The sequence below is a fragment of the Battus philenor genome, unplaced genomic scaffold (genome assembly GCF_028537555.1).
Source record: "Battus philenor isolate CCGP_79_NKW_IND1 unplaced genomic scaffold, ilBatPhil1.0.hap1 SCAF_21, whole genome shotgun sequence".
NCBI classification, from domain to species: domain Eukaryota; kingdom Metazoa; phylum Arthropoda; class Insecta; order Lepidoptera; family Papilionidae; genus Battus; species Battus philenor.
In genome coordinates this window covers 11,262,225-11,329,336 of record NW_027181684.1, presented here as the reverse complement: position 1 = coordinate 11,329,336, position 67,112 = coordinate 11,262,225, and the positions used below count along the sequence as shown (strand labels likewise).

At 32.6% G+C, this 67,112-nt stretch overlaps 3 protein-coding genes and 1 non-coding gene across 4 annotated transcripts; 3 read left to right on the top strand and 1 right to left on the bottom strand.

Annotated features, from left to right (window-relative positions):
* The first annotated feature begins 7,622 nt into the window (after window positions 1-7,622).
* Window positions 7,623-27,253, top strand: LOC137923510 (neuroendocrine convertase 1-like). The gene is made up of 15 exons (XM_068766770.1): window positions 7,623-7,838; window positions 21,519-21,620; window positions 21,912-22,106; window positions 22,242-22,388; window positions 23,244-23,345; window positions 23,423-23,540; window positions 24,411-24,529; window positions 24,623-24,702; window positions 24,772-24,904; window positions 25,063-25,163; window positions 25,371-25,463; window positions 25,592-25,714; window positions 26,029-26,186; window positions 26,399-26,532; window positions 26,850-27,253. The coding sequence occupies exons 1-15, from the start codon at window positions 7,623-7,625 to the stop codon at window positions 27,141-27,143; spliced, it is 2,115 nt and encodes a 704-aa protein (XP_068622871.1). The 3' UTR covers window positions 27,144-27,253.
* A 2,825-nt stretch (window positions 27,254-30,078) lies between these two features.
* LOC137923249 (clavesin-1-like) lies at window positions 30,079-45,551 on the bottom strand. The gene is made up of 6 exons (XM_068766443.1): window positions 45,304-45,551; window positions 35,445-35,592; window positions 34,541-34,635; window positions 31,764-31,905; window positions 31,385-31,578; window positions 30,079-30,753 (listed from the first exon to the last, which is right to left on the bottom strand). The coding sequence occupies exons 2-6, from the start codon at window positions 35,584-35,586 to the stop codon at window positions 30,454-30,456; spliced, it is 873 nt and encodes a 290-aa protein (XP_068622544.1). The 5' UTR covers window positions 35,587-35,592; window positions 45,304-45,551; the 3' UTR covers window positions 30,079-30,453.
* A 6,849-nt stretch (window positions 45,552-52,400) lies between these two features.
* LOC137923343 (clavesin-1-like) lies at window positions 52,401-65,859 on the top strand. Its single transcript, XM_068766569.1, has 6 exons — window positions 52,401-52,480; window positions 60,341-60,512; window positions 61,501-61,595; window positions 62,542-62,686; window positions 63,478-63,671; window positions 65,424-65,859. The coding sequence occupies exons 2-6, from the start codon at window positions 60,365-60,367 to the stop codon at window positions 65,721-65,723; spliced, it is 882 nt and encodes a 293-aa protein (XP_068622670.1). The 5' UTR covers window positions 52,401-52,480; window positions 60,341-60,364; the 3' UTR covers window positions 65,724-65,859.
* LOC137923527 (U5 spliceosomal RNA) lies at window positions 64,491-64,606 on the top strand. Its single transcript, XR_011107560.1, has one exon. It is a non-coding gene; the product is annotated as a U5 spliceosomal RNA (small nuclear RNA).
* Window positions 65,860-67,112: the final 1,253 nt, after the last annotated feature.

Genomic DNA, 67,112 nt, shown 5'->3' with positions numbered 1-67,112 from the left:
ATCTGAAAATAATGATACGCAAAGGGAACTCCATGTCCTAGCTAAGAAGCAGGAATGAGAGGAATGGAATAAAAAAAAAACATTGTCCTCAATAAAAGAAGTCCTGCGTAATTTTCGATTTAAGTTTTAGAGCCGTTGGCACTGCGATAGTGTTATCATCTGACCGAAATTATGCACACAGCTGTGACAATGTAACGCAGTGCACTGATACGTAACAGATTCACTGTTAATTATTTAGAGTCATTTCACACTTTAAAACATTCAATTTACTGAACATTACCATTGGACCCTACCACTTATTTAATGTGAAAAAACAAACAAGACACCACCAAGGAATTAAAAAAAGTAAAATAATATTTATAATTTTAAAATAAGTTTAAGTTTTAAGTCAGGAAACAGTTTAAAAAGAGGCTATAATAACTTAGTAAACATTGTGACATGCAGCGTGCTTTTTATAAGAATGACATCCGCAAAATTAAGTAATGACATTTTGTATATATTTGAGTGAGGCTTATGTTCAGCAATAAACGTCCTATGTCTGAAATTATCATAACGATGTTTAGTTAATGTATGTGTAGGTGTGCCCGTATGGAGTTGCCAGACCTTCCATCGGGCGCGTCCCCCGGGTGGCGGATAGGGGAACGCCACCCAGATATGGGTGGTATCGGACATGTTTCGGCATGGACCAAAACTGGTAGGGTTGGGAGCGTACCATCGGTTCTTTCCAGAACTGAGAAACGGCCAAGGACTACACTGTCCCAGATCGCGGACTTCCCGGCGTGGCAGTCGGAACGGCGGATCCTGGCGGACGAGATCGGACATAACCTTTTCTTGCCAGCAGTCGTGTTGACCTGTTGCTGTGAGACCGTTATGGTCTAGAAGGAAGCGGCTGAACAGGATTGGCAGAGAACAGACTCCGCTCGGAGACGACGTCGTCAACGCAGAGACGCCCTCGCGACGGCCCTCCGGTGATTGGTGTTCCCCTGCCATAAACGAGGCCTTCGGAGTCGCGGGAGTTTAGGGTGGGGGCCCTAAACTCTCACTAGCTTCGGCGACTCTGAGGCGGACTATGATTCGACGTGGTCTTGAACCATCGTAATAGCACCACGAGGGTTTTGGGAGTAGCATCCACATGCAAATCCCGGGACGGGCTATCGAAAATAGCGCGGCGCGGGGGAAGACCGCGTGGCGATCCCTGACTGGGAGATACCGCGGTCCCCCGTATAGCGCGGGGCGAAACCTGGGGGAGTTTTAGTGGATAGGAATCCCACATACCCCTGTCCCCCCCCTCCCCCGAGACGGAGCATCTTGAACGTCCGGAAGATCCCCCCCTCAAACCAAAAAAATGTGTAGGTGTGTATGTGTGGGTAACAGTTAACAGTGCAGAGTTTAGATATGAAGAGCCTTTCGAAATATTCTTAAAATTATTTATGTTTTATTTAAAATATGTGTTTATATAATTTTTTGCAGTTTTTTTTCTTTTAAACATCACTTTTATAATAATCTTTTCTACAAATTCTAGTATAAAGCTAAATTTAAAAATATCTTTGTTTTTCATGGCTGTGCGAGCATCGGAATAAATCATATCTTCACGTGTATATACACAAGTTGTCTCCGGGACGCGTGAAGCGCAGTCACTGTAGGCGTTGCGCGGAGATATATTCTTTGTTTACGCTGTCGGCTGGGCGCGAGGCGCTCACGGCCGCCCATCGCCCCACTAACACACAGTTGATTGTGCAATGCTTACATTACTCTTTTATTTTCGATCTGTATATCCGCGCTAATGTATCTGCTATGCGTCAATGATTCCGGCATTTGGAAATAATATAGATCATGAAATAATAAGTATGATCTATTTATCTAAACATAATAAATTCCATCTATGTATATACCCATCACGATATCTCCAGAACCACAAGATTCAAACACATTGAGTAAGAATACTCCATTCGTCGAGTTAAAACCAGCTGAGGAGGAATTTTACGAAATTTCGCCCGCAAAGAATTTGTGGAGGCGTCTTGTGAGCTAAAACTGAAACCTGTTTATTTAGCTTATACTGAAAAGAAAAATCATCATCATTCCAGCTTCAGGTCCACTGCTGTTCGTTGATATCTTCCATAAATTTCCAATAGGAACAGAACCTTTTCTTTGTCTATTCCCAAATTTATTGATCGTACTGTACCCAAAGATGCCCCCTCATAGATCGCCAAGATGACCGATCGTGAACTGCCGGCATCCTGCGACTTTTCGCGGTCTTATTAACTACATTGTCGATTCACTTAATAGGGAGTCTATCCATTACTATAAACACTACATAAAAAAATTGCGCGTAAGCATTTGAAAAATAAGCATCATGTACTAAGAATAAAACATTCCACCAATTCGCCATAAGTTTCTATGTTTTCATCATTATCATTTCTGAAGTTATCAATAGTAAGATCTTAACAAGGCTGTTACAAAATTTATATCATATCTGTAAATAACTTTTAAGTCGCATATGATATTTAAACCTATATTTTGTTTGACGTCTATGCCGGAGCTGAATATATACATGTATATTGTGTCTTTAGCGAGACTTCTTTGTTAATGTGGATTCTAGGGTATATTCGATTGGTGCTGGACGCTGTTAGCCTTTCTGATTTTTACAGCTTAATGTAATGTAATAAAATATAACACAATACGACACAACATGATATAATATGACATAACATAACATAATATATTATAAAGAGCTACTTAGAAAGGAAAGGCCTGGCGAGTTACTAAATTTAAATTTATTTTAACGCCATCTATTGTGGAATAAAGACAATATTTAAAGTCACGTTCATAAACGTTTTACTAATTAAATAACAGATGTCTGTAATACTACATAATTTAAAAATCTCGCGTGTATTTTTTTTTTGAATTATAATTTTATATACATAACATGCAAAACAATATGTTAATATATAAATCTATATTCTTTCCAGCAGACCTAGTCCCCTGCAACTTTTCTTGTTCCCGAATCCGAAGACGCCTGTAAAAGAAAAAAAAAGAAAATGTTAAAAATTCTGAATACGTGAACGCTACATCAATACCCTACGGACAGAAGAAAAATTATATCGTTCGTCAAAAAAAATTATCAGGCAGACGTTGCATTTAGGCAACAGAAACAGAAAAAAATAAAAACATTAAACATGTTAACATAAATAGTAAACAAAGGTCGGTTTACAATAATGATACAATAATTACAAATAAAATTGTCGATTTTCAATTGTTATACATTAATAGTCCCTCGTCACGTACGCCGATCGCGTTCTTTCTAGTGTAAGATAAGAGATGGCGACACACGGGAGACGCCGTAAATATTTTGACAGATGGATAAATGACGCCGCTAATATGATTCCTAAAATAACATTAATTAGATTACACAAAATTTTATATGATATAATTCCATCGTAGTTCAGCGAAGTAAAATGTGCAAGCGGCAGAATACAGTCATGCCAGGACTGCTGGATGCACAAAGACGAAGTCGACGAAACCTACGTAGGGAATTGTCACAACCTGTTCAGTCGTGGGATAATTCTTCACACCTATGATGTATGCGTCTACGCTTGTACTATACGGCTGCGTGTAGTTCGAAGTGAGTCAATGGTTTCAGATGACGTTTTGGTGACCAATATACGCATTTAGCAGGTGATTGTAAACCACCACCCGTTTTGCTCATTTGCATCACATCACATTTGCTCATCAAAGCTTCAATTAGCCAAAATGCAAAGACGGCAGTAAATTACTGGCGGCGTCCAAATTCAAATCCTTGATCGAATTTGAATTCGAACGTGCAAGAAGTATTATCAAAAAAGTATTGCGGCCGTAGTGGCAAACAGAATAAATGATCATGAATTAATTTAAATTAAAAAATAAAATCGCAGTATTATTTGAACAGATCTCCTACGGCCAATGTTTTTCTTGTATTAATTATATTAGAGATTTCCATTTACGTGTACAGACTCATCTCGATATCTCCGGAACCATAAGGCTTCGAAACTTGAAATTTGGTAGAAATTTTACCTTTTATGAGTAGAAGTTAGTTAAGAATTCATTTTACGAAATTCCACTCGCAAAAAAATTTAAAAATGACCAAGAATGGATTTTATGACAAACATACAAAGAGCATAGCGGGCCACGAAGCGGGCGGGGGACAGATACTTTATATATAATATTACCGAAACTCCAACTTTAGAAATCTTCAAAAGTACTTAACTTTCTGATCGAGAACTTAAAAAATATATACGACAAAGTTAATGTCAGTCCTATTGACAGAGTTAAAAATTCATTTCAATTCCAAGTATTCTATAATTCAGTTACAAAAATTTCTATTAAATCATTTATCAATGTATAAAGTATACTTTGAAAGTAAATAATATTTCGAAGTAATCTTAATATATTCAAGTTTTATACTTTATTTTTGATTTTACTTATGACTTTGAATACCATTGACATACAGAGCGATTGCTTATAGGTTTATAAACTTTACGGATGTTAATGTACAAGCGTTTTGATACTCCTTTTATGGTGCGAACAGCCAAGTAATGGAACAACATACCGGCGCTGTTCCCAGCTAGCTATAACTTCGGAGTCTTCAAGTCAAGAGTAATTAGGTTTCTTGAAGCAATCACGTACCATCGTAAACCGCGTCATCGCTTCACGTCAGAAGAGATAGAGGTATTTGGCCTTTGTCTAGCTTTCCTTATAACTAATAAAAAACAATGTATTGCTCATTTGAATATTTTAATAAGTAGAGGGTACACCCTTTCAAAATCAATGGTTTCAGAAATAATAAGTAGCGAAATATATATCTGTCCTCGCAGAATTTGTACTGCCAGAAGTTACTAGCCTTTTGAGTAAAAAATAATCAAAGTAACATATTTCAGAGTGATCAATTTATAAAGTGTGATTGGACATAGGTTATCCTAAACAGCAGAACTTCACTTTGACGTCTCTAAAGCTTTTACATCTGTATTCAATCACCCTGTATACACACCCTAGCTGCATTGGCTTGCTCGCAAACCATACGAAATCAATACAAAAACGCAAATACCGTCTTTATGTTCTAATTATTTAGTTGATTTCCTTCGTAACTTAAATAGTTCTTATTATATATCTAAGATTATGCTTCTATGTACTATTTGTAATTGGAAACATTACTTCGTTATGCATCTTTATATCTGTTCATTATACTTTACTAATATAGATTTAAAAGTGATGTTCGTTCGAACCAAAGTGAGAAGCGACTAGACGGTTTTGCAGACGTCTTGCCTCCGCCATTATACATTCAAAGTTTTAATGGTGATTGTCGTTCTACGCAAAATTTACTAACTTACAATGTATTATTAGATTCCTAAATTCACCTATATGAGTAAGAATAAGTAAGTTTGAGGAGTTAAAATCGACCCCTATTAATTAACACAAGTTCTAAGAGACTTTCAAGATTCTGATAAGTAGTGATAGGTATTTGCTATAAGAATAATATTTTAGTAAGAAATATCATTGTTGTTCTGTTAATAAAAAACTAAATATCAACCAATACGGATATTTAAGACTGCAGCTCATCAAACGTCAACATCATCATTTCAGCCGTAGATGTCCACAGCTGGACATGAGCTTCCTCGAGATATATCCGATAGGATCGGTCGATAGACCAATACAGACCATTGGCCTCCTTCTGCAAGACCGTCATGGAGTAGGAGGCCGCCGAACCGAGAATCGGCAGAGGACAGATCCAGCTTGAAGACGATGCTGACAGCACAGAGATGCGCCTCGTGACGGTTCTCCGGAAAGTGGTGTTTCCCTATCAGAAACGAGGCATTCGGAGTCGCGAGTGTTCAGGGTTGACCTAAACGCCCTCTAGTTTCAGCGACTCTGAGGCGGACGATGAATTGATGTGGTCTCACCATCTGATAGCACTACGAGTGTTTCGGAAGTAGCGTGGACTACGCATACCTCGAGAAGGACTATCTTAAAACAGCAAAGCGTGAGGAAAGATCACGTGATGATTCCTAACCGGGAGGTACCGTGTTCCCCACGCGCAGAGGGCGATCACCGGGGTGGTTTTAGGCGATAACCTTCCCAGATAACATACCTCCCCCCCGAGGCAGGGTGTCCTGAACAACCGGAAGATTTTCCCCCTACAACCAAAAGAAGAGTAAAGTCCCGCATCTCGCATCTTAACCCACCAATATCGAAAAGAATCTAGATAGACTGGTAAAAAGTCACCATATTCATCCACTACACTAGATTTTTTTATCTGTACTTTCCAATGTCAATGATTTTTTTTTTCAATAAACAATTACCTACTTGAGTATTTTTACTGTTTACTATTTTTTACGTGTGTTCATTATTTACCACCAAATTTTTTTAAAATTGATTATACAGGCTGATTTGTTATAGATGTAAGAGGTTTAAATTGATAGCTCGTTTGTCAGCAAAATATTGAAACTTTAATATCTGTTTCCAATCAACCTGTATAAAGAGATCACTCTGAAATATGTATTTTTATTTTGGAATGCAAAAAGCCAGTAACTCCGACAGTACAAAGTCTGCAAGGACAGATAGCAAATAATAATTTTAATATGACGTAATCCAAATTTAATAAAAAAAATAGTGAGGGCGTTAAATGTAAAGAACCCGACACTTGTAATGACGTCACAACGTAATATATTCACAGCGGTGTAGGCGAAATGATGTCTCTTAAGTATGACACCCCACGAGAAAAATACTGATTTTAATAACAAATAATTTCTCCTAATATCTGGTGACAGGCAATGTGCTACAATACCATCGATTTCACTCCTACAGCGTTTCTGAAACTATTTTTTGGACCACATTGAAACTTAAAGATAAATTAGTTGTAAGTTTAATTTTTTGACAATTATATTTTGATAACAAACGCATTACGTCATGTTGTCCTGGTCATTTTAACCCTTAACGTCGTCTTTGATAATTAGTAATAACTAATATATTATAATAATTATATTGTTATATATATCTATTATTCATTCATTTTGTATTATTTTAACATAGTATCGTAATAGTTACGTATCAAATTACGAGCATAGGTCGCGGGTTTGAGTCCGAGCGAAACTAATTTTGCATAAATTAGAGAAATAAAGTGAAAATCTTATTTAAGAAGTATCAGTGACGTCTTTGGTTGATTGGACAGACAGATCCGTTCTTTATCTATAATAGTAAACTGTTTAGGGAATAATATTAAAAGGCTTTCATAGCATTATCAAAATCACAGTATATACACGAGAAAATATCGACATAAAAACTAATTGTGGACATACGAGTATATATTTCGACGAAAAAGAAGTAATAATAAAATTTGTTTTCATCAACGTTTAACACAAACAATTACTATAATTATTATTATTGTATATGATGCACTCGTAATTATTTGATTTTTAATAAATAGCTCTATATTTGAATCAATCGATAAATTAACTTTATGGAGAAACTTAACATTTGCGTTCATTTAAGCTCGTGGCTCGTGCGGGATCAAACGCGTCCACTGCTTTACAAATTTCTCAAAAAAGAAAACTTTATTTTTTTTTTGTTTTTTTATTTATTCTTAACGAATAATGTCTTTTGTACAATTGAATATCGTCTGCATTATCATATCAACTGTGAGCCCGATTTCGAGTTATGAAGTACCAGGGGAACATGGGTATCATGAGGTACACAACGGCTTGGAGAACTCAAAGGGTATGGTCAATGAGTGGACGGTGGAAGTGGATGGCGGAGACCAAGTGGCGCAACTGGTAGCCTTGCAATTAGGCTATGAGTTTGGAGGAGTGGTAAGCTATGCTTTTTCTTCTCTATTTTATAATTAAGTGTTTATTATTAATTTTCTAACGTCGAATTTCAATGTCATAAGCAAAATTATTTTTTTTTCACATATTCTATTAAACTTCTAATAATAGTATGTGGTGTGAAGGAAAAACGCATCGTGGGTAAACTGCTTTTTTAACAGACTTCTTTATAATGTATTAACATTAATATATAATAAATTTATAAAGTTCAACATATCGTCAAAAAAATTATTGAAAAATCCTAGTGCACTACATAATTTTCAGTAATAATATAGCTTTTGAACAAATTGCTTTTACTAAAAAAAACCGGTAAAATTTGTTATAAGCTTTTCATATAGAACGAGTTTGGATCCGCTGCAAATTTATTTTAAATTGAAGGATATCATTACGGAGAAGCTAGATTCGATACTGGTATAGATTTATTAAAATTTAAACTATTTTCGTATTTTTCTCGTAACGCCGTATAACATGAATGAATAAAATATAAATGTGTTCGTACGCACAGACTAACTGACATTCGTGTGGTAATTTAATATCGAACTTAAGGTTACTTCAGCGACTTATCAATAACTTAAATAAATAAAAAAGTTCGTATTTACATCTCGCTTTGTTCAGATTCGTCTCCTTAGCATAAAATAATAGACCAACTACTTTTTTTTTAAGTTTTTTTAAGATGGACACCTGTTTCATTTTGTTTTTTTTTTACTAACAGTTACAGAGTTAAAACATAAATGCAGAGTAAATTTACCTATCAGACGAATGTCTGAATTCTAATCCTTATAAAAAAGTATAGTATTGTTGGCACATTTAATCTCTTCTGTTGATCTAAAGTTACATCTGTACATTTTATAAAAGTTACACTCAGGCATTCCCTATCTAAATTACCTAACTTAACTATTTAAGTAATAAAAGGAAACTAGAGGGAATTAAAGTCGTATAACCTGACTCTAGATTACTATGGTACCCCAAGAAGTTTTTAAATATTATTTATACATTAAAATATAGTCCCACCGAAGAAAAGAAATCATAGGGGTAGAAAAAAACAGCTAATTTATAGGTTTAAAGATGGTTTAAAACACATGAATGTCTTTTTGAGAGTTGCGATCATGTTTTTTATTTCAATATATTAATTTATACATATAACATGAGAAGAATGCCAGAAGGGTCCAATTTGATAGAAACTAGACAGATTGAGCTCCTCTAGAATATTGTTAACTTAAAATTACGTGGCTTCCAAACGGGCTATGATTTAAAAAGAGCCCACAACAAACTCAGACGGGCTTTATGGTCCTTTTTACAATATCCTTAATACAGTAGTTGGAGAAATTTATTCCCGAGCTTTATGTGTACGTATGTATTATTTGAAAATCCTTCACGCCGTAAAACAATTATGTGAAAGTTTATTTTTAAACGAATTTATTAAATCGTTGCGTCTACCCCTCTCTTGTCTTGTCTCTGTGCGGGCGAGTTTCCGCAACTAAGCGGCCCTGCGCTCACTTTGCATCAGAGCCGTAGGTTTACGTAGTCAGTACCTCAAGCTAACCCAACTCCTCGAGAAATTCCAACAGACACTTAATGTCGCCGGCGATCTCGTAGAGACACCTCGGTGGTCCGAGATGGGTAGCCCAATAGGGTCAGTCGCAACCTCTTCAAGGCACGTCCTGCACAGAGGACTGTCTGTATGCCATACCCACAAAAAAGTTACAAACTTTAAGAAGACTGAAGAATGGTGTAACAGTTTAGAATAAAAGTACAGTCACTGTAACAAGCAAATTAGTAACTGAAGTTGCGAATCCTATAATAATTAGAAATATGATCTATCTCGCGCGACTGTATTGACGAACTAATTCATTAACCCGCATTTTTGCGGGTAAAAGTGGCCTTAATTAAAAAGTAATAAAAAGTCACTATTTTTACAGTATCAAAGAATGTACACCCTCAACTTGGACAGATGATCTTAGTAAGATTTTCGGAAAACTCGTGAAAATCTTTAGGGAAGGCAGTGGATGTACTTCGGCTGAAATAATGATAGCAGATTGTATTTACGTTTCATTTTGAAAAAAATCGTGTATCCAACATTGTAATGTATAATCCAATGTATATAGACTGCGAATTAATATATTAAGATCTTTTTTATAAACTTTATTAACAGAAAATAACTTATAAAAGCCTTGATATTGATTTACTTAAATCGACATTTTTTTACCCTGAATATATTTTCAGTCTATGTACATACTAATGATTAAAATACACATACATAGTTTCACATACTACACTTCTGTTATAAAGAACAAAATGCACCTAATTAAGGTTTTAATATCTCTACATAAAAAGTCGAAATTTAATCATATCTTGCTATGCCATCATTGAAAGGGCTATATTCTTATAAATGATCAATTCTTTAACTGTAAAGAATAAGCCATTGTCACGTAACAAGCGAAATATTAAAAGAAATTCAATTAAAATTCGTTACCAATATAAAAACATCCGAGTGGAATAATTACCAATTCTTGAATTTCCAAATTAAAGCCTCCTTTATAATACCATTTTAATTAAGTTATTAACTTGTAACAAACCTATCTTTCAATTATAAGAAAACGAAATGAATTTTCTTAATTTCCCAAAATAATAACCTACCGATAATACTGATGAAAAATAAACATAGAAATTTTTCTTTTTTTAATTCATGTTTGTCTGTATTAAAGAGCATCGTTGTATCTATTTCAGCAGTACTAAAATGTATTAAAAATTGTGTTAAAATCTAACGCCCATAGCATGTATCGGTCTGTTATAAATGTAAAGGGATGAGTGTATAGCTTTTTGTCAAAAAAAGCTTTTAAAGCCTTTTTCCAGTCATCCTGTATATATATGATTATTATCTCGATCGTGATTTTTGTATAGGGTATATTATACAGTAACACATTTATTACCTTAAAACTTTCACTCCTATAACCATTCTGTATAAACAAATTCGCTTTGAGCTTAATTGGTAGGCTTACATTCGAGAAGTAATGCTATAGCCAATCATCCTGTATATAACTGAAAACATCAAGAATGAAGTCTGTAAATACGTTTTTCATCCCAGGGATTAAAAAATATAAAGAAATATTTATATCCGATGTAACCTGTGAAAAAAATAAAGTGTGTCCGTGGCAGATTTCTACTTTTAAAAACGATTATTTCTTAAAGTTATAATTGAAACGTAGAAAAAATTATGGCGTTAGAATTATTGATCTTGCGATTTTTTAAGCATGCTGTTACACTCAGTGTAGCTCAGGCTAGTGAGCATCACATATTGTTGTCATTTTTTAAAAATAACGATTTTTACATAGTTGTCCGTTGTTTAATTCGTTCCTGAGCCCCCACCAAGGCCAGAGCCTAGCCGATCTTCAAGGGCGGTTTACGTGAAAATCGATGACTTTCTGGTTACTAGTCTACCTTTGACCACCAACTCGCCTGTTGGAAAGCGACGATCTCCATCCCAAATGTGGTTGCAGTATTCTACATATGACCGAATCTGTGCTACATACAGGGTTAGTAAAAGAAACAACTGTCCCTGTGTAAAATATACACAGCTTTTTACCTGCTAATTTGGGCATAGAATCAAGGTATTTTCTGTAAATGAGCGTCGGAGTGATAGTCAACCTAAGAAACTTAAAGTGGTTTACTAAAGGTACACGAACAATTCGGAAGAGAGGAGATAACGCGATCGACCACTTTTTCACAGCGAAGAGATAAAGTTGCATTTTCCAAGAATTTTACGAGGTCCTCGTCCGTCCAGCGAGACACAGACTCAAGTACTCATACATCCGCTGCATGGTGCAGTGCAGCCTTCTCTCAATACCTGTAATTCCGCCTTTGCCGCCCAAAGGCTAAATATGTACCTTACCACAATTATGCTATCGTCCGCGTATCCAAAAATACCGGGTTTTAACAGATCGTTAGTATGCAGCAAATATACAGTTGCGTAGTGAACTGAACCCTGAAGTACTTCGGCATTAATAACCATTCGAGCTTATTCTGTGAGCTTATCCTTCATTATCATCACATGCGTGGTTCCACCAAGGAGGTGCACCAGCAAACACACCCAAAGCTTCGATGAATTTGCTTCGGAAAGCTTTACTCAAAAATAATAGTTGCTTTAGGTATAACCCGTGGCCACTGAGGTCACTCGACTTAACTCCAATGATCTTTGAGACGAGTTAGAGTTTACAATCACAATGCCTTGTGAATATAAAAGAAAATATTCGATGAGAAATCACTTCAATTTAAGTTTACTACAGTGTGAGGCGCAGAAAATCAAGGTTCATTTTTGAACAAGGTAAACAATTCGACGGAGGACATTTGGATGACATATTCTTTAAAAGGATTAAATCCGAATTTCTATTCTATCGTTTAATGCTTTTGTTAAAATAAAATATCAAATTTTAAACACTTCATTTAAGTTTGAAAACATTAATCTGCCACGAGACATCCTTTATAAGGGAACTATTTTCGTGCCACCAAATGATAAACGTCATTTCCGAAACCCCTCAAAAGCACTTGAATGTCAATACGCAGCGGCCGCGTAGAGTGGCCATACGAGATATCTTCAAATCAAAGCTCTGACGCCGTCCTGTTTCGAGTGTCCATCTATTGATAAGTGTTGCCAGTATATTGGCCGCCTTATCACCTCCTATCTCTATCTACAAACGTCAACTTTCGTCACTATACAGATAATTAAATTTCAGCTGTCATTCTGGACAAAAATAATCTTGTGAAAAATAACATTCGTTACCTACGTTGGTTCAGTTTAATAATTATTTGTGTACTGTAGATGTAAAATTAAAATTAAAAATTCGGCCTCTCGACTGTAGTACCATTGATCCAAACACAAGAGTACTACAACATGACCGTAACCGCTGTACCGAATAGTATCTGCCGCTCCGTTCCGTAAGTTCGCCAGCCGCTATTGCTCTTTGTTTCCGACCCCCTCGCCGCGTTTTCCTAAGGCATGGCACGGCGGTTCCGGTAGCACTACTACATGTTCACTACATGTTGGTTACAGTTATAATTAGTTTAATATGACACAGCCTGATCACTCTCCTACCGAATGCACCAACATTATTATTTTATGTAAACAATGTGACTCATAATGTGAGGATAGTCCAGTCCAAAGGGATGGACATCCTCTGTGCATCTCTTTGTCTATGTGTAACGAAATAGTTTGTAACTGTTTATGGGGATATTGGATTGTTTATTATCTAAGTTTATAGAAATAACTATGTTGCAGTTAAAGAAAGAAAGGAGAGATCGTCGATTGTATTGATATTAATTAAAAAGACTTCAGGTAGAGGTGGAAACCGGCCGATTTTGATTTTCTCACATATATGATTGAATATCGATGAAAAATTTTCCTGACAACCTTTCAAGTCATTTAAATTAGTCGACATCAGGTCAAATTTAGTCACATTTTTGTTGACAAAAAAAATTCGATTCGAACATTTTCTATTTTTTTGTCGGTAATATATAATAAATATGATAATACTAAAGTTAACGCCTAGCCAATGTTAATTAAGAGAACTGATAAAACCATTTTATTAAGGATTTATTACAAGTAAAAACATATTATGTCGTATTTAAATTTTCACTTCAGCGAGAATTGTCCGTAGAGGTTTATCTTGATAATAGATGGCGCTGTTTACAATTAATTAACTAAACATTTATGAGTTTTAATATTAAGCCTAAATTAATAATTACCAAGCCGATAAAACACCGGTGTTGCTGGAAACAAAACTTATAAAACAAAAGTAAAAATAAATCTAAACAGAATAATTTAGGTTTTCCCTTATCATTACAGATGACATGTTAAATTCGTTTTTTATTAAGGTCGTCGGAAAACGTTGAAACGAAGAAGCAACCGGTCTTTTTGCAAATCTAAGAAAAAGGCCTAGCTAGTCTAGCAGTGGACATCTTACGGCCGAAATGATGATAAAACAGATTCGGCTTTACATAAATCGGCGATTTTCCTATCTCGTTTTATTACTTGGAATTGTATTTAAATGCCAGTAACGTTAAGTCAAAGGACGAAATAATTATCGAAGGAAAAAAGAATTAATCTCCTTCAATAAACTTGTACATACAACGCGAGTGACGTCACTGCGAAAGGCTAGTACTGCGTAACAAATAATGGAGACAGATGTCGAATTAGACAGGTTATTCGTTTCAATTTGTCGAAACGGTTTGTCGCTCCGTCACGTTCGCGCTCGGTTCAGTTAGGCGTGATTGATTATGTATGTTATTTCTTTTCCAAAGAAACTTGTATCCGTGGTCTGAGATTGAAGCAATTCCTAGGTTCGAATTCCAGCAACACCAACGAGCTTATTAATGAAATTTTAAATGATTTCATTTGCATGTCGTTGATAAAGTAACGGGACGTCGGTGAAGGCGGGCAGCGCTAGGCCAGTCATGGTTGCAATCTCTGATGAAATGGACATCGAAGTGGGAGAAAGGATTGATGTAGGAAACATCGCCTCTTTCCTTTCTATAATTCAGCAAAGAGGTACAGGTTATAATATAGAACAATAATAAGTAGTAGAGTCGGGTATATATTATAACTAACAAATTGTGTAAGAATGTAATTATTTAGATAAATAGAATGTATATAACCAATGACAAGAATTAAATTATTCTGTGATATAAAAGGAAACCTACTGTGATATTTTGGGAGCGATGGACAATAAAGAAAGGTGATGTGTAGAAGAAGAGTAGTAAGCCAGAGGAATGTAAGTAATTGTAAAGAAAAATAGAGAAATGCATGACTGAGATTATAACGGAGAAAAACAGAGTAAAAATATATAAATAGTGGTAAGAAAAATATATTGAATTGTGAAAAAACCCTGTCCCCACAAAATTGCGGGTTAATGAAAAACATCCCTGATGAAGATCTATGCCTTGCATTGGTTATAAACCTGGTTTTAAAATATTTTTATAGGTTTATGGGATACCAAAGAAAGTTGAGAAACATTGAAAAGAGCACTATTTATACACTTCTATCAAATATTAATAAACTGCACTAACGAAGCTATACCGTTCGCCTGCAGCATAACCACTTCACATAGGAATCACGTATAGATTCCTACTAGGAGATGTTAATGCTGTTAGTCCTAAAGCTTTTACAGCTTCATCGATACAGAGTTCACGGAGCGGAAGGGTCCGTGAACTAAATAGAAGCCTCCTGCATGAGTCCAATGACGTCCTTACTACGATCGTCCATCCACCATATGGATGTATGTACTACGCTGCGATTGCCAGTTCGTTGTCTGAATTCTAACTCTAAAGCCTCAGAACAGTAGAATATATGATGAATGAAAGAAGATATAGTAACAGAAATTGTGACGGACGAGATAGGAAGAACGCGAATAAAAACTCATAATGAAAAAATCATTGTAAAATAAAATCCCTATCCTAAAAGATGACAGGGGGAAAGAGATAACCTTAAAAGGGGGCAGTTAAAAAACCTTAAAGTCCCAGGACATCTGTGCAGCGCGCTATAGTGCGCCTACTGCCACTTTAACTTACTAATTAGTTGTGTTACGTTTGCTATATATCTTAGTCTAACTATAATAAGGGTTGGAGAGAGCTATGCCATTTTCTTGTTTAATGGTTGCCGAAATACGCGGTAACTTATACTGCATCCCGCGACATTAATATACAGTTATGACACAAATCTTATCGTAAATACATTTAAAAGTTAGTGGCTTGTTAGTGGTCAACAGAATAAACATAGATTACTAAGAGTTGTCGAAGAAGTTTACTGAGTACGTTTTATGAAAATATAGCCCAGATAATTTTTGATCCTGATAATAAACCAGAACGATTAGCCGTTGGAGCCTATGATCGGATATCCACCCACAAGATGCACATATGCCATGTTAACGTTGTAAGAAAACACTGCATAAAGAACGCTTCCAACCGGTTCTATTGGAAATGTCAAGTCCTGTAGTGAACATGCTACAACTGAAATAATGATAATGAATCCTATGCGCAAAAAGAATAGAAAGAAAGGCCGCGAGGACATTGAACCAAACAGGGAAATAACCAAATGTTTGTGTAGACTCTGGGAAATCACCTAAAGCGACCTTGACATAGAGACTACTCATATTATAGACGCAGCCATTAGGACAGTAGTAGTCACGAATCTCAAAAGCAAGACTATATTTCCCTGAACTTCCTACACTAAAATTCGTATTACATATATAGTTTTTAATATTGTTTTAATATGGTTCAGCCATTAAAGTAGATAAAAATAAATTGTTTTTCTTCTAACAAGACAAGTAAGTGACTTAGCAACTCCTACGCTTTGCTTTCAAAACTAAATTTACTTCACGCCTAACTTGATTTACGTCACTCTAGTTAGCTCAGAGATACTAACTATCTCTGATCCCAGACTAGTGTAATGGAAATCAAGATTTAAGAAAGATTTTTATCAAGGAAGTAACTTAAATTTGTTTTAACGGTATTCCGTTATAATAAAATCCTCTCAAATTTATAATCACGATCAATACAATAATGATCAATTCAAGTGAATTGAATTTTTATAAAAAAAAATGTGCTTTCCGCACACGCTCGATAAAAAAAATTATGCCAAAATTTCAGGCGGCGCTAACGGTAGTTTCAGCGTCGCTTATACCAGGCAGACAGAACTCTGAAAGAGTTTATTTTCAGCGTGTTACGTTACAGCTTACGGCGTCCTCTGTGAACGGCGTCCACTTGTACGTTGGGCGGGGCCGTATCTACGAGGAATTGTAATTGTAAGGCCAAATGTGTCGTAAAACTGCTCTGTACATTAAGAATATATTGAAAGAGTATTTGAAATGTTTACATTTTTATTATAATAAACATAAGTATTTACTTATTCATATATAATGTGTATAATAAATTACATGTACTTTACGAATTTGAATTCTTTTCTTTATATGGTTTGATATATATCGGTTTGCAGTCTCCAATAATTGCGGAACATGCAGTGTGAATTGTAAAAATGTTCTTATTGTATTTGTTTATGTATGTCGTGTCATCCTAGAGTAAATAAATAATTAACTAACTAATACACGCTTCTTAATAAAAAAAGTTATTAATAATTATCACATTTAAGATGACATTTAAATAATAAATAAGTGTGTTAGAAATTTTACTCTGTTTGTAACTTGACCACCACAAAGTAAAGATGACGGACGATGTAAATAAAATACCAGGATAACAGAGAACAGGAGAAGTCATTTGACGTAAATTCGTGAAAACTTTTGAGTCGTAATAGGCTCGCATAAACCTCAGAGAGAAAAGCACTTATTCACACTAGCAACATTTGGTAGTGTTTCAAAAGAAAGTTTGTTTGGTATATTGATTTTAGAATAATTAAGTCTTTACAAAAATATTTATTAATTATTAATATTCTAAATTTGGAAATGTATTTCTCGAAGATAATGTCACCAAAATATATGTAAACTTTCGTATTCATGAACAGTAAAATGTAAATATCACTACTGCTCCTTCATAACAAAGATTCTATATGACATAAATTTAATTTAGAACAATACATATGAGGTTTGAATTCAGACCGCGTTTAGGTCAATTCATATCTTTGGTAATCAGTTTGTGCATAAGTAAGTCGGGCTGTTACTAGATTGACAGTAAAAATACCAAGTAAAAAAGTAACTGTCTTTAAAAAAATCATTCATAATAAAAATGACATCAATAAAGTTTACAATATAAATTAAGTGTATTTACACAGTTTTATACTTTTCATATATGTGTGAGATAACAACGCCAGAAGCTAGAAAGAAAATTACTTTAGTCTCATTGACTAATAGAAAAAGTTAATTTCATATTTTAAAAAGTGACAACGAAAAGTTATAAAATGGTCTCGTAGTAGCTGGTTAGCTCTTATCAAGTCGTAAGGTAAGCTCTTACGACTTCATGTTAATAAATAATAAAGTAATTCATATAATACTCATTAAAATGTGAAATATTATCATTATTAAATGTTCCTTTAAGTTTTGATACTGTATGAAAAAATTACAACTGTCACTTCGTTTGGAAAAACATCCACAAAAACCCCAATTCTTATATAATTGACGTGGTGAATTTCTTTATTAGTTTCTTAAAAATATTTAAAATATACGTTGTTTATCTAAATGCTCTGATTACCGTTAAATCAACTGATCTCTGTTTCTACATTACTATATAAAGTTATTTACTACAAGTACTGTATTTATAAATATATAAAAAAACATTCATGTTGGCTAGACGCCAATGAGGCTTCAGAGACATCTAGGCAATAACTATAGAAATCAACCTAGATTGTTGTTACTTTATTTCGTTAGATGGCAGGGTAACGAAAAAGTTATTGGTAGCTAAATTACTTAATACTGAACAAAACTGTTATAATTACGTATAATGAGGCGAACGTCGCTTTTTGCCTTTAAGTTGCTTTCTTTAAAATTTTAAACCAAAAAAATTACGATAATATTTTTTAATATTGAACAAATTTCTTATTAGAAATTAATGTCAAATTATGAATGACAGCGCCATCTACAATTTGCGATAATTCTTGATTTTAGGTGTTTTCAATGTTTCATGATAGAAGCAAGTTCATTTGACTCGTTTTGATATAATTCAACTTATTCTTCGTAAAACAAACTACTTATTTTAAATTAATATATCTAAATAGGATGGCGCAGGATAATTGATTATACGTGTCAAAGATTAGCTAGTAATTCAGTTTTTTAAAAACGCTTTTTGTTATGTTTTTATTTATCTCTAAAACCATTGACTTATAAGGTTTACCTTATATTATATGACAGGAAATAAACTAAATATTCACCCCATTAGAGCCTTACTATATTCACACCTATCGCCAATCACCCTGAATAATATTGTGATTATTTTCATACAAGTGAAATATTATTATGTGAAGTAAACCGCATGGCTGCTCGATACGAAATGTCTGTATTGATTGAAAAAAAAAAATAATGACGTTATGCTGGTAGCCGGCTTCGGCTTTGTGCAGCTTCATCGAAATAGAGCTCGCGTAAACAGGTGGTCTGCGAGCCACAAGATATTACATGGCTATTTATATACCTTTAAAATAATGACATTAACAGACAGACGATGGATTTCGCTGCAACGACTAAAGTGCAACACGCCTATAACTCGCATCTGTTGGAAACCTTCATGATATTATTCCAGCAGGTGTATAAACAGAAATGTAACTTTATTAATACAAGCATTTAGTCTAGAACAATCATTCTTTTTACTTTGCACAACAATTTTTTTTATTTCGGTTAAGATAGAGAACCTCTCTACATTCGTAGCAACGAAGGTAGTTCATAACATGTCGTTTAAGCATCTCTGCAATTAGAGTGAGTAAATTTTTGGACAGACCGTCATTTAAACGGATAGTATGGGAGCGATTTTTTATTGGTTACCTATAAATTAATGTTGTTAGAAAGTAATCTACAATTAAAGCTAATTAGCTATACAGGACAAAGAATGAAGAATTAATAGTTACAAAAATAATAAACAAACTAAAAAATAATAAAAATAACGTAATAATAATATAATAAGAAAAAGCGTTTCCAAAATTTGAGTTACTACATATTAAAAATAACTATTGTCTATTATCTATCCTTGGAGTTTCTTTTTTTTTTCACAAATAATAATTACTTAAAACTTAGTGTCCGTGTTAACGGCGAATTCATTCTAAAATGATCCCTATTCGCACGCGTCAGTGACCGCCGCTCAATGCACCCTTTTCTACAAACTTACCCCAGTATATATATAACATACGATGCGTGTGAATATACCGACTTCCTCTAGATTCCTGTTCTCCCAGTACATACGTGTCTGTGAAAACTCACATGGGCTCAACAAATGTTTGACACACGTGTCGCGTCTCCTCTACATGTGTTGTTGTTGTTTATATTCCACACCTACCATAGTAGGTTTTCAAAATTGTCTAAGATAATTCTTTTGTCAACCATACTTTATAATAAAACTAGATCAATGAAACTAGTCAATATTAATAAAATAAATCAATTTAATATTTATTATATCATATTATTAAACCGATTTGCAAAAACTAACACTTAAAATAATAAATAATATAAATATTCTTTGCGTGTATGATGGCGTTATTGTACGTGACACATATGTCAGGCATACCAATCCGTTGCGTCATGTGTGCGTCATGTGTGTACATGTCTTACAACTTACGTCCCTCTACCTATGATGCCCTAGTACAAACGTATCTTCCAGAGTATCTTGTGTTTTGCAGACCAGCGTGCGCCATTTTGTGCACCACATCTTTGTGATTGGTTGGTTTTTTCTAGCAATGCTGCCACCAAAAACTTTAACGCTTAAGTTTATACATAGCTCTTTTAAGTTCTATACCTAAGTTAAACTCGCTTAGATGTAATTAAATTTAATTGCAAATGATAAGTAAACAGTTATCGATTGACATTTTGCTAAACGATTATTTATTTATATTTGTTCTTATAATCAAGAATTATGGCTAGTGGAAGGTTCGCCAAACCCATCGAACACTGAGATACACGTGTTTCGCGTGATAAACCTAAGCGGAGCTCGCCATAATCAACCTAAGTACATGACGGACTCCCAAATAACCAACTAAACGAACTCCGTGGGTGCCTATAACTCTAATAACTCCACGAAGCGTTTTAAAAGTTTGGCGGTTTTTCATTCCGGTGAAATTGTAGTATATAAAAGTAGTATAAGTATGAAAGAGGACAGGTTAGGCGCCCTCTACGCCCTGCCGGCTCGAACCCGCGGAATCCGCAAATGCCACATCTGTGAAAATCCACAAAATGATGTCTTAACGTTTCAATAAACTTTTGCTTATTCTCGTTTACTTTTTTGTACTATAATCACTTTATCTTGCTTTACCGGTATGATATAAATTAAAGTCAAAATGAGCAATGACTTCGCTCTCGTTAGACAATATTTTTGAAACATAATGTTTAATAAAAAACGAGTAAAATAAAACTTAAATATCGTAATTTAAATAAAAGATTCCGTTTAATGTCCAATATTTGTTTTAAGTTCTGGTTCAAATGAAAATTTTATATGATAAACGCAAGCTTCGTATTGCGTTTTGGATTCCTTATCAAAAGTCAGATATTAGGAATCTACTTTATTTTTAGCAAACACAAATTATCATAAAACATAAATTATCATAAGTAAAAACGAACTGACTTAACAAAAGTCATGTCAAAAACCAAAGAGGCCAGGCGCCCACAGCGTGTTTTAAATGCCCATTTTTTTACGTAAGTGGTCATAAAATGTACCGCAAATTATGCCTGTTACATCACCAGTGTTAATATAAATAATAATTAAAGATAATTAACATATTACAAATAAATTGTTTTATTATTTATTGACAATGACACAATCGATGAAAATTTGTTTTAAGCCAATAACAAGCCGATTAAACCAATGTTTTAACTTATTTAATGCTCAATTCCTTGACGAGTGTTGTTCATAAAATACAATTTAGATATATAATAGTATTTTTTCATTTTCCCCATTTCACTGCATTAGAACTAAGTCAGTAGCCGCCATACATCAATCATCACTTCAACTAGGCGCAAAATATTTCTTCCGCAGGTACTAGGATTCCCGAATACATACACGTTTCGCGCGTACGAACACAACAAACAGCGCCGTACACCCACAGAGCACACAACGATGCTGAACAATGACAGTAGGGTGAGTACTGTAGCTCTCTGTTGCTATGCGTCCCTAGTTCGCGCTGGCCGCGCTACACGTGGTGTTCATGCTCCAAGTGTCAATGTACTTTTTTACGCTCGCTTTATTTAAAAGGTTGCTTGCGTGTTTAAGTTGACCTACTTTTAAAATTGATATATATATATATTACACAGACAAAAAATGATAGGTCGATAAAAATTATAATATAAAATAAAATTTAATATAATTAAATTATTTGTATACTTTAAAATTAATATTTAATTTTTTTTATTCCGTTATTTATTATTTTAGGTACGGTGGGCAGAGCAATTATTTATCAAGAGTCGAGTAAAACGCTATCCTTTTATAGATTCGGACAAAGAGTTACAAAGAATCAAACGAGTAGAAAATGACGTGCCATCACTATTTGATAAGAAAGAAAAAAAAGAATTTATTACCAACGAAAATTTATTTAATGATGAGCTTTGGGGCTATCAGTGGTACCTGGTATGCTTGTACAAAATTTTTGATTCAATTACATTTTACTACTCCATTAAATTACACGCTAGTTTTGCACGGATAAAAATTCCATATCTTTCAAGTGTTGTAGAAAATAATTTGAGATAATTATCTTTTATTTAGCAAGACACCAGAACAGACCAAGAACTGCCTCGATTGGATCTTAATGTACTGCCCGTATACGAGATGGGAGTGAACGGACACGGCGTGCGAGTGTCCGTTTTAGACGATGGCGTCGAATACAATCACACCGACCTGCGCGAGAACTACGTAAATTTCATATTTCCCTAGTACAATCGTCGTTCTCTTTGGAAGTTTTAGTAAAAACCGTGTCCTCCCTCCTTCCTCTCTTCCTCTTCAAACAAACAAACAAAAATAAATTTTCTTTCTTTCATTTTCGCTGTTTACTCTGTGGCACTAAAAATTAATGAATATGATGTACTGATGGATTTAGATACCAAAAATTCTCAGAATAACTGTCAGAAAATTATTAAAATTGTCCATTTTTTCGTTTGTGCCATTTAATGTTATTTACAATAAATAATAACTAACTTATGAGCTACAAAGCGCCGAAGGCAACCTTTTTACAGTAACTAAGCACGAATGGTCTCATAGGCGCCTCGGCGCAGTCGTTGGAATAAATAAATACCTATTTGATTTTGAGTAAAATATTTTCAATTTATTTTAAATGTAATGCAATATTGGTTAGTTTTTAGTAAATCTATTAAACAAATGAATCTCAAGTGTTAATTATTATAATAAATGAGTTTTACACTCATCATTTATTCTTAAACCCTTGACTGACATAATTATAAAATATTTTTTTTTGTATATACAACATTATATTATTTATATTTGTTGTTATTATGTATAAATTATCTAAAACATCAGTGAGTCACGCGATGCCAGCGGTCGCACCACAAAATAAGCATGTTTGTCATTTCTGCACTCCTGGTTACTTGGCGGCCGAAACGTCGCACCGGTACCGTCGGCCACGCGAAGTTCACGAAATGGCCCCTCCCCCTTTTGATTAGTTGAATGAATAAACGTAAATCCCGTTAGTCATATTCTTCACATACATAGCTTTTTATATTTATCTGCACAGAGAATTATATTTTTATTAAGGATCCAGAAATTAGTTGGGACTGTAATGACCACGATGCTGACCCTTATCCCAGAAACGTGGAAAATAATCGCAACTCCCATGGAACTCGATGTGCAGGGGAAGTATGTTAATTTTACATAATAAGTGACTTATAAAATAATAGCGGAAAAAAAAAGAAATTTAATAACTAACTTTTTAGATAGCAATGACCGCTAATAATGGCAAATGCGGAGTGGGTGTGGCATTTGGTGCGAGAGTGGGCGGAGTTAGAATGCTCGACGGACGAATAACCGATCGCATAGAAGGCGAGGCGATAGGTAACAAAAGTTAATATTTCTCATTTTTATGTTACCCTAGTACATTTGATCGCCATGTTGAGCACGAAATGGCATGCGCGGACCGGCTCGGTCAGTCAGTCAAGTCAGTTAGTGTCGTTATTCTTCTTTCTCCCCTCCTCAAAAAACAAATTGGTTGGTGGTGACGTTTTACCAGTTCAAGATCACGTATTACCATTTATAGATGCCTGGTACATTTGATCGCCCGGTTGTGCAATCGCTATTTTTAAGTGCTTGCTTGCTCTGCTCAATTTTTCAATTATGGTTTGGCGTCGAATGAAAATTGGATTATTTTTTATAAAGCGATAGAATCACTAAGCATAACTGACTGATGTCTGAAGTCTGAGTTTTTCGGTGCACACTTTAAACTCTGTAATTTAAATAGATTTGTATAAAATTGACAAGACGCGCGTGAATTCATAACGGCCATAAGTGTTCTAGAGGTAGTCATGCCCTCTACAACCTTAGAAATATTTGATTGAGAAAAGGATTACAATTAAATATTAAAAAGTGTACTGACATTTTTGAATCACCGTGTCGAATTTAAACGATTACCGATTTTTTCTAGATTTGTAATTTGGTTTACCTATTTAACTTGTCGATTCATATTTTACTTAAAAGCGACATCTACCGAAGGTATAGGTGTTTTTATTCCATTCACTTTAACAACTTTTCCAAATTCAGGAGTAAGGACTAGTGGAATCTATATGATTCTATAATCGATCTAATACTATGAAAAATATTATAAGCCTTTGAGCAGGGGATTATGTTTATAGCTTATAAATTACGCCGAAAGTGTTGAACTCACTAGATGGCGTTATGGCAACATATTGTTTTGCTTAACACTTTCAGGATATGCGTGGGATAAAGTGGATATTTACAGCGCTTCATGGGGTCCCAATGACGACGGCCGCACTGTAGAAGGTCCAGGAAGACTCGCAACTGAGGCTCTAAAACGTGGAGTAACAAAGGTTCTAAAATACAATCGATTATTTTCAATATTTTTTTTAGATCAACCTCTTGATGAAAATAAAAAAAGAAAACATTACTTGATGTACTTACAGGGCCGTGATGGAAAAGGATCTATTTACGTTTGGGCCAACGGTAACGGCGGCGGACACAATGACAACTGCAACTGTGATGGGTAACCGGAATTAATGATCTGCTTTAAAGACGATACTAACAACATCATCACTCTCTCATGTTATTTCAGATATTCATCGAGTATTTATACTATTTCGATCGGCAGCGCCTCCCAACACGGTATGTTCCCTTGGTACGGGGAAATCTGTTCGTCTACTTTAGCGACTGCATACTCTTCGGGCGCTTACAAGGACCAGAAAATTGTAGGTATTTTTTAAATATTAATTAACCTCGTAAAAAATACATAAAAAATTCTGATAGCCAAAAAATGTATGCAAAGACTATCTTTCTTTATCTATATATACACTTAGAGATAAATTCTATGTACCTTCGGGTCTAATGATTTCTGTTACATTTTTAGGCAACAACCGACACTAATGATTCTTGCACACTGAAACATACTGGAACATCAGCCGCGGCCCCGTTAGCCGCTGGGATTATAGCTCTCGTTTTGCAGGCTAAGTTAGTATATTTGATATATTATTATTCCTATCTTCGACATTTAAAACTATTTAGACACATATATATTATTGCTTCTGCAATCTAATAAAATATTAAATCGTAATAAAGATACAAAGTAAACAGATAGGTCAAATATTGTTTCTTTTTACCCTTACAAAAGTCGCTTTAACAATTTCGTTAGAAAAAGTAATACAAAATTATTTACAGTCCGAATTTAACTTGGCGGGATATTCAACATCTTATTGTATGGACTTCTGAATATTCTCCACTGTCTCATAATCCGGGATGGCAAATTAATGGGTATGTTACTTAATTATGTCATAACGTAATAATAATGTTAATTTAATTTCGTCTATTTTTGTAAGCTTAATTAAATTAACTGTATTTTAAAATTTAAATAAATTTCTTAGCAATTCGTCTATTTTTAGCGCGGGACTACGTTTCGACATACGCTTCGGTTTTGGCCTACTGAATGCAGATGTACTTGTGAAAACGGCGCTCAACTGGACAACTGTTCCGAAAAAAACAGTTTGTCACATTGAAGCTCTACCGTAAGTATGATTCCCTGGTGTTTTCGTCGCGCAATATGTTGCGCGATGATCGTTCGACATCTGACAGACGTCTGTCTAATGACAGCTACGGAGAAGAAGGAGAGAGTACAACTTGTTTTGAAAATAGTTTAGTAGTTTTTAAAGTAACTAATAATACAAAGTTAACCACAAAAATTTAAAATACCTTACTTCAAACCTCGGTTTGGCTAACGTAGACTTTGTACGTACATATTGTTGTCGTTTTTAATTGCTTTTGTCTAAAAACAATTTTAAGTTTAAATTATTACTTTTGACTTTACTTATTATTGTTACAGATTAAAAATGCAACGAAGCGTTTCTTCACAGAAAGCTTTTGATTTAGATGTGTACGTAAGAGACTGCGATGTGAACTTCATTGAACATGTGGAGTTATATGTAACAGCAAAATACAATCGACGCGGCGCTTTACAAATTTATGTTGTGTCACCTCAAGGTAAATCTTAGGAGTTTATGATAACCTAGTAATATTGCCAAAAGCATGTACGCCATTTCTTTAATTATTTACATAACAACCACCAACAAACAAACCAATTGATGTTGTTTATCTTTAATACACTTATAAACAAACTATTTACACATAAGTTACAAGATTTTTTGTTTTTTAACATATAGAATATATTTTGACAATGTCACATGTCGTCAAAGGTACAAAGGTGCAGGTTCTTAGTGCTCGGCCGAGGGACACTTCTACAGCCGGCTTCGTCAACTGGCCGTTCACTTCGGTAGCCACATGGGGAGAGAATCCCTACGGCGTTTGGCACGTCATTATTGAAGATAAGGTAACTAACTCGGTTAAGGTGGTGCAAAACGCTGCATTTGACATATTAAGCGTACTGGCTCCGTTACTTTGTCATACACAAAAAAAAACAATCTTCGGTATTCTTTTTATAAAAAAATTAAAAGTTAGGAAGCAAGTGATAGATCAATATTACCAATAAATATTGGAAAAAGTAAAAAATAGCTTTGGCAGAAAGATTACCCGACCCTTTGGTTCTTCATTCCTAAAAAAATATATTATAATTTAATTTAATTTTTCACATAAGATTATTAATAATTTTTTATAAAACTATAAACATTATTCTTAATTTTTTTTCAGTCGAACGAGGAAAACTATGGTGAAATAGAATCATTAAAATTAGTGATTCATGGAACTAAAGATATTCCGAATCACATGAAAAACGGACCGCGTAAATATAATTTTCATTATAATAGTGAATTTCAAAACATCATGGACTATGTAGATTTTGATGATCCTTTTGAAAATCGGCCAGCCTTCAAAGACGAAAATTTAAACGACATAGAATCTGAAGCCATGATAACACAAATCGAGGAAGAATTGTTTAGAAAACATCACAGTAGAATATTCAAAAGGCCCTTGGGTGCACATTAGCTCAATATACCTAGGACATACTATTTCAGACAATGAATATTCAATTAAAATATAATTGTTAGCATTAGACGTCGTACCACACACTATGTAATAATTATATAACATATCAGAAAGGCCTTTGGATATTGGATGGTATGTAGCGCATAATTAAAAACAACATTAAGTAAATCTTGTTTTATTTTAGCGTATATACTATGAAATCATATACATTTTAAATAAAAAGTGTTTATAACCAATGACTCAAAAAGTGAAATGTGTGTTGCATTTATAGATGGCAGTTATTATAATAACAAGTATTTTATACTATATTTAAATTACGCGTGATCTTTATTATCAAACATGAAAATTATATAGATAGACGAGTTAATTAAAATTATATTTTTGTTATTACAAGGAAAAAACGTTTAAACCCATATTTGAAGATGTTACATATATAAATCGCAAGGTTACATCGTAAATATATAAATTAAAGTATAAATTGGTAAAAAACATTCTAAAATTTTATTTGGATAGAAAAATTTAAAGCTAATGTTTATATATAAAATATTAGTTAACAGTAAGTAACAAAGCGACTTGGTTTATTATGAGTCCGCTGTACACTCCTTAGTCCGTTATGATATCCTGGTATTTTGTTCGTTAGGTTTCGATTGACGTCGATCTCTCCTCGCGAGTCTTCCGAAAAACCGAGAATGGTGGTTGGTTTGTTTGTGTAGATGATGTGTTAGTGATCAAGCAAGTCTTTGGTTAGTAGTAGTATAATGTTCACGTAAGTCTAATAATAAACAGGACATTTGCATTTTAAACACTCTAACAACCTAAAGTTAAATTAAAATTAATTCGTCAGGCACAGGTTTGCTTTCGCTTCATAATAATCAATCGGATTGATTATTTTTATTATTTAATACCATAAAGTAGATACAAATTAAACTAACACTTTCAAATCAATTTGGTACCTATCGTTGGGCGCTTTGGGTACATTTTAATTATATGTTACAACAGATTTTTTTCACTTGAGTTGTTATATTTAAAATGAGTAGTAACTATCGTTCTTATTCTTTTCAACACATAGGGAAAGAGTCCATAGTAGATCACTTGAATATATGATGCCCTGGTAACCGATTCGTCAAGTTGTTGGTTGGTCACAAAATGGCGCTTGTAATTTTAGGGCTTGGCTTGACGAATCCGGTACACGTACTCTGTTTGACGTCCAGTTTTGGTAGATATAAATTTAAATAAATGTTTTGAAATTAAAATTTAAATTCTTTTGAATTAAATAAAATTTTGTTTAAGAGTTTATGTTTATGTTTTATGTTTCCAAATTTTATTCAACAAATCGATTTATGAATTTGTCCAGACTTAAAACATTATTGAATAAATTATTTTTTTAATGACAAAATGGGAATTAAGGATAACTCTTATTAAGCAACATAGTTTATTTAATACACCATCCGTATTATATCCGTAACATACAACTATCTGTACTCAGTAATATTATGTAATCTGTAATATTATGCATATTAAAATAATTTGTAAGAAACCAGTTACTTTGAAAAGCTTACTTACGTCATAGACTAACTAGATCTGGTGTTACATAATAAAGAATTTGTTAATATAATATATTAACAAATTATATTATATTGTTACTCTTCATTGGCGTTACCCGCGGATCAAACATAATGTAGCGTTCTTTCAACTGCAAAAACACAGATAAAAAATAATTAGGAGTTTATTATTTGTAAATTATAATGACACATTTATATATAGTCATTTTACTAATTAACAATTATAATATATTTTTTTACCTACCTGGTTAGTCTCTTCAACTAATAATGATCCTAATCTATAAATTATTGAGTTTTCGATGTTTTTGTCATCGATGACCGAGAAACGTTCTAAAACACAGAATAAATATGTAATTAAAAGAATGTGTCAAATAAAGCTTAAAAAGAAAGTAGTTTTAAACTCATGAACTTTTAATGTCTCATGGAGTAAATAAAAAAAAATCAACAAAACAGCAAGAGAACTCATATTGTTATGCATTTTATGACATTAAATCATTTTAGGGAATTCTGACGTTTACTAATATGCAAGATACACTGGAGTTATTAAATCATTCTTTCCAATACCTTTACTTTCACAAAGGAACTCCGAGAATACTAATGGAGAGAGTAATGTACGAAATTTCTTTACATAATTAAATAATCAGAAATAAGGTCTGTTAATGAACTACTCACGGACATCTCTTAGAAGATAAAAATATTTAATTTAAGTGTGAAAAACATTACAAATTAGGCAGTATAAAAATGAGTCTTGTGATACTACAAGAAATGTTTGTGTATTGAATTCACCGTATAGAGTTATGATCTGGCAACTTAAATCATTGTTCAGCAATAATGATTTCAGTATGCGTTAACATGTGAGCAAAATAATAGTCAACACGTTAGTTTTCGCATTAAATATTTCTGTGGCTATGTTTTTAAAGCTGTGACAATTAGATAGCGAGAATTTAGTGGCAATTTTTTTTCTTTTCAGCCAGCAGATGCCGGACCCAACCAGATATGGTTGGTAGACTTCGACAATAAACCCAGAATCCCTTAGTCACCACAAAGTCATTTTCATTGTTAACTTTACGAAGCCACTATTGTGGGGATATCACATGTAGACCGGTGCCTCCATATTCAGGCAGCAAATATGCAGAGTTTATGTTGTTGTTAGGAGGATATGCCATATCCACAATTATTTAGAAAATAATTCTTACTAATTATCTAACATTTGTCTTGTAGAACCAGTTTATAATTAGTGGATATTGTTGGTTTGAGGTACAATAAATAATTTAAGAAATAAAACAACACAAAGTTTATACAAAATGAGGTATTTACATAATATTACTTGCTAATAAATAATATATTTCTTCAAAAATATTATATTGTCATAGTTAAAGCTTCTATACAAAGGTAACTAAAAATAGTCACATGTTCGTAGCAAATGTATATAGTATAAGATTTAATTGTATCAAAATTAGATAATACAATCAATTTATTTTTAAAAACACAAACTGACACAAGACTGAAGTGAAATTTTGAATTACATAAATAATATACACAGAGCTTATCCGAATAATGCAAGATTGAATTCCTACATTGAATTAATAAGTGTTAATCAGTGAAAAGAAATCAAACCCTCTTCTATATAAATAATGTCTGTAAAAAATAATTTGATATGTTGTTCACAGCTAAAATATCACTTCAGTGTTAAGTCAGTTGACTAAATGAAGGAATTGTCTTTCAATATCCTGACCAGGCATGGATAATCAGACTTCAACCGTAAACCCTAAATCCCTCAGTTCTTGTACCATAAAGTCATCTTTGTACATGTTAATTTTCCGAAGCCACTCTTCTGTGGATATCACATGTCGGCAGGTGCCTCCATATTCAGGCGGCAGATATGCAGGGTCAATATGTTTGTGTAGGGAGGACATGTCATAGCCATGGAAGTACATTCGATCCCAAGCCGCACCGGGGATGAATTGCTTGAAGATGTAGAAGAAGGTATTCAGGAACCAGTTATAATTTATTATGTGTAATCCATGCATTAAAAGTGGAAATGAAACCTGTAAAGAAAAAGTTGCCAGTAGTAAGTTTTATTTTGCATATATTTGAAAAGTAAGTTAATGGAGATATTGGGGTCCAGTGTTAAAAAAATATTGAAAAATTCCATTTAGAAAAGCTATTTATTTCCTGGCTAGCTTTCAAAAGTGCATGTAAAAATAATAATTTATCAAAACATATTATTTTTTGACACTATCAATGGGTGTGAATAAATGCAAATGTTTGAACAAATGTAATACAAAACAAGTAAACTGGACAGCAGTGTTAAGAATGTATATTTAAGTTTAACAATACAAATAGTCTAAAAATTGTTAAGGTTTTAAAAAAATTGTAATTAGAATAAAATTAGTCTTATTTTTCATGAAAAGTCACTAGATAGAGTTTCTAAAGATTTCCAAAATAAGCTCTTCCAGATATATGTTAAGGAAAATTTCACAATCTTCAAATAAGATATTTGCATTAGATATTTCAAAGGATTGGGCTATCACTTCGCTATTTTGTGTGTTTGTTCCATAGTGGGTCTAGGTGTATAGGCATTTGAGAGGAGACTTGCTTGAATTTCTGTTGATGGATACATCTGATGGCAATACCTTAGTTGCTTTAGTCAAACTAAATCTCAAAAATGACAATTACCCCCATCAAGCTGACGATCTGGCTAGCTATTGTAGGTGTTAAATGGCTGACTTGTCTGACACTCAGTCCCTCTAGGTCAACAATGATGGTAACACCAAGAATCTGAAGCTTGGGTTGCATCACAGCTATTTCATCCATTATTAAAGCACATCGCACTACATCCATTATGGGTACAGCTTCTGTATCCCATTTACCTGGAAAAGCAATTATTGTTTAAATTAAACGGATTCCTAATTGTCATTGTATTGGATTCTGGTAGCTAAGTGGTAAGAAAACTAGCTTGCTTAACTATCTTAATAAAATAAAATGTTTAGTCAATTATTTCAGTTTAAATGTTTTGAATTGGACCATTTATTATTTAACTTAAAAAAAATCTTACCAAACCTCATTAATGTTATGCGGCCGTTAACAGGGCTTTCCGGAATTGTACCTCCATATACATTTTTAACTTTTTGAAGACCAAATGCACTGCAATGGTACAAATAATCATTTTTTCTCCGAAATTCTTCATACCGCACCATCTAAAAAAATAAGTAATTTATGAAACTCTACATATCACCTGCTCACATTACATTACCAGTAATGCTGTAAATGATTGAAATTTCATAAAATCAATCATGTTCATTTTTAACTTACCAAAATAAATATTATGGCTAAGTTTTACATCAAAAGAGCGTAAATTTTAAATTATACATTTTTTTAAGAATACTTCGGACACCAGTGACAGAATATGGTCATAAACTACTCTATTTGAGACTTTTTCAATCTATACCAAAATATTTTCAAAAATCTTTGAAATTATATGCCAAACTATCAAAAATATTTGTGTTGCTAAAAACATTTTATAAATTCTTATATCTATATTCTGTTAATGAGATTTTCTTACTTCACTAGTGAAGTTCATGTATTGTTTGATGTTAAGATTCTACTAAATTTAATTTGTTTGACCTTAAAACAGTAATGTGAAAATAATTTTACATATTTATCACAATACCTTATAGAAATATTGGTCATTTTTGTTTAGTTAAAATTTATTAATATTTGAAAAATATATTAATATAATATTCAGACTATTTATAACAAAATAATTTCTGTCTTGAGATGAACACTGCATATGTTTCTTCCCATCCACCCATTTCTTTTCTGGTGTCAAAACCTTTCCAGGCTTCGTTACTCGTTAACTGGAGTAATTTCGAATCACGCATAATTATTACTACCAAATTAATATCAAAAACGTATTTCATAAAGTTCAAAAATTTTAATAAACGTCAATTTAAGACACAAACACTAATAATGTCAGATGAAGTAGTTGCCCGATACGTCGAAATCATCGATATTTAACTTTAGATACAAGTAATTAATGCGACACATCGGTTGCAGCAGATATTCTAATTTCAGCAGGAGATTCATTGAATAACTGTATTGTATATTTATTTATAAAGTTTATTGTACTTTTATTTAATTTAGATTTTAAATGGTGTTAGCGACTGACTGGGCCGCTTAAAACCTTTTCAAATTTTTAATGTTTTTTTTTTATACTTTTTATATTTGACAGTATGTATCGCTAAGTATCTTACACGTGCTTTTGTTTCGGGCAGTCTATTGTTAGGTACGCGTCAATTTACTCTTACCTAGTTTTGTGAAATTTAATTTAAATTACCACTATCATTTGAATTTATTTAATCCGTTTACCGTCCACACGCTCGCCAACAAAATTTAAAAGACCAACTTAAGAAAATTCTTAAAAATTAGAACCAAAAGTATTACATTGATTTGGAAGTTAAACAAGTAGTTTTCTTAATTTGTCTCAGTGTAGTTATAATTTATAACCCTGGAGCTAAAATTGCGAAACATAAACTGTTAAAACAGTTATGCTTTAGGATATGAATATTATTAATATTAAAAATGATTCACTTTGTAAGAAAAGAACCTCCCTACCATTCGGCCAAACAAGCGATTTAACTTTGCCTCCTTTTCTCTAAAGTTTGTTTTAAACCACTCCTGTTTAATCAATTAACATTTTTTGGACTTACTAGGTTCAAATAAAAATGAAAGGGTTTACTAGGTTCAAATAAAAATGAAAGGGATTAACCAACATTGTATTAATTATAAAAGTTTCTAGAATAGTTCAATTATCCGATTATAATCCAATCGATCTTTATTGAATTCGAAAGGTCTGTTTCTATGTCAAGGAAACTGTAACGAGCGGCGAGTAGCCGTACATTTCTTCATTGTTTTTGGTCTGTTAGACAACAATAAAATACTTCTCATATATCAAAAAATAAAAAATATTTTTTTTAAATCATGAAATAAGTTAAAAAGTTAATCTTTTTTGCGCGAATGCATTGAGGTTCTAAGATTTTATTAATCTCAGTTGGATTATGTATTTATATTTTTATGTACTTTTTATAAAAAATAAATAATCTGTTCAATAATATTTCTCATGATCGCTTTTACATTGATAGGAGTTTATTTCTAACTATTTATAATAGTTTTTCAATATTGATAAAGAGGCAATATTATGAAGCTATGCAGTCGAAAATAGCTCAGTTATGTAGTATTTTTGTGGAACTTAATCTATACACATATATTTTTAAAGTTATCGAAAGTAGTAATATGTAGAAAAATAGTTCCTCCATTAGTAATAAATAGTGGCCGGAAATAATATCGCAGTACATTTGGCCGATTGACATGTCATCAAAGGGATGTTTTGGCGGAACAGGTTGATTAGCTTTTTTATTGAAAATATTTTCATCAAATACGAAAATTCATTAGTTACATGAATGTAAAAAATATCAGTATTTCATCATCATTTTAGTCCCAGGACATTCAATGTTAAACTACATAGGCCTGCCCTGTAAATTTTCTGCAGTTCAGTTCTACTACTATATATTCGTGTTCTTTATTCTAGAACCTTAAGGCCTAAGCTTCCAAGTGTTCTGGGCGCTACGTAACCTGCCCGTTGCCGCCTCAAATTTCCGATTCGCTAAGCTATATTGTTTATTTGTATTCGTCTACGGATTTATGATTTATTTTGTCAATAATTTCAAAAATATCAAAATATAACTTCATTTTGCGTAATGGCCAGCCTGTCCTGTTAAATATTCAATGTTATATATATATATATAATGACAGCGTTCCATAATAGTTACGTACAAGTTTGTGTGCCAGAGCTGGTATGAAACGTCGACACCGCAGGAAACGGAGTAGATAGGCGTCGTCCATGCGCCGCGGGTGACATTCGCCTCTTTCTATAATGAGCAAATGCACATAATGAGCGGCTTAATTCTCGATATTTATTAATAGAAGCAACAAGCCGATTAGGTTATTAAATCCTATGACTAGAACGTTCGGGAACAGACAAAAGACATTTAGGGAAAGTACCTTAAACTTTGTGGATAAATTACATTACTTACAAAATAATGTAAATAAATGATTTATAAAAGGTTGGAAGCAATGTGAAAAGAATTTTCTGTATCTTTATGATGTCATTATTCCACCTAAGAAACAGTTTTTTTAATAGAATATTTAATTCCTATTTCTAGACAACAATTTCCACAACTACCGATACAGATGTTCACATGTACTTCCGAAAATAATGTTACCAATCCATAAATTGCATGTTCCGTTATAAGTTATAATGTAGTACAAGTAATACATAGTATTTTTAACCGAGACGAAGCTCCGGCTATTAATACTGGAAGAGCAGCAATATTTCTAGATGTTTTGCTTAGGACAGATAAAACGACACTATGTTTCTTACCAGGAATTATTCTTTATTGCTTATTTTACCGTTCGGTATAATAAAAATACGGCGTGGTTTATTTTATATATAGATTAGATTCCAAGAAGTAGCAAACACATTTTTGAAAGTTCTAAGATTAAACTAATCATTTTTAAAAATGGAAAAGTATCTCCGTTTAGTAATATATTGTCACCCTTATTTAGGGCTTATACTTTCCCTTGTTTTTAAACAGATACATAGATCACTTTCCTTCGTCGTGCTATAATTTAGTTCTTTGCCTATAAAAATATTGGCACGCTCTTGCCACAGCCTTACCGTACACCATAGAACGCAATTGTGCTATCGCATGATCTCTAGTCTTCGGATCTTCATTACAGTTCCGACGAGCGTAATCTTCAAATTCGGGATCTTCAAATCTGCTGACTTCTGCTTGGAAAGCTATATCTATAAACGGCATGGTGAGCTGAGGAAGATAAATGTGCACAATGTTAATACTGGTTATATTTACAAATTTAGTTGCTGTTTACAACAATAAAAATCTATTACAGTAAGTCTTTTCGAAATTTATATGTTTGAAAGATTTATTAATACTATCATCAACATAGGATCATTAACCGCTTGTGATAGAAACTAAAACCAAATTGAACTCTCTTAAAATGGCCTCCAACAAATTAAATCTACGTATGTTTGAAACGCAAGTTGATCTAAAAAGAGCATATAACCAACTCATATAGTTATTTTGTGTTTAAAACGTACTTCACAGTGTGATAGGATTTTTTCAAGTTTATTTTTATTGAAAACCTTAAATTTATTACAAGATAATTTTGAGACATTACATGGAAGTGTATTGTAATACACCGTACAAAGTAGCCCACAAGAGAGTTGTTAATTTTACGAATCTTAGAGAAAGCTATAATGAGCGTATTTTTATTTATATTTATTATATATATATCGACAATGTACGTATGACGATGCGTAGAATAAACAATTTCAACCGACGTTGCGGGAAGAATTCCTCGTTTGAAATGAGCGGGCATGTGAATCGTGCAGGCGACGATCGTTGGGGCTGGAAGGTTCTTGAGTCGCAACTACGACCTGAATGTGGATAATATAGAAGCTCCGTGGGCAGGCACTATGTTATGTGGACTGACGACATAATATATGTCGCGAGAAGTTTCTTCACACGGGCAGCGCGAGACATTGTGGCCATCTTTAGAGGAAGTCAGTGCTTTGCCAGACCTCCTCTATTTGTATGAATATATCGTTATGATATTAGTTTATCTAAGGGGGTATCCGGATATTATCGATTGCATGAAAAACTAGGCCTTCACAAACGACGACAAAATGTATACAGTGCTTATGTTTAGATACTTAGGTAATCAGTCAAAGCTAATCGAAGCTTGTAATTGTAAGGATGAGTCTCTAGTTGCTAAAGACGGACGAACAGTTATACAAAGAGAAAGCAATGTGTAATCGCTGGTTGAAAAACAAATGCGTTTGTGCAGCGAGACCATAATCAACAGCCATACGGTCAGGTCGTTAAATGAATAGGCGGGAAAGTCATGTGTAGGAAGAAAATTGCAGGTTTATATAATAAGATGAGAATTCATTTTTTAAATTTATATTATAACGTTATTGTATCCAATAACATCCTAAATATATTTAATACAATTTTAATTACAATTATTTTTATTAGCCTAGTAAAGCTCTCTTCTTCTGGTGATAGAGTACGGGGTACAATCCATTTGGAAGTTTTATCTTTACCGTTTTTGACCAGTGACTGTAATGTACAGTATGTGTGGTTACAGTGTAAAAACTTTAAAGGGTTGAATACACCGCTCATTTGTTAGCAAAAAACATTTAAGCTTGTACATCTGTTTCCGATCATCGTTTATAAAGAAATGACTCTCATAAACATTAAGACTGGCCAATAACTTCTGGCAGTACAAAACCCTGCAAGAACAGATGAATAAAAAATAAATAATTTTAAAACGTAGTAATTCGAATTTTGAAAACGGTTTTTCTTACTATGTTATCACTACGTTATTAATTATTTGTGAAACCACTGATGTTTAGTAAGGTTACCATACATAAAACGTTAGCAAATGAGCTATAAATTCACTCCTTTAAAGCTTTTACACCTATAACCAATCATTCTGTATTAATATATAGTATATATAGTATAATTAACATAAAGTGTTCTAGCCTTTTGTCATAAGTTCCTAAGGATTAACCATTTTCGGAAATCTGTTATGGGACAATTACCTATGATTGATTAAATAAAACGATGTAATTAGGTCGTATCTTGTGTAATATACGACCATCAATCAGATTACAAGCGGTCGTCGACAACCGTCACACAACAGACAAGTTTTCACCTTATTAACGATATAAGCGTTCCTGGCATCTCTTCTACGTTTCTTCTTTTTCTGAACTGGCAGTAAAGTCAGCTTTGGAATTTATTCCAATAATCTGTTACGTCACGCCTTAATTTCGCCTTCAAAAATTATGAAATCTTTCGTGGATCTAAGTGTACGTATTATGTATATATAACAATTAAGTTCAACAAGATATCTAAGATCTTCCTTTTTTAGTTTTAAATCTAAAATTAAAAGTATATTATTAAATTATTCTTATTAGAGTATTCAAAAGTTTTTGGTTGATAGAAATGCGTGGTGTTGTTTTGTTAACTCATTTATGTGGTTGATATTATGTGTATATTAAAAATTGTTAAATTTATTTCAAAAATGAATTAAAAGTATTAGCGCCCACTTGAATAAAAATATTCTTCATTTGAATTGGATTTTATAAATGCCATCGGACAAATAACTGCTACCGTATTAAAATACAAGAATTATTAAAAGAAAATAAAATTTAATAAATTATCGCATTTTCAAGATTAAGCCGTATGAGTGGTAAGGGAATGGTTTTCTAAAGTAAACCGTTAAAATAAGTGTTTAAGAAGAAGGAAATGGAATGTTTTACGACGAATCGGATTAAAATCGTAAATAAATCATTTTTGATTGGCAATCGACGCGAGTTGTTTTATAAAGAATCCATAATCTAGGGTAAACCTGCTATAAATTCAATCATTCTATTTTAGTATGGCGACCTTAAAACAAAAAGAGAATTATGCTTACGCGTTACTGCGTGGTAAATATATGTTTAATATGTGTTAAATGTTAAATGTTATAAATATATGTTTGTCCATTTAATTAATAAACAGGAAGGAATATTTATCACAGATCCTGTTTACTAGTTAGCATTTACAGTTTGACTTCTTTTTAGTGAGTAAACTTACGGTCTTTCTCGGGAGACTGCTTGAGTCATTGAATATTTCACTAAACTAAGTAGTAGACTGCCTACTTTACTCATTTGATCAAGCGACACAGGCTTGTCATGAAGTAAGTAGGCGCAAGAGCCTCCGAGAGAGGAATATGGCTTTATGTAATTAAATACGTGTTCCGATTCGAAGCTGCTAGAAACCAGAAGATCCAAAACACCACTCCTCTAATTGGTTTTATACGATAGTCCGAAATATACTTGAAGTGATAGTTTTTATCTAAACGTTTTACATATTGCAAAAGATCTATTGTTTATATGCAACTCGTATTGTGAAAATTGTACTTGTTTAAAGTTGGTAATTTTGAATATCGAATATACAATTACGCCGTTCAATCAACCTTGGTCATTATCTATAAATCTTTTAATTTCAATTAAAACTAAATAAGTTAAAAATACATTAATATGTATGTAGGTTGATTTCAGGTCTTATAAAAATCTAGCTCAACTAGTGCTAGTAAAATCAACCTGTGTCTACCAGGATCTCATAGGTCGCGTGTAAATTTGTTAAAACATGAACACTACGTAATAGTGTTTTCATAACTCTTTTAGTGTGTAAATAGAAGCGAATCTATCTGATTTAAAAATTACTTCAATTAATATGTTTATTTTATTTTGTTTAGGCGATATTATTTTATAACTGACGATTTTTGAATGAAGGAAAGATTTCACTCGACATATATCTTTCTTTATAGCTCAATAATATACGAAGAGAAATCCTCTTACGTTGAAAAACTTCTAAATTTCTTTTTCATTCTTTTCTAATAATTTTGTACACACTCGGTAGCGACAAGATGCAGTGAAATAAAAACCAGTTACTTCACCTGGTCACCGGGCAGTGACGTACTGCTTTTTATCGTGAATCTAATATAGCAAGTGAAGATGAAAACATTTTTAAAACGTTTATTTTTCTCCGTAATATAATCATAGGCATTGAACAGTACACGGACGCGATAACGTATATTCCTATAAAAAGTTTTCTATTTATATTTAAGCTATAATTTGTATTGTAAATGATGATATTAGATAATTAATTTTAAAACAATCTGTAGCTGGTGATCTGTCTGTTCGTTGGCAAAAGGTCCGTTAAAAATTGTTAAAATTTACGAGAGCATAAAAGCTTTCATGTTATATGGCCAATTTCCAAAATCCAAAATTCGTCAAAAAAGTCAAAAGTCAAAACTCAAAAGTCGAGACGCAAACAGTAAAAACAAGGAAAAAAAGGCAGTAAAATAGAATGACAAAAGGGTAGTTTATGCCAGTGGAATATTGGGGATAAGCACGTTCAGTCAGGTAGACAATTTAGAACATTATCGTGAAATTCTTTTGTGCCATGCCCCACCTTAGCCTTTTTAAAATTCTTACGCCCTCCTATGTAACATACACAATTTTTATATTAAAACAAAAGGGTAGAACTCGTATCGAGTCCACCTTGCAATTGCCCCTATTAACAATCAAATTGCCCTTTGTGGGGCGTGGGCGCCACTTTGGGAAACACTGATTTAAAACATAGCAACGACAACGAAGTATAGAATCAGTGATAAATGTCAGTGTTACTAATGCGTTCGATGACTTAAACATTCGTGGTATTTGAGAGAGATAGCTATATATGGATCTAAAAGGAAAGAAAAAGTAAGTGATAGTGGCACGTTGGTATCTATCCGGCACTCTAGTATTAACTGTCCAAAAGAAATGAGATGGCTCAACGTTAAAAACGACCTAGATCTCTGCGCAGAACCAAAAGAAGCTTCGTCGAAAACCAGGACGACCAATATTGGAAGTTATATTTGATCAGATCAATCTTTTAGGTCGCTTAAGTAAAGTACGTTTGGACGTCGTTAATATTTCATTTCGAGAGAAGTCTCCAAACCCCCCCCCCCAAACCTGATTGATTTCTATTACGAGATTGTAAATGTAATATATTTTATATGATTTTAACTTGCAAAGGGCTGTGTTATTCGAGTAACGAAATTACAGGTGATATGGGTCTTGAATTGAAGGATATGGACCTGCAAGCGTAGCATAAAACATCAGCCACAAGATTGACAATTGACCTTTTTAAGGCCACCAGAAAAGATGAATGCAGGCTTCTTTCTATCGGTCTTATTGAAAATCTTAGGGAGAGGCCTATACCCAGCAGTGAACATTTATAATGATAATGATGAAATATAAAATTTACGAGTATAATGAATAAATGCGGTTATAGGCCAACATTTTATAGTTGTATGCTAGGTGGTACCTTTCGTTTTGTAATTGTATCGCTTCCAATCTTAAATTTGAGGCCTACAAAAGTGGGTCACTTTCGTAACGGTAACTTGTCTATTTTTGACCATTGCTACTCTCACATGCGCGCTCAAAGACCATTTAAAACCACAAGAATAATTAAATGTTGTTATCTTCAGGAATTGATACAGAGATTTTTAATAACTACATATTCAGATTATGACCTTACTTTTATTGTAATTTATTTAGATACTTCAAGAAAGAACAACTTTGGACTCTAAATATAAAGAAACATGAATATTTGTATACACTTTTGTATTAAAAAATATTTTAAGTTTTCTTATATTATTATTTTTTTTTACCTTGTATTGAAAAAATAAATTTAAACTTCATCGATTCTTCAAATCATTTCTTTTTACCTTCATTAAATTGTGTTGTGTAATTCGCTAATTAAAATAAAATGCGTATTTACATCTCAAGCATTTTTCTTGGAATGCATAATCTATATGACGTTCCAATTACAGTATAAAATGAATATAATACCAAAATGTCGGTAGAACATGAGGATTTTAATATCAAGTGTCGTGGTTTTGACCTACAAGTTGGGAGAAATCTTTTTCCTTCTAAAAATATTTAGATACCGATAATTGATATGAAAACGTTACTTCATTTTTAGCCATAGACAAAATATTATTAAATAAATAATCAGGGTTATTTATAAGACTGCATTTTAATTACTCACAGTCCAAACAAAAAACGTATATTTTAAGCAAAAGCCACAGACTATTTGTATTTAGTAGTCAACTGGAAAACTGAACAAAAAGGCAGCTATGATACCTCGAATTGATAAAAAAAAAACAATTACAATTATAATTTACCAAATTTCCACGGCGGTTGGTTACATGGTATTTGGATCTATCGAGCACAGACAAACAAGCAGACACACATTCATTTTATTTACACATATATAGATATGGTTTCTGCTTAGGTGCTCTTATCTGGCTTATTGATTCTCCACTATTGACGCGGCAGACCAAGAACGCTTACAATTCGAATAATAATATTTCTCTATAAATTACTCGTAAAAATTACAAGCTCAGATTTCTAATTAAAATTATTCTTTTGTATTATGGCTTATGGTGCCGAAAGGTTTTTCAATTGCTACCAAGAGCCGATGGCGTGCATAAGCCTCTAACTGACAACATACTCGAACGTTATTACTGAACTATTTCACTATCTTATGGATATATAAACAAGGTTTAAGGTTGTGTTTTATTTATGTGCCGTTATTATTTTTGTAAAAGCCAATCGTTTTAAAAATGTTAAGAATGACCGGTCTAGATTAGTAGCGTGATATCGAAATTAAGTATGGCTGCAATTCGTACACCTGAGAATGCATTTAAACCTTGTACAAGTTTTAAATGCATTCAAGTTGGAGCAAATGGAGAGTATAAGAAACATGTTTATATGTACAAATGGTATACTTACAAAATTAATTAAAATCGGCGCTTGACGTTTTCTTTGATGTTAATAAAATGTTAGCAGAATAAAATATAACTTACAGAAAATATTTCATAAAATAAAGTCACAATTAAAATGACAGTTATGTAGTGGAATCAGGAGTTACCTTGCGGAAGTCCATCCTAAGTAAGAAAAGTACCAATATTTAGCCACTTTTGCACATGCAGTGGTAATCGTGCAACAAAGTGCACCGCCCGCCAGCCCGCTGATAAATGCGTATGCGGCAAACAATGCGAATCACACAACCGCCACCGCCAAATTACTCAACACGTGTTTCACCCCTCCACGGGGCATCTTCAGGAGTTATGTTACACCGATTAGTGCCAAACACAAAAACCGTCAGACTCTGTGTTTGGCACTTTGTTGCACGACTACCACTACATGCGCGGAAGTGGCTAAATATTGGTCCTTTTCTTACTTATGACAGTTATGGTTTGAAAGATTGCTACAACAATCATTTTCCGCTTTCCAAACAATGGTTTATTTTGTCGTTTATGGATAGTGATAATGGTACATAATATAAACAAGGCGGTCGGAGTTTGAACCAGCGACCTACGATAGTAATATAAAGCTATATCCACTACGCATCGAGTCGTGTCACGTTTTATGACTCCAATATCATAATATATAAGCCGTTAAAATTTTAAGTACTGAACAACAATGTTTATATTACGATGCTCGTTTTTATGTGTTCGTTAATTTTTTATATAAAGGAATATTGTTTAAAGATAGATATTAGTTGATAGTAATTACACTCACAGAGGTAAGTATAATTATCTAATAGGATATTTTTTTGGAGGGAATATTATTATTGCCTTTACAGATTCTACAGACGGGGCATAGCCTAAAACTAGTTTTAGGTCGCAAAGCTGGAGGTTTTCTTCGGGAGCCTCAATTCATGTCGCTATATATAATTTTCATTATCAGACTGTGGTTTTCTCTCAAAAACAGGGCAGAAACGAAAAGAGGTCGTCATCACTGATTACGACCTCTTTGCGTTTCCACACTAAGTCGCAGAGGTCTACTAACATCGCATTCGCATTCGCTTTGATGGTAGAACATAAGACAATATAAAAGAAAGAAGTAAACAGTTTGAATACCATCAAATCTTTACTACTTTAGAAAATCTAAAAATATTTCAGTACGTACTTTCAAGAAAGGTAAATAGGACTAAAATTGGTTAAGATTTACAACACGTTATAGTATAAAAGATGGATTTTCACATGTTTCGTAAATTTGGATAAATGTTAGGAAATATATCCTCAGTGAATCATAGCAGTGGTAGCCAAGCGGTAAGATTGATACATGCGATACCCGATACGATCTTATATAATTCACACATATATGCGTATGTACATTAATGATATAGAATTCCGATTGCTTACAAACAAGTTTACATAGGATGGGCAACAGCGTTCTATACGAACCATACCACACTGCGATCACCAATCCGTCTGCCAAGCGTGGCGATTAAAGTATATTGCAGCAACTTTGCGACGACAACGATATTCTAGCTAGTTTAATAGTTTGATCCAAAACCTTTGACAACCCGCCATGTCAGGCCACGCCATGTTTCTATGTTGAGGGCTTCTATTGAGAGAGTGCGTTTATAAAATAAAGGTCTAACGTTCACAGGCCCTTGAAGTTTCAATCTCAATTACAAGCAATATTAGTAATGCCTCTAATTTGAAGTAAATCGTGCTATTAAAACTTAAAGACAAAAACGACATTGACATCTTCAAGTCGTTCACTGTAACCTTTAAGTGATTATGGTTAAACTCGCTACTACATCGTTGCTTGTGTGTATTTTCTGTGATGCCGACATATCTGCATTTTTATTTATTTATATATTCTTTAAAATTTTAGATAAACCTGAGGAATATATAAATAATGTTGTATTTACTTAATATGACATTACTTGTTTACTCTTATTAATCAACTATGTATAAATACGTGTATGTGTATCTGTCGATAGTGCTTAACATAAATAAATAATATATATATACATATATATATATATATTATATATATATGGTAGGCAGCAGGAAAAAACACCACAGGTTTTGGCATAGCAATCAAAATAACACAAGTTTTCGTTAAAAATAAACCACATGATTTCAACTTAATGTTTTACGAATATTTTTGAATTCGTCACGATTTATTATTAAATCTTTGTCTATAAGTTTTTATTTCGCAAACTTTATCGACTACCGATTCACATAACTTACAACCTTAATACAGAAGTGTCGAAACTTGTTGAAACTAAAACACTTAAATTTCTAAACAACTCAATTAATCATAATGATTATTATCGTATATTATATACACCGTGTTTGGTTATACTACTGACAGACATTCAGCGGTCAAACATTTGGTCGACAAACATCATCGAAGAGAAATTTTGGCGAAAGGAACATACGTAAATAGCCTCTATACTCAAAATATTAATGTGAATTATTATGCTATTTTATGTAATCAAACGTTTTTAATGTGTTTATTTTATATTGTATTATATAGCAAATTTTAAATGGCGTGTCACATATAAACGAATATCAGAAAACCATTATTTATGTCATTATGGCAACGTACTCTATTTTTAGTTACGTGTACTGCTGCTGTACTTAATATATATATATATATATATATATATATATAAATATATATATAAATATATATATATATATATATATATATATATATATATATATATATATATATATATATATATGGGTCATAATTCACAAGTTGTATTAGAAGAAAATCATAATATACAGTCTTAAAAATGTCAATAGTTTCGTCTGCCGGCTTGTCTGTGAAATGTCCGTCGATATAATGATATTTACATGAGTGTCTGGATATACATATAGATCTGGATATACATATATACATACAGGTCACAAAGATAAAAAAATATATTTTATATGCTCTCCCGCCTTTGAACTTCATATCTCCGAATTTAAATTCGTGGATCGAACAAGTAATTACTTAGATCAGCACAGGTAGTGCATATGTGTAACATATAAAATTGTATACTACTAAACTACTAAACATTACGCAAACAACTATAACATGACTCAAGGTCAATTACCTGCTACTTGCGAAGATGGCTTGTAAACAATTTGAATACGCAAAATGTTAAGTCCGTTTCGAATGCAGTTAATTATCAAACACAGCACTATACATTTTTATATCTAACACACAGATATCGCACGATTTTTAAATACATTTATAAAGTTATAAAAACATTTTTAAAGCTGATATAAATTTAAGAAGAAACTTTTGAGTTTTTATTATTTATCACCAGTGTTACTTTACTATATGTCAATATTAAAAAACAAAATATTTTAAAAATCGAACTTTTACTCTATATAGAGGACGGAGATACGCGAGCGATTTCGCGGCCGGCTGATTGTGGTATAAATTAAAATAAAACGTTGAGCGCCTGCAACAACGTCACAGATCAACTCGTACGACAGAGCTTGCACAACAATCTATATAATCATAATAATATTTCTACAGTTTCCATTACGATGGCAGCAAAATAAATACGAACACCTTTATCGAACTTTTATAGAAGTTAATTATGTATTTTTTTTAAATAATGTAGGAAACGTTAAACTGGTACGTTAGACTTTTTACCCTGTCAAAATTAAAAAATAAAAATAAATTGTTATTAAATACGTTATATGATTGCATAAAGACTTTATAGATATACATAAGAGAATATTCATGAGAACCGGTTTATAACTTTAAAAACATATCTGTCTCTCAACAGATTATTTAGTAAATAAATTTGCTTAACTTGATTTAATTATTTTTGTCAAAGTAAAGCAGGTTATCCTTGGAAATCATGTAAAAATAAAAATAAAGAACAAAACTAAATTAAACTCAACCTTTTTTACAGCAAAATTCTTATTATATAATAATTATTATTACATGTCGTATTAGCCTACTTTTCAAACTGAGATTATTGTTCTATGATCCTTTCTCAACAACATCAATTTAAACAACTGTAACAGTTTTATATTTAATGGTTATATTTTAGATAAATTCATGCTTTTCTTAGAACAATATTTACAAGATATTTCACAATTATGTATTTTTGTACACTTGTGTCGATTATGAGATAATAAAAAAATGTTCTGATAATTTTCATTTAATTTTCAGATATTGGAAATACCCATATATCTGTATCGTTTTGATTAATAATTGAAACTTATAGGTTAGTCTTTGATGAACATTTCTTACTTCGCGGTAAATGTTTTTATATATTACAAGGCATCTAATAAAAAAATTAAAAATCTGAACCCATTCCGGGGATTTATATACGTGGTAATTTACCAAATTTTCACGGCGGTTGATTCTTAGACCTATCGGGTATAGACAGACAGACAGACGAATAAACACACATTCATTTTTATATATAGATAACTTCAAGGCTAAAGAATGTCAATTCCAACTAACACGCATCAAGGCATTCGTTCTTTGGGGGAGGATAAATACTCAACTTCCTGCTACGGCTATATACCTTCCCATATTACCTTCTGTTTCAACTAGGGTAACAGGACTTCAGTTAAGGTTTAAATTGCTTTTTTTATTGCTTTCGATAAAGAGCATGGCGTTTTTAGTCGTTAGTGTTACTCTATCCATTTTAATATTCCCAGGGTGGATTTTCAAAATGGCGCGTAAAAGCTGTTACGTCTTATGATTGTTGCAATATTATTAGTCATGGTGTATTTTGAATCAGAAAATAGTAAAATCAATATAGTGGTAACCGAGGAGTGGGCTGAGGAAAATAGGTCATAAGTGCCGGCATGTTGACAGCGGCCTAATAGAAAACAGCGTGTGTACACCGTGCGCATGCCTAAGGCGCGGTACAGCGGTTTTGGTAGCTTTTTAATTAAGATAACACAACACAGTAATTTTTTGAAAAACTGATAATCATAATCTTTACTTGCATCACTAGTTCGAGTACGTATCGCTGTAACGATGCTGTTTATTTTATCTAATAAATAAAACTATTAAAAAAGAACGTTTCGGTGATTTAAATATCCAATTTTATTCCAAGAAACAAGTAACATAAAACTGTCTCGTACTCTGGAGTCAGACCGTCCTGGTCTGTTCCCACGAAATAACAATGTGAAGCTATTTATGGTGCATACACGTGAGAAAGCCCAACATGTTATAGGCGTACGCTATACCGGTTTCACTGCTATATCGTTGAGCTGTATTGTGAATTAAAATTCAAAAAGATATTTAAAGTCTACTACCTAGCATAAACTTGTCATATCTATGCGTTTATATAACCGAATTCTGTTACTAGCTGAAAATCTTTACGACCACACCGTGCCATGAGCCGTATATCTCATATCTAACTAGATTGTTCTTTCACTAACCTTTATGACCATAGAACAGTTCATTTAGCGGTGGTGAAAGAAGACAACAATATACTTGGACTGGCAATACAAACTCTAATAATTAAAAAAAGAAACGATATTACGTTTCAATGTACGTTCATTTTTTTCGTATTACGTATTAATGCTATCGCAGGTAATGATATGACGGTTATCAATTGCCGCTAATTTACACACTTTTTTTGAATCAAATAAAACAAAACATTAATTTAAGAAAAAACTACACAAAGTTTAACCTGGAATGTCATCGCGCGCGCGATGGCTTTAAAAAGTAATTACCATTTTTAAATTTCAAAACAGAGTGCAGTGATTAAGAGAACTGAATTACTGTAGTAAGCACAGAAAATTGGTAGTAGGTAGGTAGTTTTGACTGTAAAACAAGCGATTTTCGAATTGGTCTTGTTTGAGTAAGCGGTGCCGTATCTCCGCAATCATTTAAATTTGTAGTTTTTACGTAAATTCGGGATATATTTTCTAAATATAATTCAGGGTTTTAGGTGCGAAAAGCTTTCACATCCATTTGTAATCTTATACAGTATAAGGTGATCACTCCGAACTATATTACATACATTTATTTTTTGTATCAGAATGTGACAAGTCGATAACTTCGTACGGTACAAAATCTGAAGGAACAGATAATAAACAATAATTAATTTCATGTTAAATAAACTAAATATTGAAAACGCTTATTCTTGTAATATTACCTTTAGTTATTTATTATTTCTGAAATTATTATTTTTTGGACAGCAAGTGTACAATACATTCACCCATTTAAAACTTTTACATCTATAACCAATCATCCATGATCGAAAATACAGATTATATCTTTTATTTGCGAATTTTAAAACTAATATATACAGTAATAAATTTACATCAATTAATAATGCCTGAGTTGTAGATGTGAAATTTATAGTTAATATCTTTAACCTTTGAAATATAAGACAGCTTTTTAATTTCCAAAGCGTATAGGTAGAGATCCCTTTTTAAAACGTGTGCATTTCTCAGCAGCATCTCTCTCAACAAACAGCAACTTTCTCTTTAAACGTCGATTATGGAAAAACGTGCATTTTTTAAGGTTGTGAAACGATGTACCGGTCTTAAAAGGTGTTACTATGTTACACGGAGTTTTAAAATTGTTTATAAAATACGCGACAGAAAAGGCAATATCGTTTCCTGGCTTGAAACGTTTTTCTCACAGCAATTAAGAACTGTTCGAGGTATTTTTTTACCTCTAATCCTTTCGACATATCTTATAAGGATATATTCCTTTTGTACGGATGGGTAAGTCCAGCGTAGAACGTCCGCCCACAAGGTGGACCGAAAGCCTTGTTAAGGTTGTTGGAAGAAAACGGATACAGGCCGCAGCCTACCTTTCACATTGGAAATTTACAAGGTGGCCCACATCCAGCTGTAGACATCCAATGTCTGAAATGATAATGACGTACGGTGGTATATAAAAAACTGTGCTAGCCAACCAGTAAGCTAAGCATGGCAAGAATCAGTACATATCGTATGATAGATAAAATAATTTATGGGGAGGCCTATATCCAGAAGTAGACATTGTTCGATACTATGAAACAGTTGCAGCTTAACAGCTTAATAGTTGAAAGTCGTGTCCTCGAAACCGGAATGCCGGAGCTGAAAATAAAATAAGTTTGCGAGACATGAACTTGACAAAACATAGGAGCAGCGTGTGTACTACTAGTTTATCCTGTAGTTCGTCGAGAGACAATTGCGGATCAATGATCTCAATTTAATCCAATATTGTACTCTCTTGACATTGATAATACTATTAAATTTACAACATTTTTAATTACCGATAACGAACTAAAAATTAAATGCAATCTCTTATTTTTATGTTGGATGTTTCTGTTTATTCTACAACCTGTAATTTTTTTAACCGACTCCTATTTAAACTGTGATTTTACGTGTTATTGCCTTTATGCTGTTTAATCTGTGACACCAAGTCACTAGTGTATCTGAAACAACGGTGACAGAAAAAAAAGAAATCGCAAATTTCGTCGCAGACATTAAAAATATGTACATTGTTAATTGCACTTTTATTTAAAAAAAAAAAAAAACTATCAGTTTCTGAACGCATCTTTAAACTTCTTTACATTTGTTTAAGCCTATGAATCTTATCTGCCACTTTTACTTATTTAAAAACGCTATTTGGAGTGCTATATTAATTAGCAACTGTAATATTAACAAGTCATTCTATTGTTCACAGTTCCATTTTACTATTTTAAATTCTTGACAGCAAACGCTTACGTGTTCTAAATAGAATTTATGCAATATACTAATTACAATTTACGCGGTAGCTCAGGCAGTTGAGATCTGGATTATACATCAAAAATATTGAGCCAGGATTAGTTTTATGGTGATAAAACAATATCCTGTCGAAAACCGCATTTGTTCTGAACACCTTAAGACAGATGGTCGCATAGATTTAATATATTACTAGCAAGCGCCTGTCAACCGTATTATAGCAATACTTAGTCATTACTGTTTTGCCGTGATAAAAAACCGGATTATATTTAAATTAATTTACACTTAGATTTTATACAGATTTTTTTCAAAATAAAATGTCGTCTGATTTCAACATGTCTTTTATGATGGGCATGTTTTAATGTAATACATCTACATACTACTACTATAAGCGTTTAGCGGATGGTTAAAAACAACCTTCCGTGCACGTATTAGCTCCTCAAAAATTAACCAAAATGCAAAGACGACGGTAGCATTACTTGCAGCGTCCGAATTCAAGTATTGGCCAGGAAGCGTTCTTAAGTTACAACGCTACAAATGTAAACATATTTGCATTTATAAGAGAACTAAATGTTGAAGAAAATAGAATGATAAATAAATACAGTGATATTTACAGATGGTCAACATATAAGACGGATCATCAGCCCTGCGATTTCAATAAAAAGTACTGTTAAGCAGAGTATATATCGTGGTATTATATTTATATCTACATAGGCGATTTCTACAGTATAGAAATTTGAGCTAATGGTAAATATTTACATAAAGTACCTTATTAAGAGAGACTTAAGTAATACAAGGATTTAAAACTCATATCAAGTGTTCAACTCTATATGTGCGTTTTTTACGTAATCATCTTATTTTCATTAGTTTTAATTTATCTATATTTAATACGGAAAGTTGATGCACAGTAAATAAATGATTAATTATATTATTATTAATACATGATTTTATTATGTAATTTAATATATTTAACATATTGAATAACTGTAACATATATAATAATGAAATAGCAGTTTGATAGACATCCAAAAATCAATGGTTTCAAATATAATAAACATCTTAATGGTACTAAAGTAAGAAGCGTTTTCATTATTCGGATTCTATATATTCAAAGTAATTGTTTACTATCTGTGCCTGCAGATGATACTGCCAGAAGTCATTTGCCTGTCGGACTCTTGTAGATAACATAAATTAATGTGTTATTTTTAGAGTTATCATTTTATTTATTATTTATACAATTAATTTAATATAAATAAATACGTTTATTGATCAAGAAATTTTGACCGATGTAGGTTAAAAGATACTAAAAATTTTGCAGTTCGTGAACTGTCAACCGCGCGAAGTTTAAACTGTCTAATGCAAAAAATTTCAATTGCCATTAAAGTTATAATAAAAGATTTTTTATCTATTAGGACATGCTACTTATTATTGGGAAACTTAAAGTTCTTAAAGATGAAATAAATAGGTACTTTTTGTCATGTTAGCATTACTAATGGAATTATGAGTTTATATTTATAGTTGAAAAATAACATTTCAACGTCTTTTCTAATGATTTTTACTGATTATTACTCCATATAATGATTTGTAAGGCATTTTTTATAACAGTACAATAAAGTTAGAATGTTATATTATACATTTATAAGTAATATTAGATGTTAAGAATTTAGAAATTATTAAAATTTAATTAGGAGGCAAACATACGGAAATAATAATGAGTGTTGAGTAACAGAAAAAGAAATAATGTATTTATTATAGTGGCGGAAGTATTTGTCTGTACACACAGCACCTCTATTCATAGTTTATTTTATTGTAACGGTGAATGGATTTCAGATGCGCTAAAAATCAGTATGTATATATACTTATGTGATAGACACATAAATAATTTTTTCTACAAAGTAGAACGTATCAAAACCTAATACAAAGTTTGAGAACCCTTTGTAAGTTGTCTCACTTCTAAATTAAAATTGTGCGGTAGATAGGAACACTACCTAGTTGTTGAGTATATAAAAACTATTGTTGAAATGAAATAAATAAAACGCAACGTTTCACAAAGTACTAGGCGAGCATAAGATCAGTGGACTGGTAAGGTCCAAGGTAATTGACAGCGGCCTCGTGGCGAACTGATAAAATAAACGTTACGCAATTGTTGTGATCGGCTGTGACTGCCAAACGCGCTAGCGATTTTATACGTTGCTGTTCAAATATTAAAATAAAATTATTGAATGTCAAACGAAAATACAACGGTTTTCAAGACTACGAGAGACTTGATCCATTTTCATATAATTATACTTCTTTCATTTGGTCTCCGTACTGTAGTTTATTGAATAAATGCAAGATAAATATTGTAAATTAACAATGACTGTTTACATTTGTTTAAAATGACACAACAGTTGTTAATTATAGCGTATTAAAAGTTCGATGAGAAAATTATAATGGCCCAGATTCAATTATCTTATTATAATTATAATGGGGACATCGTTCATGTTTATATCTCTGCAGTTGTGTGGGGGTAGTGGCGCTAGTCAGTGGTTTCTATCTTGAAAAGTAAATCAGTGTTAATATTTGCAATTTTTTCTTAAAACAGTGAGTATAAATAAAATATTACGAACGTGTGAGTTTATATATTGAAAATTATTATTTAGATCGGAAAGTAATGTCGTCTCTGCGCATGTCGATATTTCATTATCATTTGGTAGCTGATTACGTGCTTGGAAGACGTTGTATATATAAATATAAAGTTGATTAAAAATAAAAACTTGTTAAAAATGTACTCATATGAATTTAACTTAACAAAGCGACATTACTTTCTGGTTCCTTTAACATAAACGACTAGAAATTTGATTTTAATGTACTCGTTAAAATATGTATCTATATTTGTATGGCCTCCGTATTTTGCAATATTTGAAACAAAACTACGTATGTACGTATTATGTTTAAAATTAATGTAATGACGTAATACTTTATAATAGAAGGTAATATTTGCTGGAAGGCACTTTATTATTTAAAATGTGAATGAAAAAAGCCATATTTATTTATTAGTAGTAATATTCTAAATTTTTCATTTCAATCGGCTAGAAGCGGCCGGTGTCCAGTCTTTTAATGACCATAAGAAGGTCGACTGTCCGACTTGTTAGTGGATATCTTACGCTGGGCTTGCCAATCCGTGGTCTCCACCTCTTAAAGCCCAAGCGACCATCTGTTCCGAGCACTTTGTGGACTGCACACTGTCACTTTAATTTGCCAATTCGCTGGGCTTTTTCGGATGCCTTCGCAGTTTCCAATAAATATTTTTTAACTTTTTGATTGCATGTTTGTATATTTTTACTATAACTAGTGGTTCAAACATACCAGTAACAATAAAGCTGTAAAGGATGCAATTAAAAATATCAAGAATATATGTAAGATATTGTTGACAAAGGTCGTCTAGCTGCAAATAATTTATATTTAAAAACATTAACGTCTGTTTCAAAATGACTTTTGGTAACAATTAAATAACAATAAACTATTTGATATTTTAAAATAATTTTATGATTTTTATTTAAATTTGTTAGTCTTACATCATGTAATTTAGACATTAATAGATATTACACCAACAACATGCTTTACAATGATTCATATGTAATGTTTAGTTTATTTTCAAATATGTTTTCTTGCGTCTCTAGTAACTAAAGTAAATGATTTTTTTTAATTTAAATACATATTTTAAATAATTACGTATTTAAGGGTCAATAATGAATCAGTAATTTTTACATTATAAACATTTCGATTATGAAACTTGTAATTGTAAAAGAACGCGGATTGCATCATGACGTATTGAAGTCGACCGTCATCCTAGACACAGCTCACGGAGTCTGCCGATCGTGACTCTAGATTAGTAGAACAATTGCAGCACTGACAGTTGCCTGCGAGCCGTCGACTCCACAGACATGATTGTTCAATTTTTACATATAGTTGTGCTAGTGATAAAACCTGTTTATTTTTTAAAATAATATTTTTAAAATTTAGTAGTTAACCGTTTTTAGTGTCACACTACTGTTCCGGTTTTGTTTTTGGATCTTTTAGTTGAATATATTTCAGGCATGTAAGTGATCAATTTACACCTAATTTTTTTTATTCATTGTTTATTGCAATTTTAACTATTGTCATATAATAATAGTTGTCAATCTGTATCTGTTTTAATTTTTGTACTGACTCTTAAGCATTCTTACAATATATATAAATAATATTTTTTTTATTTTATAACCTGATGAATTTGCGATTGTTTGTTTTTTTTTTTAATTTAATACTGTTTAATAATAATAAACAAAAAGCACAATGGTCATATCAAATGAGGCAATATATACATACATATGTATATAATATGCATTTATTTATGTATACTTGAATTAAATATAGTATAATATATAATTATATACATATAATTCTAAATAAAATTATTAGATAAATTATCAATGTATTAGTAAATATTCCGAAACATTTTTTAAAAAATAGGTAGTGATTTAGCACGTCTTTTAGTTTGCGGTAACGTATTACATATTCCACAATCAAACGGCGTGTGTGGTAAAAGATTTGGCCATGAACGAAGGAGAGTACGCCGGCATTTTAATGTCAGATTCTCTGATGATCTCAAAGACCTCTCATGTGTATCGTTAAAAATTTGAAATCTTGATTTGAGATAAGAGGGAGTGAGTGGATTGAAAAGAATATCATATTGTAGATAAAGGATGTGAGCATTCCGGCGAAGCCTTACGGGTAACCAATTAAACTTACACGAAATTCGGAAACGTTGTCATATTTTCAGAGTCCAAATATAAATTGAATAAAGAAGTTTTGAAGGCTGACTGTGCAAGAGAAATCTAAGCTGTAGTAGGTAAAAAGTAGTTTAGACGTCGTAAAGACCGCGCGCAAATATTTTACTGCTTATTTTCCGAACCTGTGGACCCCACAAAATTATAGCAGTTTATAGAAATGAATTCCCATTTTTTAACTTGAGGGTTAATTACGAGTAATAGGTTATGCTCCATTCGCAAATGCTGTCCATTTCACAGTTTACGTCAGTAACAGCTTCCACCATCGTATCCAATGGTGCTTGGGAGTAAATTTAAAGCTCATCTCCATAAAGGTGGCAGACAGAACCAAATTGATGGGAAATTGTTTTAATAAATAGAGCAAAGAGAAGAGATAGAACGCCGCCCTGTGTGAGGCCATAGCTATAGCGCAATATGAGGAAAAATTGTCGATAACGTAAATTCGCTGTCGACTTCTAAACAAGTAACTGCGAAACCACCTGATTATCATTAAATATATGTTAAGAGAACTCAATATGCTGGGTAGTACATAAAACTTAACGGTGTTAAAGGCATTATTGGAATTGAGAAAAGCAAGAACTATTAACTTACCCTCTTCCATGCCTTGTCTTATGTCATCTGTAATATGAACTAGGGTAGTGGGAATGCTGTCACCGGGTCGAAAGCCAGATTGCGAGAAATTTACGGAGTTGGCTATAGACTCAACGTTCTGAAACCTTGAATAGAAATGGCAGGTTTGACATAGGCCGGAAATACAAAAACGTGTAGGGATTAAACTTTTCAGGAATGGGAGTCATTTGAGCATTTTTCAAAATTGTCGGAGATGTTTCGCTAGTGATAAAGATATTAAGGATATGGAAAATAATTGGCAGGTTCATGTCATGCGAAGGATCATGTTGCAACCCATATAGTCACTTCTAACAGCCCTTAATTAAATTGTTGTAATGTTTACCCTAACACCACAAGAAGCGAACCGTTTGAAAGTAAATAGCGAATTGTTGCGAGTCTTTTGGTTAGCCAGATGCTTAAGAGTATTTTCTATAGACGCATCACTAAGTTTGAATGCAGAAGAGAAGTGATTATTAAGACAGTTTTAGTCAGAAAAAGAGTTCTGTTTAGAGTTAACTACTTCTAATGACTTTAGAAACTTCCAGAATTTTCCAGACTGATTGGGTCTTAATTTTCAAGTGATTTTTGTATGTGGCGGCGTTGATATTCCTAATTGCAGTATACCTTTACCAATTAACATTATTTGGGTAGCCTTTCGTTGTAAACTTTGCAGCGGCTCATTAAAAGGAAATTAAGTGAAAACAGCTAAGGGTAAAACACACGGCAGACGTATTCGTGTTTGTAATCATGAGGATTAAACAAAAACACTTAAATAAATTTTAAAATCTATCAATGTTCGCAGAGCACTTTTTTGCATCTATCTACTTCACTACCTTCAATTCAGGGTATTAACTACTAGTAGTCCCTCGCTCGCTTCGCTAACTTACTGAACATCTCTTCAACCTACCTTATGAAATACATTTTATAAACTAGTTCTTAGCTGACTTTTACTTAATCAAAGAAATGTTTTTACAAAATATTTCGTCTCTTAATTATACTGTTTCAGAGATATCGTGATGAGTCAATACATGAATTAAGTTCTCGATAAAAATAGAAATAGATATATAGATCAACAGGCCGTTCAATTCTCATCTAAAATTTGGAAATACGATATCTCAAGCAGCATTAATTTTGCGTTCGTTTTGTGATCAGTACGACCTAGTTCACTAGTTACGGCTTCTCTTAAACTGTAACAGTAATACTTACCTATTGATGCGTGACGAGAAACATTGGCAACCCCAATCTAGTGAAATAAATTTTGTAACGACTCGAAAGATTGCCATTCCATAATCAGTCGGTCTCATAGAGAACGAGGGACGGATCATACATCATATAGGACGCCAACTTCCGATCATACTAGATAGAAGAGATCCTGTAGTTTCTTCTGCCTTTCTTCTCCCAGCGCTAACGCAACCAACTAAGCCAAAGTTCGGTCCTCTTGGGTATTGTCGATGGGAGACAAGCCGAGGTTCCTAAATGGCCCCTACGCTTAAGTCAAGACACTGCATGGGAATTCCGCCGAAGCCATCTAAGAGCTAAAAAGCCTCCCTATCTAATAGTATGTGGTGGCTCGAATCTAGTCTCCTTCGGTTACCCACGATCTTAAAACATGTATTAGGCTAGACGGCTTTGACCTCTAGGAAACTTGAAATATCGCTTTCAAGTCTAGGACTCACAAGACTTGTACAACCATGTATAATGCACATCTTTTACACTTGTACCAATTTTTTTATTGTTGATTACGTTCTATTCATTTTATTTTGTTTGTCTGTGTTTTTAGGTTTCGATATGAATAAGGTTTTAATTAAGTCTGTGGTATGTATGTAAAAAAACTAAAGTTATTTTCATCGTTTTCTTTTAAATTTTTCCATTTTTTTCTCGCTTCAAGAAGCTTCTTGTCGTAAATATGAAAAAAAATTGATCTGGTTATTCTCGAGTTTAGGCACAGCAACGCATTTAACTATTTCTTATTTATAAAGATAGACTAGCTGATCCCGCAAACGTTGTTTTGCAAAAAAAAATTGATATTTTAATATACAAATAAAAAATAAGGTTTGATCGCAGAGGGGTGAAAATTTATAGTTGTATGTATTCTTGTATGCTGTATCATAAAAAAAAATTCGTTAAAAAAATATTTTTTTTTAAATTGTGAACAACCTTTATCACTTAGGGGTATAGAAAATAGATAGTAGCCGATTCTCAGACCTACTGAATACGCATATTAAATTTGGTAAAAATCAGTCAAGCCGTTTCAGAGGAGTTCAAGTTCGAACACCGTGACACGAGAATTTTATATATTAGATAAGCAGAAATGATTTCTGTGAACAATTATTGAAAGCAAATTATTTAACAATCATTACAAAATTTCTGTCAACCAGTTTATACTTTGTACATATAAAAAAGTCTTGGTTACAAGCTTTTAAAATTGTACTCGTATTCTAGCTTTTGAAATTAACATTAACGTGTGATAAGGATGTATATTCAAGTAAAGATTTTTTGGACACGTTACTATGTGATATATTTGTATAAATAAATATTTCCGTATATTTATTATTGTCAGAGATCTTTTGATTCCAATAATAAACGAACACTTTAACACGTTGACTGCCAACTACAAGATAACTCGTCCTGTGTTCATTTGCCATTTTTTTGCAGCTACGATTATACCTGAAATATATCAGTGCTTATGTCTATATAAGGCTTCTGGGAAAAGAACAAAAAATCAATGCTGGCTTGCACGAACAGAAAATTATTTAAAAAACGAACAAAGAATATGATTATCAAAAATAGTTCAAAACTACAAAACACAATAATTTTTTTTATTAACACATTATGTTTTTTGATGATAAATATACACTAGAATTAGACTTTTTAATCATAAAATGATATAAAATCAAATTGTCATTTTAGATCAGATTTATAAAAATTACCGTGGCAGTCAACGTGTTAAATATAGATAAATTAGTATAATATAAAATAATCATCAATAAAATATCTGATGATAAAATATATTATGAAAATCATTAACTTTATATTAAAGACATTTATTACTATCCAATAAGATCTAATGTCCCCTAAACTTAAATGTTAATTAAATCTAATGGGTCTGGCATTAACTTCGCCTAAAAGATGGAATGTTTAATTAATTTAAATTTGATAAAATATTAAATATCTTCTCAATGTCATTATGAATGAATAATTAAAAATACAAACTGGTACATAAGAACATTATTTATTTATTCACGCAAAAACATAAGTTATGGGTTATATAAATCTATTAGTAAACTATGTTTATTTTTTTACTTAAAGGTATCAAAAAAGGATTGATAGTTTGAATTCGATTTCTTTCTTTGTACTTTTTTATTTGCTTGTATAATCTGTGGGTATTTTGTACAATGTGCAGTAAAAAGTAAATTCGTATATAGAATGGCGAAAATTACCACGCCCATTATAGTGAGACATGTGACATTTATATATAGGTATATAAACCGTATGATATTTTCCCGTCGGAAATTTCTTCGAGAAAATAACCGATGTGACATTTTTAGCGAAGACAATGGGTCGAATTGCCTTATTTAAGAAAATGTTTGTTGTAAAAAATTTATGAATTCAGGTCGTTTTTTTGAATTTACCATTTTATAATACCATTATTTAACAATCTACGAAGTTCATACGTTGCATCGTAGAAAAAAACAAATCATTATTTTCAAGCGATGCCAAACATAACGTTTTACGTATGATATTACTGCAAATTATTTAAGTGTGTGTAGAATCCGATTTAAACTAAACAAAGGAATGGAGCGCGTATGTTCTGACAATAGAGCTACCAATTGTTTACAGCTGCTAATGGAGGGGTGTCGTTAACCTTGAAAAGCGACGCATCTGCGAAACAATGGAATTTTGTTCCAGTTGTTGCATATACGGATTAGACGCATCTTTATGTGAATTTATCACTCATTTAGTGGCGCATAATTCGATATTTAATTCAAGATTTTTATCAATTGAATTTCAAATATTTATCAATCAATGTGATCAATTTATTATACAAATTAAGCAACAGCTAAGAAAATAGAGCTGGAATATTAATAATAACTAAAATAAAGACAACCAAAAAACATTTAGATAACTACTATATTTTAAAGATTTAGTCTTTTATACTAGTTTGCGATATTAGTTACCCTGGTCTTTGGTGCATCATTTCAGGGTTCTTGCTCTATGTAATTCTCATGTAGTTCATCCACGGGCGTTCCGAAGTCCTATTTAATTAAGCGATTTCTAGAAATCTTCCCGGATATAAGACAATCTCGCTCTCTGGTAGTATAACGTATAGTAACCGGCGATTAATATTGCATATCGGCCTTTGGAATGGGACTATCGGCTAATTTCGGCTTTGTAGAGCATTGTCTCTGTCCGACACTACCTATGTGACGTTTTGTCAGTCGTGCGACAGAGATAACGCTTGTCTCTTTCCTAAGGTCGATGTTTAATATTTATCGCCGGGTACTGTACGTTAGATTTTGCTATTTGCCGTCGTTTTCTTAAAGGTGACTGCCCCTGCAAGTCAAATATTAAGCCTTTCCTAATTTTTCTTTGTATGTTTTTCACATTTGACGATTTTTTACAACAAAAATTTGTCTCAACAAAAATATGTATTAAACAATGTATAATTTTTGCGATTCGTGAACATACTTATTGCGGGCAATACGTATCGTGGCGTGTAGGTCAAGAACTTGATCGCATTTTGCGCCCTTCACTCTATCATTAAAGGATACCTTAAGAACTGGTTTCGATATAAAGCTAAAATCTTATTTGCACATATACTCATTCGAAGATTACAACATACCATCAATTTATAATTTTTAACACGTTCAAATAAAAGGCAAGTAAACGTGTGGTGATTTTTTAATATTGTTTTGTTTATCGACTTATGGTTAAGGAACAATGCTTTGTTTATAGTTTGTTTACTGTGGTGACATTAACTGTAATTTACAATATAATAAACATCCAAAAACAACTTTCTTCACAGAATCTCAAGTACCAGAAGAGCAGCATGTACGAATGTTTCTTAGAGATAGCGTTCGAAGCGGAATTGAACACAAAGGACGACCCCGAATGCCTCGCCATAGCGCTCGAACAATGTAACGAGAATCCATCTACTAGGAACGCAGCCATCAGAGAGTTAAGAGAACTTATATATGGTAAGTATTATAAATTTATGTTATCCTTATTATCTAGTACAGAAGCGTGCAAATTTAAATTTCGCAAATATCGTTGCGTAAAAAAATAATTTTGGACGACGACAACAATGCGTATTTTCTATTGAAAATATACATATTTTTTTTTGTTTATTGTCAAAGGCACTGAAGATTCGTTTTGTTTGATTTCTGTTCGTTTAAATAAAAACAGTGTGTTATTTTGTACATGATTTCATAACATAACTTTTAATAATAAACATTCTTAATAAGATAATGTTTGTTTGCGTTTTTTCCTGTACAATTAAATCTAAATAAAAACCCAGCTTCTTAGGATTAAATTACTAAGTTTATTTGTCGATGTCTTGTTTGCAAACAGGTTTTCGATTACCTTCAGAATATTAGTATCAATACTTAATTGAGCAATTGAACAAAAACCCGACCAAATTGTTAATCGTTTGACGCCTTTTTAAACTGTTAGTCAATAGAGGTCGACAACACTTGCAGTTGCATATGCATTACTCAATAAAAACTTTCAAAAATATCGCTTTCGTTGCATATTGCTCGTTTAATATTATTTTTGTGAATTTTACAATGTAAAATGGTCTTAATTTTTATTCATCTATAACAAAAAATGTAATAATACTTTGTCTCCTGTATAAAAATAGTGTAAGTACTTTCTTATATGTGTGTTCATCATTTTCATTTATTATGAGTGTATGAATGTAATTATTATGTTTAGTATATTGGCAGTAGAATGTATTTGCTTTTTAGACGTCCACAAATATGGCAAAGAGATATTAAATATTAAATGCTTCAAATTTTGCTGTGGATCAAAAATCTATTTGGTCTTGCAGACAAAATATAATATCTCTATCCATCTAGAGATAACACGATTACAAAACATAAAGGCTATAAAAGTAGCGACATCTAGGGGGTGATAATAAAATCGCTTAGACTATATATTACTTTTAAAGATTTAATTTTCCAACAGAGCGCGCTGAATGCGAGCCGCATCGAACAGACGACGCCTTTCTGTTAAGATTCCTCCGGGCGCGGAATTTCATTATACCGAGAGCTCATAAATTGGTAACTATCAATATTGTTGTTCCCTTCCAAGTAAATTTTTAATAAGTCAAAACATATATATTGATTTTATAGGAAACCAAACTGACGTTTTTTTTGCTGTTCTTAGATCGCATACGTGGCCGCTCATTGCTATGGTTCTTTTCATCATAACAAATTTATATGGTAGTCGTTCTAGAAGTTTCGAAATGGGCAACATTTATAACTAAATGTGCCCCGTTACTTGGTTAAATATTTCTTTTATCATAATGATAAGTTGCAGATTGGCTTACGATAGAGATCACTTGTGCCCACATAGATAGCCAAGGACATTCGTTTATTCTTAATGCTCTAAGAAGTAGGGACGTGGTATTTTCAACATAATAGACCTGATTTATCATTATTTTCAACGTATCGGATAAGGAATTTCACATTTGTCGCCATTAGATGGCACTAGTATCTATAGAGAAAAGCACATTTATCAATTTTATGCCCTGCGAACGTATTTTAAAATTTTTGTTTGAAATATAAAAGTGAGTATGTTATATTTTTTACTTATAACGTTTGAATGTTCCTATGACTACTATCTCTGATGATGTTATCGCTTTTAGCCTGGAAGGCTTTTACAGATTCATAAGTGTTAAAACGGAAAAGCAGGGGCCGTTAATTTATAAATGTTCACATGATGCGCATTGTTTCGTGATGAAGTTTGTGCTTTTAGCTCTTAAGGTTTTACAGCTTCTCCTGAACTGAGTTCACGGAACAGAAGCGATAGTGAATTCAAGTTCACATGACCAGAAATTCGTACTTCATCGCCTATGTCTGGTAGTACAACCATAGCGTAATGTAACTTCGGCAGAGCGGCAACTAGGTTAACATTTCAAACAACACCTTTACAAAGTATCTTTATAATATTAATAGATTAAAACTTTGTTTAATTTAGTTTAAATACATTTTCATGTGATTACAGTTGGTGCGTTACTGCAACTTCCGATCCCAATATCCTCACCTCTATCACGGCGTAGACCTATGGGGTTTAACCAAGGTGAAGGATGCTTATGAGGGCACCATGTTGGATCGACCTGACGTCGGTCGATTGTCAATTTTTCGATTTGGTTAGTATAATCAAAAACCATTCATGCTATTAAGTTAAGCCATTTATTTTCCAATTCTCTCCTTATACATTATAAATTATTTTGTAAATTAATATCTGTTTCTCACTAGTGTTATTGACTTTATTTTATTTGATTTTAGTGATTTGTTTCTCTCTTGCTGTTTTTTCTCGCCTGCTTTTTTCTGTGAACTCAGTACCGATGTAGCTTTAAAAGCCTTAGAGCTAACAGCATTAAAATCTTCAGAAACAATACAATAAGCCTCAACCGGCTAGCAGCATAATTTCTAGTACATCAAATACAAATACAATTTTATCGTTACTCTGGTTTCCCCTCAAAACGTATCAATCTTTCGCCTTTTGGAGAGAGGGAAACACTCAAATGAATCTTACTCTATTTTTGTACAACCTAAGTTTGTAGGGCAAAAATTTAAGGAATTAAATAGCTGTAAATATAACGACCTTAGTGCGCCCTCTTTTGACAGCATATTAGTAACTTTAGAGTAAAATGTTTAAAACTTTAATTTTTTTAAAAAAAATGTGAAATTAGTTATTATAGATACTGATATATAATGGAAAATATGTCTCTTATAATAAACTGTTTACAATAATAACAGTTATAGCCCGTATTCTCAGTTGTTATTATCAATTAATGTTATAAATTTTTTTATACTTTGAAATAGCTGTCTGCATTGTTAGATTTGTAAAAAAATATTCTTATACAAATTTGTAAAGAAGGTCCATATGTTTTTTTTTGGAAAAAAAAATATATTAAAAGTCTTTACGTGGTTTTAGGAACATGGGACCCGAACGAATTCCCCGTGGAAGACCTTATACGCGCTGGAATGGCCATGACTGAGATTGGTATACGTCAGCCAAAGCTACAGGTGTTAGGCGGAACAGTGCTCGTGGACCTGGAAGGTTTATCGCTGCGGCACGTGGCTTGTTTAACCCCGACAATTGCCTACCAGATTGTCTGTTTAATGGGTGTAAGTGTATTTTATGTAAGAGATTGTTAGTACTTTCAAGCTTAATACTATTAATTAGCTTTTTGGTAAAGAGCGTGCCTTTGATATATTCTGTATACAGATTCATTTAAATACAGAGCAGTGGAAAATGATACTCATTGAAAAATATTTTAAGTTATTCAGTCAAATATCTTAAAAAGATAGAATAAATAATAAGTAGTAACAATATAAAAATAATCACAATCATGTTTAGATTTTATTTTAACTAGATTACACTTTGATTATGGAGTTAGGTAAACAAAAACCAACCTATGCTGACAATGGTCGGAGAAACGGGAGTTGTGAATAAGTAAGCATATTTAAAAGACTTGCGACTTTCTTTAAAAGGTTTAATTGCAATGTTCCTATGTGTAAGATATGCACCATATGCGGTCTAAATAATAATAAAATAGAACTAGAGTTAGTATTGTTAGGTCTAATTAAGTTTATGGACCGGTTGATTCTGGTCTGCGGGTGAATATTCGTTTGGTTTTTGTGATGAACATAACAGAATTTCTCAAATTTGGCGAAATCATTCTTCTGTGTATTATATTCTGTAAAATGGTCTCCGTTGCTCTACTAGCATTGACAGATTCCGGTAGTTTAAGATGCCGGGGCATAGATGGCGCTTATCCTGAGTTTTTATGAGCAAAGCTTCGGGGCTCTCTCCTACGTCGCTTAGGTGTACGAATCTATACTATGTTTACATGTTCTACACCTAGATGTCGCTCTACGTAAGTTACATCGCGCTATGGTTGTGTTATCTTACACAGCATATAGGTTCAGCCATTCTATGTCTCGTTACTCTGGTTTCCCTTCAAAACGTATAAATCTTTCGCCTTTTACTAAAGATTTCCGTGGAGGGGAACACTCAAATGAGTCTTACTCTATTTTTGTAGTCCCTACGTTCGTAGGGCATATATGGAAATTAATATATATGCTTATCTCTAATAAGCGCATTCTTTTGGCAGCGAGTCTATAAATATAATTAGCACTTATAATGGTTATGCATTAAAAATTAAGTATTGTCCTTTTTTCACACTTCTAGAGCAGGGCTTCTTTAACTTTTTTCATTAATGACTCCATTAATATTTACTAGTTTTTTGGCGGACCCCATATTTATATAAAAGAAAGATAAATTAATATTTTTTGATGATTTGTTTATTAGAAAAAAATATAAATATTCATTTGAAAATATATAGTTTTAGAATTAGTTGTGAAACATAAAAAAAAATGTTGTATAAAAATTTACTTTAGTAAAATTTGCTATTAGCTAATAGTTATAAAAATAAAATGCACTTAAAAATTAAGATCTCGTTACTTCAACTTCAACTACTATTTCAAACTGTAGCTCTAAACTTGCACATTGAACTAATTTTTTATTTCAAAAGTTTAGTATTTTATGAGCGTGTTGCAAAATTATTTACTTTTAATAATTGTCTAGTGCTATCAAATGTTTTGATACAGACTACTAAGAACCATTTAAGGCATGTAATAATTTAGAAACTATTCGTTTTGACTATTAAAAAGCTGATGATGCCGGTCAACCTAGTGGCCTAACCGCACCAGCTCACGGGAAGTCTCTGGATGCGAGCATCACAAGACCGGTGATCATGGCGATATTTGAAGACTAGCAGTCTTCAAATATCGCCATGTTTTGCAGTGATCGTCTATAAGCTGACATGATGGTGATTGAAGTGCTGGCAACGTCATTTATTAACATGTTTTTTACAGGTTGCAACACCGACTCGTTTAAATTCCTGCCACATAATCAACTATAACTGGTTGCTCAACTCCTTCTTCTATATCTTCAAACGCTTCATACCCCAGCAGACGTGGAGCCGTATTTTCTTCCACGGCCACGACCTGGAGTCCCTGCATCGGCACATTGACCCCGCCTGCTTGCCCGCCAGGTACGGGGGAACCTGCCGCAACCACGTTTCCACAGGGAAATGGTTTCAAAAGATCAAGAAATACAGAGACTCTCAATTTGATAAAGAAATGAAGGCTTTAGGTTATCTTGTGAAAGAATAAGAAATTGTACTCATATTAATAAAACTGAATTAAATATCGACCAACTGTAGTAGGTTTTTAGTACTTTTTGCTGTACTCGAAACATTTTTGGAGCAGGCTAGAAATATATTTATGAAATAGGTTTTAAAAGCACAAAATGTACAGTTTAAAAAGGAAGTAATTTAAAAAATTCCATGTTAAAAAATCTCAATTACAAGTTAGACTCTTTTGATTAAGTTTTGCTTTGTCCAATTTTCATACTGGATTGATTTTGGTTTGTTTTTATTTGGACTGTTAACTTTAAGATAACCACTAGCACATTATTGTATTTCAGTTAAACTATAGTTAATAAACATTTTGTGCAAACAGGATCAATTTGATCTTTAATTATATGGTTTGGAAGAAATCATTGAAAATAACTCCACCCTTTGTACTTCAATTTTTGTCTATTTTATCAGATTTATTTTTATGTGTTATTAATGCATAATAAAGAGTAAATAGATAAATATATACGCAAGGCTGCTTGAAAATAAAACAATTAATTCTTGTAATGTTATTATGTAATGGTATGACAACTCAAACATTTACTATCCATTAATGTTCAAAGAAGTACTGGTCCGAAGCTGCAGCTATCAGCTGAAAGAAAAAATCGGCAAATGAGTTTTTGTATATACTTAACATTTTTCTTTTTTGTACTATTTTTTTTCTAAATAAGTTAAAACAAAAAGTTTTTATAGATCTGATTTTTCATATTTTTATAATTAACCGAAAAGAACAAACAGTTTCAATTCATGTAATTTTTTTAGTCCGCTGTATACCTCTTCGTTCGTTATGATGTCCTAGTATTTTGTTAGTTGAGCAGTAGTCTCAGTGAATGTTTGTTTGTTGTTGTTCAATTAATTTTATGTGTTGTTTGTTTGCTTTATGAATAACGAGGGGTGTACATGAATCACAATAATAAAAAGAAGTAATTTTAGTCGTCATGGATTATACACGGAAAGCGTGATCGCAATTAATTGTCAGTATGTTATGTATTTAATTGAATATCAACTTGCTGTGATATATGAAATAATAATACATATGATAAAAAAGATTTTTGTTATATTTTCATAAGGATTTTTTATAAATGTTTATAATAAAAAATGTCAAGAGTGTTTTGGTAATTTATTCTCAATTTGTTTATTAACACAACAAACATTGTGAAACAATTTGAGTCCGCCTTTCACTTCTATATTTTTTCACCCTCTCCCTCCCATTCCCTCCGCATCGCATCAGGCTCAAAGTAAATTAATTTCCGTCTGATATTCAATTCATTTTGACTAAGACGTCAATTAGCGTTCCACTTTCGTGCAGTTGTTATATTTAACAAGGTTTATTCGGTATTTCTTTTGTTTTTTACTTTGGTAGGTT

Bases quoted from the DNA above. Each gene is read 5' to 3' on its own strand.
- LOC137923510 (XM_068766770.1), top strand. From the start codon at position 7,623: ATGTCTTTTGTACAATTGAATATCGTCTGCATTATCATATCAACTGTG. The intron at 21,621-21,911 runs GTGAGTACTGTA...TTATTATTTTAG, and splicing joins TGCTGAACAATGACAGTAGG to GTACGGTGGGCAGAGCAATT. The intron at 22,389-23,243 runs GTAAATTTCATA...ATTTTTATTAAG, and splicing joins CCGACCTGCGCGAGAACTAC to GATCCAGAAATTAGTTGGGA.
- LOC137923249 (XM_068766443.1), bottom strand. From the start codon at position 35,586: ATGCCGTTTATAGATATAGCTTTCCAAGCAGAAGTCAGCAGATTTGAA. The intron at 34,636-35,444 runs GTAAGGCTGTGG...TGCTCATTATAG, and splicing joins ATTGCGTTCTATGGTGTACG to AAAGAGGCGAATGTCACCCG. The intron at 31,906-34,540 runs GTACGTAACTAT...TTATTTTTTTAG, and splicing joins CAGCTCTGGCACACAAACTT to ATGGTGCGGTATGAAGAATT.
- LOC137923343 (XM_068766569.1), top strand. From the start codon at position 60,365: ATGTACGAATGTTTCTTAGAGATAGCGTTCGAAGCGGAATTGAACACA. The intron at 60,513-61,500 runs GTAAGTATTATA...ATTTTCCAACAG, and splicing joins GTTAAGAGAACTTATATATG to AGCGCGCTGAATGCGAGCCG. The intron at 62,687-63,477 runs GTTAGTATAATC...ACGTGGTTTTAG, and splicing joins ATTGTCAATTTTTCGATTTG to GAACATGGGACCCGAACGAA.